The 72,089-nt window shown below is 46.2% G+C and overlaps 1 protein-coding gene across 1 annotated transcript; it reads right to left on the reverse strand.

Annotated features, from left to right (window-relative positions):
- Positions 1-10,245: 10,245 nt before the first annotated feature.
- Positions 10,246-58,863, reverse strand: LOC144142938 (uncharacterized). The gene is made up of 5 exons (XM_077674769.1): positions 58,648-58,863; positions 54,267-54,423; positions 25,936-26,052; positions 23,167-23,300; positions 10,246-11,821 (listed from the first exon to the last, which is right to left on the reverse strand). Exons 1-5 carry the CDS (start codon positions 58,861-58,863, stop codon positions 10,262-10,264), a joined length of 2,184 nt encoding a protein of 727 aa, XP_077530895.1. The 3' UTR covers positions 10,246-10,261.
- Positions 58,864-72,089: the final 13,226 nt, after the last annotated feature.

Here is a 72,089-nt window from a genome sequence, read left to right on the forward strand (position 1 = left end):
TCCCAGGCCCAGACCTGGTGAAAGACCCCGCGCCATCGAGGACTACCCCGCACCTCCACCACAATTTGTCACGTAGGATGGGACACAACGGTAAAGAAAGAACTTTTATTTAGGGCGAACTTGTGCCCGAACAAGACGAGAGGAAACGAGCAAAGGTCCTTGCGTCTCGTTCGATCTCCGAGAACGACTGCCTGCGTTCGTGGCGTGATCTCTTGCGTGATCTCCCCCTCGCAGTGCACGTGCGCTCGCGCCTCCGTTGGCGAACACAGACAAGCTCGCGCTCCCGGTGCCGAGTTTGCGCTGCCGGTTGCAGCCGGTTCTTGCGCGTGCAACGCGGCCCACTTTGCGACATCTCCGAAAGCATGCGGTGGTCACGTACCACGAGACACAAGGGATGGACAGACCCATGACTTAAGGAGCTTCGCCCCTAAAAGGAAATGTTTTACTACATCTGAAACAGCGCAATTTCATTTATTGCTATCTTTACGGTTCGTAAGCGACCTTATACGCAAGAATGCAAACATACCTCGCTGTTGCAGGCACCTGTCAGATTTTAAAAGGAACGCAAATGGTCAACAGAGCAGCCGTAACAGAAAATTTGTGCTCACTGTGACGTCCCAGAAGCTTGGTTAGCACACTGTAAACCTGCTTGTCACTTTGCGAAAACCTAGCTAAACATGAGATGTTGATTGTACTGCGTGCGTTGACAATACAATTCGCAAGTTCACTTGCGACGAAAGCCGTAAATAAGTGATCCGAAACCGTTATTCATCAAACCTTCCTTCAGAGTCACTAAAATTTCAATTAAAAGACCCGTTATAGCGGTTACATTTATATATCTGCACTGATCAAAATTCAGTAATCTTATGTTGCCTTTTGAACTCACAAAAAATATCGTAAGCTCTTAGAAAGAATTTCGGGGCAGTTAAGTAGTGTTACCATTTCAGGGCATCCCAAAAATGCAAGAATGCGTCATGCTACCAGTGAAAGCGATTGAGATTGCCGTTGTAAACTGAATTTCAGTGATCGAGGCTTCCTGATTTATTTCTATTTATGCTTTTATTGAAGGCTCAAAGCCATAGTCTGGAAAGATCGAGCTTGCTACGAGCCACAGCGTACAAGTTCATTGTCACAATTACGGTCATTCTGAGATTCCCGATGAGTCGTCGCTTTTTTTGGCGTAGTAATGAAAACTGACTGCCGCTTCCATGCTATACATTGAACGTTGAGGAACCGAACTACAGCATACCACTCTTGTTTGCACCTTTCGTGCGCACAGACGGCGAGAAAAAGGCACGAAGCGCGCCCACAGTGTGCATTCTTACGGGCCGCTCAGCGGAGCATCCACACTAGCAGCGCGACGCTGACGCCACCTACATGTCGAGCTCGCGGCGAATAGAGACAAGCCGAGTGAACAGCCGTGGAGGCAAGTTCAGATCTTTTGCGCAGCTCCTTTATATCACTGCATTGACAGCCACACCCTAGGCACATAATAGGGCATTCTTAGTTGAAGAAACTGGTGATCGCCGGCGAAAGGTTTATTTGAAAATGTGAAAAGACGTTTCGGCTTCCATACGGAAGCTTTGTTCACTGGGCGGAGGCCGGAAGCTCGAAGCTTTTACGTGGTGCGTCGAAGTAATCACCCCAGGCATCTTGCATACGTAGGCGCGAGATTTTTTGCATACGTAGGCGGGAGATCGGCGAGAGATAGCAGGCAATCCCCTGCTTACGTATGCAAGATGCCTGGGGTGATTGCTTCGACGCACCACTTAAAAGCTTCCAGCTTTGGGCCTTTCCGCTCAGTGAACGAGGATTCTGTAGGGAAGCCAAAACGTCTTTTTACCTTTTTAAATAAACTTCTTCAACTATGAATCGTTTACCCGCCCAGACGAGATTTCATCGACCCTTAAATTTCAATAGGACATTCGCCCTGCAATACCACGTTTCCGATATTATAGAATATATTTCGGTCTGAAGGCCTTGCTGTGTGGCGTGGGATATTTTGTGGGCACGCTGACATGCATCGCCTTAAATCGTATAACTTTCGCGGTATTTTCACTGGAAAAATATATGAAATTGTGTGCTGTACATAAGAGTTCGTAAACAGCGCTTGGGGTCACAAAGGACACGCTGATTTTGAGGAAAACAAACGCACGACATGGACAGCACGTTCGTATGTTGTTCTTGAAATAAGTGTGTCCTTAGTGACTTCCAGCGCAGTTTACGAAGAAGCAAAACCAACGAGCCTAATTTCTTACCTTACTGACGTACATAAGAGACCGAGAGCGTTAGCTTCGTTCACCATCTCTCACGTTACGGCCTGCACGCTATGATTCCTCCATTTCTTGTATTACGCTCGCCAGACGGTAACTTATACTATCCAGACAGGACGATCCTATAAGAGTGGCGGGTTACTGATTGTTTACAGCTCTGGCTCCAAACCTCCCGACACTGATGGTATTAGGGGGCACCTCAAGGCGGACCTCTTCAAACAACGCTAATCCACCAGAAAAAAAAGGGAACGATGCCTCTATGCAAGTAGAATGTTGTCATTTCCGGCTAAGAGGAAAAAGACGAAAAACAAATATCACAACACGTATCTGTGATATATGAAGTATAAAAATCCAGATTACGTTTCCCAAGAAACCAGTCGCGTGCATGAAAGTAGAAATAGCATGAATGAGAAAGTGCTGCAATAAAACGGAAGCGAACGAGCGAAACATACAGGCTGTTTTCATTCCATAATGTGAAGTGTCTTTATGCGTTGACTGTAGTGATGGCGTTGTCCACTCTTCGCTACGTACGTACCACATTTATTTCTCCACTCCCTGCTTCCATCTTTTATACTGTTTTTTTTAAGGTGACAGTCTTTCTTGGGCTACTTAAACCCAGAAATTTTGGTGGTCTGTCTGTCTATATGTCTGTCTGCGACTCTATTTAGCCACCCGGACAAAGCGAAACAGAAGCTGCGCAATTGTCTTATATACGCAGTGCCAAATATAAACTTCTAAGTCCGGTTTATATGTTCATACTTGCCAGCATTGTTGAACAAGAACAAGTCATTACGCAAATATAAGACAGAAAATACACCACCGACATTTACAGTGTTTTTTATAAAATAATTCATAAATTATTGATTTGTGAAATTAAATACCGCATCCACTGCAGAAAAAAATTCACGCTGTCGCCCGCGCCACTAAAGCTTCTGGCAGCATTTTAAAAAAATCAAGCGGCAACAGTTACGAAAGGTTTCACTATATAGGTTCCACGTTCTGCTTGGAACGCACGTGGAACACGGCAACGCGCTTTTATAAGCGTTGAAGTAGGGTGCGTCGATTCACGCGCGCCTCCGCCGTACGGCAGCGCTGGCATCGAGGCACCTGGCCTGAAACAATGGAACGCGGTAAATTTAAATTGACTTGAGCAAACCACGCGTGTTTACCTTGGGAGGAGGGCGATGCAAGAGGAACAGCATGAGAGTTGAGCGGGAAAGAGAAGGGGGGCATTTGCTTGGCAAATGTCACCGAAAGACTATCGTCTTTTATCGACATTTTCAACGGAAGGAGCAGATACGCGGCCCTTTTTTTTTCTTTCCTAAGTCATTTAAACGCGCCGTTACATGGGAAAATATAAAAAATAAAGCATCCCGCTGTACTGCAGTGGCGCATGCCCGATATATTTTCAGTTCTGCATTTTCGTGTGATTTTTTTTTCTTTAATGCCCACATTCACGCAGCTGAATTTAAGGCGTTCGTGAAACATATTTGAGCAAACGCGGTGTTCATTCCCGACACCTCAAATGGATAACACCTGTCCGCATGTCAATGTAAATCTAGCACAGTATCATTGCGGCTTTTTTTTCTCATTTTATGTAGCGAGTGAAATATTAACAGGGCAATTTACTTGTGGTAGGGGAAGTTCCATGAAAATGCCGAATAGTCGCATAAAAGACCCCCATTATTTTTCCATCGACTCGACATACAGCCCGTCCCATTTATTTGAAAATAGTTTTTGGCAACCTTACCAAGAAGATTACTCTACGCATTTTAGCTCTTATACGAGCGAGAATGGTGCAAGAAGGTGCAAGATCACATCTTGTTTAACCACGCTCACCTCGGATTCGTCATAAGCGGCTCACAAAGCTCCCGCTAACCATGCACTCTTGGCCATACGCTCTTCGCCATAAGCTGCTTAAAAAAGAAGGCTCCAGCTAACCATACTCTGGTCGTCCGAGATTCGCTTTAAGCTGCTTGCGGCAAAGGTTAACAGCTAAACACACTATTTCTCCACAGCAGCAAGAACAACGTCTGCAGCGAGGAATAAAGCAACACATGCAGTAAAGACGACTGATCCCTGAAATCTTGAATACGTTAACACGACGCTCAGCCCTGGCAATGTGCCAATACTACTTATATGCGCGTGTCTCAAACAAAACTATGTAACCGGTTACGCCACTTCATGTTGGTCGTTCGTATTCAGGAAATTATCCCGAATTTATCTGCCAGTAATAGGAGAAATGTTCGGCAGACATTGAGCTACCAGGAATGAATAGAGGAAACATTTTGGCGGACACACTTAACGCTGCTTCTATGTAGAAATGTAAATCATTACAGTGTCGAGGGTGACAAATTTTTTCAGTAATGTCGCTCTGTGTACTATATGAATGGTGAGGTATACAGGTGCCGTCAGAAGTAATTGAGCACAGGAGCTGTGGCCTCACCGTATTGTAGCGCCGTGTGGCTACACCGGTGGTAGACGAAAGCAGCAGGATATGCATGCGCGCCTGCCGATGGTGATAGCCCATCTATACTTCTCAACCCACATTTAGCGCGGCTCCGAGCACCATTCGCAGCATGCTGGTCTCGGCGATGGCGGTGATGGCAGAGGCGGTATCTGGCAACGTCGCTCACACACTTTCAGCGCACGCGAGCTGCTGGAGAAGCGTCGCAATCGCAAGGATCTGAATTGACCATTTTTCTTTTCTAATATTTTTACGTGGGTCAGCTGTCATCGCCATCGCCGATACCAGCATGGTGCGATCATCACTTGCAGCTGCGTCAAATGAAGCGGGTTGAGTAGTATAGAAGAGCTACCGGCGTCGGCTGGCAAGCATGCTTGTTCTGCTCGTTTAGTTTACGTTTAGTTTAGCTACACGGTGCTCCTATGTGATTCGGCCATGGCTCCCGTGCTTCAATTACTTTTAATGGCACCTGTACGCAAGGTTCCGGTAGCAATGTCGTGGATATTCCCCGTGTTTCAGTGTGAGCATTTCTCAAGTGGCGCATCTAGCACTGTCGCTGTTCTATCTCCGAAGCCAACCAAACCAGAAGAAAAAAGTTTAACCATAGTTGTTATCGAGGTTTGTGGCAGCTGAACATTGCGCAGGCCAGCTGCTGCCATCATCTCGAGCTCCTCCATGAAGCTCTGCGCGTGCCTTGTCGTAGCCTAGCAACGGAAACTCATGGTCGGCTTCTATGTGGGATCTTGGGGATGCACCGCGTGAGCTCCATGGCGTATGTGATGACTTGGACGGCACCGCCATCCCACCTCAAAGCCCATTCTGCGTGCAGCGTTTTTCGTCTGCGACTTCGTTGGAACGAAAATTCGCACTTGCGGAGTTGGCAATGCCTAGAAATGTCGTCTACATGGCCTGCGAACGTCGCGATCTTCGCATTTCAGAGGCACATTGTTTGCAGACCGAATTACGTCTGCCGCGAGCAAAGCTGGTTATGATTTTTTTAAATTGCTTTTATTTTTATTTCTAAGGAATTTTATTGAGACTGATTTGCAATAAATATGAGTTCATCTGAGGTTTTATATAACAATCGCCAATTATTTATATTTATCGATATACGCACAGTTAGCAACCCTAGGTTCGCTTGTTGTGCGCGTCAAGAACACCTCCGTTAACCTCGGCCGGTTCTTCTTGGGTTCTTCTGTACTTCTCTGCTGTGACGTCCGACACTTGCGCGGATACCGATTAAACATTCCATAAAAACGGCACGCGGCATCGTGTTGTGAACGCGCGTGCGTTTGTTGCGGTGCGCCCGTGCTGATGCCGCGCGTACACAAGCAACGCCATCACTAAGCGTGCAGATGGTGATGCCGTGAGGTTCACCTGGCTGAGTTCCTACTGGCCGAAAGTGCAGACCCTCTACGCCGCACGAGTGGCGTTCGCGGGGGTGCTGGACCGTTCAACACATTTGGCACTTTGCCGCAGCAAAGAAAATAGGTTGCTTTTCCGCACGAGCGGCGCTGCATCTGCGAATTCGCAGAGAAAATCGCACCATGTAACGGGCTTTAAGGATGAACTGGCAACAAAAGCTGGTCAAGCAGCTCTTTTCACAGCTGAGTTGTAGATCGAACCCTTTACGAAAATCTGCTGGAAGTCGTTTGCCACGCATCCAGTGTAGGAGCCTATTCGTGAACCCACCGATAGATGGCGCAGACTCTACAGGATTGGGAAGCAGGAGATCGCAAGGGAAAAATTATTCGACAATACCACAGGGAGTGCATTGCTATTTGAAGCCCGGGCGGGTTGCTTGCGGATAAAAACGCTTATCCGCGAGCCGGTACAGGAAGAACTATGCGCAGGCTGCGGAAAGGAGCCAGAAACCATGCGACATATTGTAACGGAGTGCAAAAGTATCCGCCCAGTCCTCAGTGAGGGAGCCATCCAGCTACCGGAGGCCCTTGGCTTTAAGGTTAGCGGAAGGACAGCAGTAGAGGTTAGTAAAAGAAGTTTAGAATCTTGGTGGGAAACGAGCAGAAAACGATCTAGGAAGACATGCGGACAAACAAGTCAGACTAGCACAAAAATTTTGTAGTTTTTTATTTCGATTTTGATATTATTTTTTATTTATTTTGTTTGTGTTTTTTTTGGCGAGGTGATTGTACAGTGGCGTTGCTACTAATGCCGCTGTGCAACGCCCCCCCGTTACAAAGGGGAAGCCGCTAATCATCATCATCATCATCTCACCAATTGCAGTCTCGCAGAAACTGGTTCCTAGACCTAACGATTGATGGCGCCGTGGACTCACAGGAAATATTCCTCTCTATCCTAGGGCGGGTAAATGGGAGGGAGCCTACCTTTGTTGACTTTTAGCTGCCCATTCCTTTGTACAAACTGTAGAAATTTCGCGGCGAGAAGCTGCGGTTCTCGGGCTAGCGCCCGTTGACATTCAGGCCTATACAAGAGAGCCACAGCTACACTGTTTCAGAAGATTTCACGCTGAATGTACCTGGGTTTAATTTTTTTGCCCCTGCACTGAGCGCCACTAAACGATTTCAGATATTTTTGTGTATGATTTAGATTTCATAGCGACTATAAAAGAAGCACAAAGAAAACGTCAAACCACTGTTGCTGCTCGCCCATTCACACACGACACATTCCTGCGGAGTCAGGATGAAAATGGGTACACCCAATAAGCAGAATTTGATTACCACGTTTCCATTCGATTGAAGTTCCATTTTGTGCCTTAGAGAATTTCCACACGAGAAGGTTAAGTAGATTTTTCCCCAAGATCTTTCTCCTATTTGCGAAGGAAGACAAAGGATCGAAGTGATGATTTTTTTAGAAATGTAAAAATGTATTTCTGAACTGGCGCTCTCTCTTCCGCTCACGCTTAACGACCTAGCTCAAACGTAGCATTTTTTTTATGCATGCGCAGCTCATTTACTGGCCATTTTTTGCACATTAAAAAATATACAGTACGTACAGAACCTCGGATCGAACTCGAACCCTCGGCGCGTCCCTTGGCTAACACGAAGGAGACAGCCTACCTCACTGGGACTTCCTCCAGGCGCATTCAAACAGCTGAGATTTTCATCCGGTTGGAAGGTATACTTTGTTGCGTGTCATTGAATCGCAACCAGCATCTATGACGGAGCACAGCTGCCAACGGCGTCATTTTTTATCAATCTTTCAGTTTTGTGGCATGTCCTGTCCCAGATGCCGCTGCATTAGGCGTAGTCTATCTGCCTTCCCGGAGTACGAATCCTAGCGATACAAAAAGGGCCCATCTCCCCGCGAGGGGGACTCGAGTAAATGCGTCGCATAGGGGGTGGGTGTATTGCGTTAACGTTTAGTGTTTGGGGAGTTGGTGGTAGTGAATGCGTTGTATCAGCAGCTTCTTGACGTAGTGTGAATGAGTGAAGGATATAAGGCGCGTTCGTAGCCTTTCATTCTGCGTCGGTTTTGTGGCGCAGTGGGAAGAGCACCATGTACCTCGCGTTCCGACCACAGGTAGTGAATGCGTTGTATCAGCAGCTTCTTGACGTAGTTTGAATGAGTCAAGGATATAAGCCGCGTTCGTAGCCTTCCATTCTGTGTAGGCTTTGTGGCGCAGTGGGTAGAGCACCATGTACCTTGCGTTCCGCCCGCAGGGTCGTGGGATCGAGACCAGGCGCCGGTAAGTATTATTTTTTTATATAGTGTAGGGGGAGGGGTGCGGACCTGTTGTTGAGAGCGAGAAGGGTAGCGTGATGCGGGAGAGGATGAGTGGGGGAGAGGGCGCACCTGGAACGGCTGTTGCGGACGCCGAGGCACGCCGACAACGCCGGGTGACATCGTGAGTTAAAGAAAGGCTCTGCATTTAAAACTCTTTTCGATGCAATTCAGAAATACCTGAATCAGTGACCCTGACCCTCGTTTCATACGGTTAAAAGGGACCCTGCAACACTTAAAACACACTACTCGGAATGTATATTGAGGTTAAGTTTATTGTCCCAGCAATCTCGTCCCGCAAAAATGATGAAAGTCCGTTCATTATAAGCGAAACTACGCGCGATGACAAATCCCGCATAATTGTTCCCTCTCAACTCGAACGCGGACAACGCGACTAAAGCTGCGCGCTCTCCCCCGGAGAGGGGGGCGGTTCGCGGCGCTCTTTTCGGTCGCCTTCGATATATCACAGGCCGGGGAGTTTTCTCCTTTTCTCCGACAGCTGGAGGGGTCTATTTCCGGCCTGGCGCCACAAAAAAACTGGCATGGCTGCCTGCTCGCAAGCGCACGCTCAGGCTGGTAGGGCGGTTTTGAAGTAATAAACGTTTGTTGTCGAGTGGTCTTGTTAAAAGAGGAGTATTGAGTCCGTCACTCAAACGCCGCGCACTCTCAAAACACAAAAGAAACTCCAAAACTGTGCGTACAGTTGCAGGCATAGAAGAGGTTGGTACACTGCGCCGACGACGGCGGATCGTCACAGGAAGTGCGAAAAATAAGCCGCGAAGTTGACCAGCGACAGCCAGTAGGACAGCCATGGCCCAAATGACGTCATTTACGCCATGCCAGGGGTGCATAATGAGGAAAAATGAAGAGAGCGCGGTTGGTTTTTCTGCGTCTTTCACGACGATTTGCGCGCTTACCGCCTCACGTACGCGTGTAACATTTGGCTCAGGTATTCCTGGCAGCGTAATCTGAACGTCGCGCAGGTTACTTCCACTGCACAAAGAGTGTTGCAGGGTCTTTTTAAACCCCGCAGCTAACGTTAGGTAATCACCATTATTTGACTTGAAAGATATTTTTCACACTTCTATGTTTCCCAGTAGCCTAGCCACTTACCCCGTATTGATGTACGCTAACGAAACCTAATTTTAAAACTGCTTTGGTTCAGTCTCAAGTGTTTAACAACGTACGTCTGTAACGCTCATTTATGGCACCTTGTCAGCTGATTAGATGTCGGAAATCAGCGTACTCACACGTTCCTGAAATCTTTAATGGGGCCGAAGCTCTTTCCGAAAAATCTGGTCAACAAAGTTCAAGGTCCATGACTCGTGTTGCCGTATTTTATTGAATGGTTAACAAAGCGACGAAACCAGTTTTTTTGCAGCTTTTTACTCAGGGGGCTTTTATTATATTTTCTTAGACTGAGTCTTGCGATGAGCATGCCAAAGTGTCGCGCACAGAGCTAGAAGTACTTCAATATGGTACACTGCCCATATGTAGTATAATTGGGGCTTCGGATATTTAAAGCAATCCAAGTGGCACGGGTGGCTTCAGCTGAGTAGAACCCTGAGTCCGTAAGCAGAGTTTAACACCACAATGTCGCTCAAACATCGAATTGGAAAGCAGCTTGAACGAAACCTGCCTGAAAAAATCTAGATAGCGTTCAAAAATGACTACGTCAACTACTTGGTGCACCTCACGACACGAACTGGTAGCATGGTCCTTCAGTTCTTGCAGAGGCAGGGCTGCGAATTCTTGGACGCGTAGCGGAAGAAAATAAGTGCTTGCCCTCAACACCGGCACGATCACCGAGAAGTAACTACTCCCTTTTCCTTATCACGTGGCGGCACTTATCTCGCTGCTCCGCTCTGTCGAGCAGCGTGATGTTCTCAAGGGAAACAGTCGGCCTCAGATAGTTGACGTCAGAGTCCGTCTCCGTGGACTGCGTCATCGTCTTGCTCGCGTCTGTTTCGGTGGTCGTCGGACTCGACTCGCTGCTGGTCGGCGACGAGTTGGACCACACGCTGGCGTAATCGTACGTCGACTCCGACGGCAGGTCGTAGATGAGTTTCTCTTCCTCGTTGTTCCTACCCAGTGGAGCGTCCCACTGGGACTTGGCGCGTCGCACGACCACGCCATTCGAGTTCAGTCCGGTGCAGTCGTTCCCCGAAGGTGCGCTGATAGGCCGCCCAAAGAAGCCCAGTTTGCCCAACGCTGCCGCCGCGGTGCTCAGCGTCGTCTCAATTTGCTCCATCCTCATCACCGTCTTCTCCGCCTCGGGAATTTCTTTTTCCTTTTCCTTCTCTGCAGCCTTCTTGCCGGCAGGTCGGTGAAGCCTTGCGAGGGCACCGGCAGCACTTTTACCTGTTGGCGTGCCTGTAGTCACCACGGCGTTTCGTGGTTTCTTATCTTCATCTTTTTCGTCCTTGGTTACCGGAGGGGTGTCCCGACCATCGGCGAGAAAAATTCTCCCAGCACTGTCTGTGTCGCCACCACGGCGCCTGTTCCGCCGGTGGTGGTGGGGTCTCCTGTCATTTCCGCTGCCAGAATCACGGCGCGCAGCCTCCTCTGCCTCTCTCTGCTCCCGCTGTTGCTTCCGCTGCTGAATTAGCAGTGTCGGAAACACCGTGTCCTGGTTCGACGAACTGGAATCCGACGGAGGCAGACTTCTCGCCGGCGGGTACAGGCTGAGGTCTTGGGAGTCGGAATCGTCGTCACCTGTCTCAATTATGATGAATGTCGGGAAGCGAGGCATTGGTTGGAATGGTCCGCCCATCGGGCCACCCAAAGGAACTCCCATGGGCCCACCCATTCCGGCGATGATCGGGGCCCCCATGACGCCTCCCATGGGCACGCCCATCGGCGCTCCCATCGGTCCGCCCATTCCGAAGCCCCTGAACGCACGCATCGGATCTGGGTGATCGTAAAGGCTCAAGGGTGGGTGGCTGTGCTGGAACATGGGCGTCCGCGTCCGCTGGGGCACCTGCGCGTTTGCGGCGCGAAACGGCTGCTGCAGGTCGGTAAAGCCTGCTGGCTGCTCCTGGCGCTCCGGGTTACGCCTAGCAGCGAGCAGCGGTTGAGATTCGCTGAAGATGTCGGGCAAAGAAGGCGCGGACGCGTCCGTCACGCTCATGACGACCGGGTTGACGCCGCTGCGCGGATAGTCGACGTTTGCAAGTTCAGGAGGACCCGCGGGGAATCGCATCTGGCGACCGGTCTCTAGATTGACGGGGATGCCCGTCACGCCGTAGAGCGGCATGCTTCCTAACTGGTTCGTCTGCGACGGCTCCTCCGAATCCTGTATTAGATAGGGCGTAGGTCCAACGTTGGGGCCAGGCGGTGGCATGACACCGTCCGATCGCTGAACGAGGCAGGGTTGCTGAAAAAGAGAGGGGAAACTGCCGCTTCAGCAACGGTAAAAACGATGCAAAAAAGCGTAGAGCTACGCGCTCTCGCTTAAAATACTCCGTGCGACATGTGAAAGCAAGAAAAGGTGCGCTAAGGAATACGTTCCAATGCCTGGCTCAGAAAGGCTTCAGCAGTCTCGTTTAGTTTGTAAGGGTCCTTACAAAACGTGCCAGGCCATCTCGACTACTTTAGAAATTCCGACTAAATATCTGTGGTAAGTAACGCTCCCTTCGAGAAAGTTTTACGTAGCTCTCTACATTTATTGAATTATAAATAATTTTGGAAGTGGTAGGTATGACAAATTACTGTCGAATGAATAACGAGGCCCAGATAGTAATATGCCAATTAAAACATAACAGTTTTCAGTATATTAGCCACTTCTGAGCTCCATCAAGCTCCACGTGTTTTACCGGCTGAGGATTGAGTTACAGCTGCCTTTTCTAATGTAAACAACGGGGCTTGCTCGGTTTCGCATATTTGCATCGTTTTTACACGGAAGCGGCAGTTTCCTGACGGAGACATACTCCGTAGAACCTTTAATAGTGGCACTTTATTGTAGAGACATTCAAAACAGATATGCCACGTCACCGACCAAGGCGGAGCGGGTTCCATTATGTGAAGCAGCAAGGACAAAGAACAGAGCCGGTGGTAACCTGGCTGCTAAAGCCTTTCTGTCACAGAACGTGGCCGAAGCCAAGGCGTAAGACAAGGCAAGGCACAGAGCAAAACAATCCCCCAAAAAAAATTAATGAAAGAAAATGCGGTTGATGCCTCTTTCATCGGAATCGGTAAAACACGAAAGTGAAATGTGCCTTCACAAAAGCATTTAAATGTTTATTGTGCAGCCATATGAACTTACACATCACTATTTATATTACGTCGGTATGGCGCTGTTAGATTCATCAACGTTAGACACTGGATTGCACGCGCCGTAACATTGCGTAAATCCTACTGAAACTACAGACCCTTGAAAACGGTGCGAACGAAACTGAACTGAAACCGAAAGCCGTAGGTGGCGTAGGGTGCCTGCATTCACCCGCGCGCATAAAGACGCTGGCATCGAGGCGCCAACTGTCGGCGCTCACTAGTGTCATGATGGGCTACTTCACTTCGCCTCTCCTAGAGGGCAGCACCATCTGAACAACGCAAGTAGTGGGAAAGGTATAAGGCGCTTTCATATACCTACTTGCGCTTGAATTGATAGCACATTCGGCAGAGCGCTGTGTAACTCCCGTTGAGGCGAGAGAGTTTGTGCGTCGAATCCGGGCACCGCCGAGACATTGGAACTTTTGCTGGCTATGTCATTTCCGTGACGGATATGACGCCGGCAAGATCTTGGTGCACCCGGGCATAAAACGATTTCGTGTTAAAAAATATTGGAGATCTATCGGTGCATCTTTAAGAATGCGGGAACATCTTGTGCCCGCTACCTTGCAAACTTGAGATTGCACAAACTTTGTTCGGTATCAGAATTCCGCAACGTGATGTTTCTCGTGCGTCTCTTTTACGCCATGCCAACTGCGCTTAGCTGTCTAACCGTCTCAGTGGCCGCGTTGCTCGCTTTGGCAGGGGCACTGACGGCCCGTCGCTCCTTTTGTTGTCCACCAGTACCGCCGTTTTGTCGCCGTCATTTTCCGTCCTTCCTCTATTGCCGGCTTACATTGGCTGAACACTCGATTCTACAACGCGTACGAGCGCTTGCAGTAGTCTACGGAACCCGCTGTGGCGACGTGCGACCTCCGCGTCGGCACAGGCTGCTGGCGCACCGCGCTTCGACTCGACGTCTCCCTGGCAACGTCGCCAGCATTGCGAAGGCAGCTGTCTATACTCTCGAAGGCAGCTTTTTGGAGTCATAGTTAAAAACTTGTGGTCACCAAACAAAGCTTATTAAAAGTGTAAAAAGAGACGTTGCGGTTTCTGTGCGGATGCCGAAACGTCTCTTTACGCCTTATTCAGTTTTATTAAAACCTTTCGTAGGTGCCCACAAGTTTTTAACTATGTACCTTTTACCCAACCAGACGAGACTTCATCAAACCTTAGATTATTTCATCAGCTAACTAAGCTCGTATGGCCAACCGTTCATCACCGAAAAGGTGAATAAGGATTCCGTACAGAAGCCGAAACATCTCTTTTTACGCTTTTAATAATCCTTTGGTACGTGGCCACAAGTTTTTAACTATGTACCTTTTACCCGACCAGACGAGATTTCGTCAAACCTTAGATTTCATTAGCTTTTGGGAGTGCCTTCATTTTTAAGAGAAAATTTTTCTGACATGCCCCATCTAATTGTCCCCCGAAGAAAACGTATTTCTTGCATTTCTTGAGGTATTTCCGTGAAACGACTACATATGTAAATGTTCTCAAGAACGTTGCCCTACTTGGCCGCGGAAGTAAACATTTTGTATTCCGACAGCAGCGCACGACGTCATTTCTAATCTAGATTGTATCGGTAATTATATAAACAACCGCTCCACTCTACTGCCTACCATACTTTGGTGGGAAGCATGATAACATTGCTTGTAATCCACAAAACCTCTGCACTTTTCCCTGACTCGTTCATTACCATCATCATCTTTATCATCATCATCCTCCTCAGCCCGGTTCTGTCTACTCCAGGACAAAGGCCTCCCCAAGACCTCCATCCCCGTCTATCGAGTGTCCACCCTTTCCCACCAAATGTTTGTAGCTCATCCCTCCATCGAGTCTTTGGCCGAACACTTGTATAGCGAATTACCGGATATAGCGATCTAAGTACAAACTGGTTGTTCACGCTTTATTCAATGACACTTATTCTTTTATAACGAAACAGAAACCGTTAGAGCCGCGCGATATGGGATGCAACGAAGAAATATTTGACCAGGATGCTGAGAAGCTAATTGGAAGAAAAAAACCCGTAGTCCTAATCTGCTGAAGTAAAGGCCCTTTTGTTCGTGGACACTGTAGAAAATTTCATCCTGCTCAGTGCTGTGAGTATCCACCAGACGAAGATCACGTCCTTCAACAAATAAATAAGGACGCAGTCCTCTTTTGTCAAGTGAACTCTGTTCTGTTGTAATTTCCCGTACACATGTTCCGGTTCATTGAGCTCGAAATGCAACAAGGAGAAAGGTAAGGGTTGCCTTGTGTACAGTGGGTTCGAAGCCTAAAAAAAATGCATTTTTGTATGAAGTATTTTTGCGCAAGCTAGATTGTTGATTTGTTATAGCCGATTTTTACCTCTACTGTTACAACGAATATCGCGTATAACGAACTAATTTGCTGTCCGATAGTACTTCGTTATAACGAGGTTCATCCGTACCGTCGGGTGTATTAGTCCCCTGATCGGCTGGCCAGCTAGGTGTGAAACCAGTACCCATCGCGGCTGTCGATAATGGAGCCACAACGGAACTTGCTATTGTTGCAAAACTGTCGAGAGCAGTGCCGCCAATATTTCATTTTTGCGATATAAACATGCGATTATTGTATGCTGACTCAGCTTAAATTGCCTGCACTATACAGTTGTCTTATTTTCATCGGTTGGGAAGAGTGTCAAGGGACTTCCCATAGATTGCGGTTTGATATAATTACGGTAACGTGTAGTATTCACCTAGTTACAGTCTGCCGACGCTAAGCTGGAAGAACAGATTCTACTGTAACGAAGCAGGGGCGGTATTCTCGAATTTTGTCCCTTTTGCGTCCCTTTCAAAAGTGTCCCTTTTGGCGAGCCCTGATTGGCTAGAAGCTAACAACCGGAAGTGACGTAACGCAAGCGCGGCACACCTACTGCCAAGCTTGCTCCACGCTGCCAACGTCCACTTCTTAACCGGAAGTACGTCACGATAAAAGGGACGCAAAAGGGACGTTTTCAAAAGGGGCAGTTACGAGAATACCACCCCAGACCTCAAAATTTCCGAGCAAGAACTGTTGAAGCGAATGTGGAGAACCTAGCGCCCCCTTGACTTGAAAGAAATGAAGCCGCTCATTAAATTACATCAGGCTTAGAAAGGAAAGATTATAACTGCGCAACGCGTCGCTCCAGCTAAGCGAGGTTCCCGTAATGTCTATCAGATGTCAAGAAAATGTCCAGCAGATGTCGCGGCGGAGTCCAAATAACGTCTAGGTAATTTCAAGTCATTCTCTAGATAATGTCTCGTGAATAAACAATGTCTAGATAATGTCCAACGGGTCCAACAAGACAAGACAAAGAGGGCGGGACGACAACTGGCTTCCAACTCAACATTTTTTAGATGCGACTGCATCTCATTCACTCGCCTTGTTCCTCCATACGGCGTTGTCCGCACCCCTCCCCCTGCACTATAAAAAAAATAATAGTTAGCGGCGCCCGGTTCCGATCCCACGACCCTGTGGGCGGAGTGCGAGGTACATGTGCTCTTCCCACTGCGCCACAAAACCGAGACAGAAACAAATGCTACGAACGCGCCTTATATCCTTGACTCATTCAAACTACGTTAAGAAGCTACTGACACAACGCATGATGGGGCAATGATTAACACTTGCAATAAAAGAAACGAAGCTCCCACTTACAGCAACAATGATGGAGTAAAGGTCGTTGCGACAGCGAAGCCCCAAGCATACCACTTAGAGAGATTGACCAAGATTGGCCAATAAAACATAATAATAATCATAAAACATAATAATCCTACGCGTTCCCGACACGTTTCACGCGATTTCAGAATCAATCCAACGGAAACACCAAGTGAACCCCGAGATGCGTCGCATCTACATAGGGTTCCCTTCGCGGGTCGCGGGGAGGTGGGCGCAATTTTTTTCTAGGCACTTCTAACCTATATATAATAACCTCCGGAGGAGAATTACAATACGACCATAAAGCCGGGACCTAGGGATGGTGCCACAATTTGCACAACATGAAGATACTGTGGCGCTGACATCAGACTGGTTATTCATGACCCACTTCAGTAACCCCCCCCCCCCCCCGAGTTGTACATGACTCCAGCCTATTTTGGGTATCCAGTTTCGGTACCTTGCGTGCCAGCTCACGTCACTACAAGTTGTAGATGCTTGAAACAACGGTTGAGGGAGATTAGCATTAACGCCATGAATGAAAATAATGTCTCTGTATTTATTGATTGCAAGTATTGTTGGTTTCAGCCGCAGATGAGGGCACAGTTATAAGGCGGCCTAGAAGCCCATTCAACTTCAGGAGCGCGCCCGCAAGGCGGCCTTGTCCCGTTTAAAACGTGCTGTGCGTAGGGTATGAGGGTGTGACATGATTAACACTTTTGATGCTATCACCACTATTTGTGTCAAGAAAACTGTGTGAACGTGACTGGGTCATCTGTACGCATTGTATTTTGCAAGCGAAGGTATCTTTCCGTACCACCACGTATTTTTTTTCCTCGCGGCGCTTCTTAACCTCCGTAGCTTGGTCTCGTAGGAAGGAGTTTGGGGCCGCATGCCACACCGATGACAATTCTACCAATACAAGAAGCAAGGCGAGACAACTATAGAAAAAAGCTGCCCCCGATTGCTAGCGTCCATGGCATGATTCACAAAACCAATGTGGCTAGAACAAAAAAAATCTTAGGTACAGCCGTTGCCATAATTTTCCAGGCCCCGGTGACTGACACTCTACCTTAAAGGGAAGGTGAAGCGGTTTTAGAATTAAAAGAAAAGTTGACTAGCAGCAAGTACACATCGAATAGTTCATGTGTACGAAATATTTTCGCAATACATGCAATAGAAGCGGCGCAGTGAGCAAACAAAAGTGGCCCGATGCCCCGCCCCCATCTCGCCGCGCGATGCCGGAAGACCGAAGAGCGCGGGCGAAAACCGGTTGAAAAACGTCATACCTGGACTTCCGGCCGGATCGGCCGCCTCGGCCATGCTCTTTTCGCCGTGTTTCCTTGTGAATGATTCTTGTTGTTGCTGTGGTTGATAGCACTCATTTGTACAATTTTCGTGTTCAAAAAGTATGCACGAACGCCAAACGAGGCATACGTTATCATGCCGTAATCCTAAGCAGAATAATGCCACGCCGGGATGCTTGATAACATACGGAAGCGACAGCCGAGGTGGCTGTCCTTGATGGCAGAGAATATACTACACTACGTTAAATACTTTGTAAACCGCTCCAATGCGGTTTTTTTTATGCGACGGACGTGAATGTTCACATTAGATTCTAGATTTAGAAAGGATGGGGAATACTGCTGTACTTTGCCCGGGGATGTTTCGTTCCATTCCAGAAACCAAGTCACATTTGTTCAGGAAATACTTGTTTCGTTAAACGCGTTGGTTTTCTTTCCCTATGGGCTCAGGACTGTGTTCAAAAAAACAATTTTTTGGCGAAACTAAAACAAGAGGCCAATCCTGATAGAAGTTCTCTCCCGGCTAAGAGGTAAACAGTATTCCTACAAAGTAAAAGAACAAAGACAACCAGATTACTTATTTTGCAAGTATACATGTCACGATAAAGGTGATGTTTGTTCGGAATTAAAAAAAAAAAAACACCACTCCGAACCACCACCGTTCCATAATTTGTGTCGACTGCGGGGGCCTAATTTTTTGCCCAAGATTCCGTGTGGCTGCATATTATAACCTGGCAAGCACTTGTTGTCACTGAACCTCAAGTGTGCTCCAGTGATAGTCCGTGATATATATAATGATGATACTAAACAAAATTAAGAGCGAAGAGTAAATATACGGCCTCTGTCCGACTAGCGCGGTAAATGCCTAAATCTAGAAATGCTGAAACAGGCCAACGATTCATTATCACAAACGTTTTGTGATTGTTACCTAAAGTAACGTAACAACAACGTAACTGCCTTGTCAGACTGGTCTGTTAATTATAACGAGGTGGCCGTAATATTGTAGCAGAATGCGCAACGCACAAGCGAAAATCAAGCCCTACTACAGCCAATAATGCTGAGCAGACACTAGTATGCTGCAGTGTTTTCAGAATAAATGCATGTGAAGCAGTAAGACGCCACTCATCGAAGTGCAGCTAGCAATCGCGGAGGCGCCGTAGCGCCGCTGCCGAAATGGCGCGCGCGTGTGGGTCTGTGTACGGGGATAAGTAACGGGGCTGGGGTGGGCGACAACGAACAAACGAATGCGGAAGCAGAGTCTGCTTGTTGGTTTATGCGTGTACCGGCAAGATGTGTCTCGCATATACGTTTACAGCGCATGAACGCTATTTTTTTCGCAGTGCACTTACGTGCTTTTCGCTGGTAGATTGTTTATAAAACGCCCATTGCTCTTCGGCATAATTGGTTTTGTGTACAATAAGAAACAGTTAAGGCAGTACCTAATATTAACATAAGGTATAAAATCCCCCTATGCTGGTTGCCTAATTCAAAAATATTTTGATGGAACCCACTAGTCGACGTTACAGTCACCGCTTTGGGGTTCTCTGTCGTGTAAAGCAAATTTAAGCTGCAAGATAATTGAACCAACAGCGCGGGAAATTATAAAACAAACTTCCAGTCATGTGCGAAAATTAAACTGCAAGCTAAATGGCCGCAAAGGCAACCGTGCGATCGTTCGCAATGCTTCCGACAACCCGCGCGGCCGAAGGGTGTCCTCCTTTGACGTCATGACGGGCGCAACCAATCAGGGGCGTCAAAAGACGAAAAGTGCGCGTCTTTCAAACGGGGCCGCGCTTTTTGCAAGATAAATGCCACTTGGACTCATGTACGATAAATTTCAATGTGATATTCGGAATCAGCGCGCAAGAAACTATATAACTGTTAATCTAACTCAAATTTTTTGGAAAGCGCTTCAGCTTCCCTTTAAATAATGCAATACGGGAGATGAAAAGTTCATCGCTAAATAATGTTCCCCTACACAAAAATGGCAAAGTAATTTTCATTTGTAATGAACCAAACTTGTGGAAGAAGGGCTGGTTCACAAGGAGGTACTGTTGCAATACCAGCCCAAGAAATGATCTATGTAGCCTACAAACTTTTGGCAAGGACTGCACCTTTAATGGAAAACATAAGTGAATAACCGATTCTGGCAGCGTTCTTAGTGGGTTACGGTTGTGAGACGTTATTATAGCAGCAGGAAATGAGAGAGCAGCCGGATAGAATGACATTGGACAAGCGCTAGTCCAGTGCTCTTTCCTCCTGTTCTCTCTGCGCTAAGTGATAATGTTTCCTATTCTAAATACGCGTTGTGTTCATTCTCAGGAAATAGCGTTACCACCACCCGTTTGAAAGAAGCCCGCTAAATACGAAAGGAAACGAAAGTTGCTTATCACTGCCACGTCGGTGGCGGCAGAGCCGACTTTCTTGCTTTCGTCATGTATTTGGCGGCGTGTATGAAGACTGCCTGATTGATGATAATGTACAAAAAAAGGAAAACTGAAAAGCAAAACCGTTCCCGTTCCACTCAACGTGAAAGCGGTCGGAGGTGCAGAGCAGTGATTAATCCGCCAGAGCGGCTGTGGCGCCGTTATCCGCTCATTGCTATCACCCCTCACGCTTCTCCCCCTCCCCCTGTTTCCCTCCTCTCTTGATGAACTGAACAGAGGTTTTATCCAATGCAATTCGAATTTCCCGCCTTCGCAGCGATAGCGCGCTCTCCGCTTGGAACGGCACGAGCGGGATTTCTGTTCTTTTTGTGTGTGTGTGTGTGTGCCTGCATTCATCTCGGATGTGCCTGAGCCTTGCTGCGCAGTTTTGAACGCGTTCTTTTTTTTTTTTGCCTTCCGCGGCCACCTTTTTCACCTACTATCATTAGAACCAACCAAACGAGCATTCCTAACCAGATGGATGCAGGGGATGCCGGTTAATTACACAGATTTTGCGTCGAATGTACCTACAGTTTTCTTCGCGCTAAAAAAAGGGGTACACAAAAGTGACAGTGATTCAGGAGTTTCGTACGGTTATGACTATATAAACCACTTGTTCAAGTATGCCGTTAACGCTTGGCCGGCAGGCTAAATCCAGGGACAAGCGGGTATCCTTTCGAAGCCTCTGTTTGGGTGCATGACATCGCGGGGCTCTGTGTCAATCCGAAACGCCGCTACGCCGCGTGAGTGCAGTGGCTAGATAGAGTGACAGCGAACGAGCAACGACGACAATCTGGACCCCTAAAGTTCTCTGCACCTAAAGGAACCGCTGTGCCACTGAATTCCATAGTCCTGACAGTATGTTTTTCTTTCTTCGTACTGCAGAGAAAAAATGTGTATAGTGTGACAAAGCAGGGGGACTAACTCCGCAATCTCATAAACTAGCCTAAAAATTACGAAAACTAAACTCTAGCTATAAATTATGAAAAGCGTTATACATTAACAAAATTGTCTGTTCAAAATACCAGGCCATCTCCACTAGCGTAAAACACGAGGAAAAATGAAGCATGCATTGTATAAGTCATCAAAAATTGTCTCTCTTGCCACACGGCGCGCGCTGATTCAGCGCTGAACAAGCGCCGGTGGGAGGAACAATCGCGCTCTCGCAGAGGCGGTGGCTCCATCTCTAGCGTTGAACCGGATTTAAGAAATGACAGACTGGCTTTTCGTGTCGCACGCCGCAGCATGCTAAGACGTATGCTTTACAGGAAAAAACCTGGCGTTTGAAACCAATTTCGAGGCTGAATTTAACAAAGTTTTCTTACTGATGCAAATAAATCCTGATTAATTCTCTATTTTAAATTAGTCAAAATCATGTTAGTTCGTTTTAAAGCAGTTTTATCTACTATACACTCGTTTCTTTACCATCGTTTGACCAGTTGATTTTCAATGACTACATGACACGACCGCAGAAGACGCCGAAAGCCCGAGCCCCTAAGGGGCTTCACCCATAAAATAGCGTTGAAGTGGTACTCAGCTGTGAGTTCTCAACGAGAAACATACGGGTCAAACAACTCGACAACACAGAGCTTTAGCGCACGTGTCGAAGGCGTCCTCAACTAAACCGTCATTACTAAGTGCATTTATGACGCCTAGATAACTTCACATCATCACTCCGTGGGTCATCATTGCTCCTACACGCGTATTTAAGCTGTCATACTTTGTATCTTGCAGTCTTTTTAGAAGGACTATACTGAAATAACGTTTTCAAGGGGTGTAAATTTTGATCACAGTTGACCTTTAACCACCCTATCCCAGCCACGGACGCCTATAGAAACAGCGGCGATGTTGCGGTGAACTCGTGAAGAATGCGCCTCATCAAAATCTATGGAAGTGTCACCACGCTGCGACACTGTGGTGCAATTTAAGAACAAGAACGCAAGTTGCCTGTGAGACTCATCACAGAAGTCGGCTGTCCCAGCGCGCGGCGCAAAGAGTGCGCTACTGCGAGTATTTTGAACACAGCACGAATGTTTTCTGTGCTTTTTCAGGCTTAATCTGCTATTAAATTGCTCCAGTGACGACAAGCTATGCGAGAAAAACCGGGCGAAGTGACGCCTTATGCGCACTTTCCTTTCAAAACGCGCGCGAGCGCATTGACGTCCTCGTGAGTCGCTTGGGCGGGTGGATGCAATGCAGGAGCTACAACCGCTCTTATCATGTACCCCAGTATAAATGGTTCATGGTAATACGGCATTGTGCTTCAAAAAAAAGTCCCGGGCCATCTCCACTAACGTGAAATCTGGGGAGGGGCGAAGCATGCAGTGTATAAGTGTATTCTTGTCGCCTTGGCGTTTTTGCCAACGGAGATACAACCATTTGAGGTAGAGGTATACAGCTTTGCTGCAAAAGTCGCGCGTCTTCGAAGCACAAAGCTCTCTAGCGCGAGGGGTAAACGAGTGTCCCGGTATGCATACCCAGCTTTCTCGCTCCAAATTTGAACCTCTCAGAAACCTAGCAAAACCACTTTAGGAAAATGATATTTGGCATAAACCCAGAAGTCAACGTGAAGATGAAAACGCTAGAAGACCTTTCCAGCACTTTTTGTGTACTTCGCTGTCAAATCTTACTCCCCATGCATTTCTATGGGATAGTTTCCATGGCTCAGGAACCTAGTCACGCAACGTGCGTGACTTGAAACTGTGCACAAAGCAAGTATTCACCCCAAATATTAGCTGTGCAAAATAACTTTTCATTTCGCTAAAAAATTGCAGAGTAATCACTGTTGAAAGGACTGCCGTGAGCGGGAAAGCTGCACATGGTTTTTTTAAGTTACGTTCCAGCGCGAGGCGTAAACGAATTCCTCGGTGTTTTAGTTCCGTGACCTTATGAGACGAACGACGATTACGGCGACGACGGCGACGACGACGATGAAGACGACGACAGGAGACACCAACAGCCCCAGCCCCTTAGGGGCTTCGCCCCTAAAACTAGAGCCACGCGCTTGCGGATGTGCGCTCCACGTGGCAGGAGAGCGGGGGAAAGGCAAGAGTGCTCAAACTCACCATGTTTGGTTGGTCGTCCCGCGCAGCGCAGCCGCGAAGTATCAGGGGGCACACCATGCAGACACCCACCACGAGGAGACCCCCGACCATCAGCAGCGTGGATGCGTACGAACGCCAGAAAGTGCTGCCGAAGTCTGCCATTGGGCGAGAGGGAGAGAGGAGAAAGAGGCTGTGGCAATACTTCCCGGGCTGCAGACCGGAATCCGACCACAACCTACGGGCGATTTCAGGCTGTGGTCTTAAGTGAGGAGTAGCCTTGGCTGCCATGTTGCAATTTCTGCAGACAGGGCAGGCAGTTTTGGAAGGTACAAAGGGAGGAACAGTGCACATTTTTACGAAGGACAGACAGAAATGCACACCGCAAGCGCTTACTATTAACTTAATTACTTAATTACTTAATTGTTTAATTACAAGTTACGGAAAATAAATAGCACACTTACAGGGAAAGATGAAACAAGCGCGTACAAAGAGAGAGAAGGTAGCCCAGCCTGTCAAACCTTCTCCTTGACCTTCTCCTCCTTACCTTCCTGAATGACCTTCCCCTCTCTCTTTGTACGTGCTTGTTGCATCTTTCCATGTAAGTGTGCTATTTATTTTTCGCAGCGTGTAATTAAGCGATCAGTTGATAGTCAGCACTTGCGGTGTGTATTACTGTATGTCCTTCGTAAAGATGTGCGCTGTTCCTTCTTTTGTATCTCACCACCAACTAGCCCAACATGGTACCCTTCTGGATCAGTTTCGGGAGGACAATCCTTAACTAATCCCACTCCCACGCCCTCCATTTCAGTCAGGGATTGGCCGTTGAGAAGGTCTAGGAGGGACCCGAGCAAGCACGTGCGTTTGCTGCACTAGTGAGAATTGTCGCTGTACTAGCCAATTATATAAAGTGGAGGAAGAAATAACGTGGAGAAAAAAACGCCTTTCTTCTTCACTTTCTTCCTGTCTTTCGAAAATCTTCACCATGTTCCAACAGCAATAAATGACCTACGGCATTCTCCCCTTATATTTCCTGGGCATTCTTGATTGCCGATTCTTATTTCGGTCTTAATTAAACGAGCCCATCATTTCCCATTCTGATTAGCTATATATATGCATACACGCGCAGAAAGGCATTCAAATTAGAACTATCCCCTGTTTCTTCATAAAAGCAACGCTGCTCACTGCGGGCTGTCATGCATTCCTCCCCGCAGCAAGTGTCGGGACAACACTTCGACCTTAGTTACGCCACTACACCTTTTCCCAGTCGGTGTACACGAGCTTGCTGTATTTTTCTTGGCGTCTCCCTCTTCGTCAACGTCGCGGCTATGTTTTTCAAAACATTGTGCCGGCTTGCCATCCACCCCCCTCCCCTCTTGCACTGTTTTTTCCATTATCTGCCCCACCTTCTTGTCTCCTTGGCTTTTTCATTTCTTTATTTGTTTTTTTTTAGCATTTTACCCTTTCCGCACCTTGCGCTGCAACTGCCGCATGGTTACCGTGTTTGTTACTTTTCTCTCTAGTTTATTTTCCTCGGGGGTCCTCCTTAACGAGAGTGAGCATCAAAGGAGTCCCTCTCATTCAACGTGTATATAACAGCTTTGTGTTCATTGTAAGAGAATACCTGGAGAAGACAGTGTTACTGCCTAAACTGTTGGACTAATTTGGAAGAAATAAGTTAATGCCAAAGTTGTTTATAGTTTTTACTGAGTTGTTCGCGGCTCCTTGCACAACTCGTCGTATATACATACTGGGTGTCCCAGCTATCATGCACCATCATTTTAAAAAAAAAGAGCAATGGCGTTACTCGAACAAAACCTAGCGCAAAATGTTTCCAGTCCAGCGGAGTAGCGGCCGGGAATTTTTTCAGTTAATGAGATTTGATTACAGGGGGCAGTAATTTTGGTTTTCTAATCTACGCACCACCCACACTTTGGGCATCGTGATCGTAGAAAAAGGGGGTGCTTAATTAAAATAGAGTAAATACTATATAAATACTACTACTCCCCCTCAACGTTTTCTGCGGCCGTTTCTCCACGAACTGGGCGCGAGGAATAATTTCTTTATTTGGAAAACATTAAGAATAGGCATAGAGAGTGAACCAACCGCGTACAGCTGATAATCCGTCACCTTCACTACCATTCGAGTCTGTTGTTCCGCATGAGGCACCGCTCTTATTATTTCCCACCAGGTCGTCTTCTGTTGCGTCGAAGAGGTTTGTAATTAAAAACTTCATAAATTACTTGGCCACAACGTCAACTCTAGCCCGCTTCCACGGATGTGAAATCCACCTTGCGATGTTTGCTTAGGTAAGAGGGTGCGATTTTTTCTTTCCCGAAAACAGGTGAGGGTGATTGTAATCGGGTGGTGCTTAGAAAGGCGAACTTGTTTAAGTATATTTTCTTGTCCATGGGAAATGAAAGCGAGAAACTTTTATACGTGTTTAAAAAGGCTGAAAAAGTAGACGGGTGAAGGTTGAGGGGTCGAGAGTGAAAGTGAAGGGGTTGAGGTGCTTTGTTTGCTTACCCCTCAACCTTCGTCCGTGCCGTTTTTAAGCCTTTTTAAACATGAAAATCAACAAATTCGCCAAGATTTTCGCACTGGTGCTCCCTTTGTAGACAGCTTAAGGACTCGAAAAAAAAAGGCATAGCGGTTACAAGACAGGGGGAGAGGAACTAGCCCACGATGAGGAAGGAGAAAAAAATCGCAAAAAGATAGACATTTTTCGGCACTCCGCAGGGACCCTGCGCAAACACTTAACGGAAAGAAAATTGTTCCACGTCGTTGTCTTACCGCATCTTTCGTCGCTGTTATCCCCGCAGTTGTTGTGACCATCGCAGGCCAAGTTATCGGCGACGCAGCGGTGGTTGTCACACCTGTACTCGCTAAAAGTGCAGAATCTTGAGCTGGCTGCGCAAATAAGCAAAGAGCGAGGAAAACCCGGATCAGAAACCTCATTCCTAATCATCATCGTCACCACCAACAACAGCAACAACATCATCATTGATTGTAGGGTTTAACGCGCCGACGCAACGCAGGCGATGAGGCGCGCCGTAGTGGAGGGCTCCGGATTAATTTTGACCACCTGGGGATCTTTAAAGTGCGCCGAAATCTCGTACACACGGGCGTTTTTTCTTTTCCCCTCCATCAGAAAAGCGGCCGCCACGGCCGGGAATCGAACCCGCGACCTCGTGCTCAGCAGCACAACGCCTTAGCCACTGAGCCACCGCGGCGGGTGCAACAACATCATCAGTATGTCTACGCCCACTGCAGGCCAAAGGCCTTTCCCATTGTAGAAAAAGAGGTAGAGGAATAATGAGAAGAAGAAGAAACTGCTCGGAACGGTGGCCTCCTGCCTCTCTGCTTCTCTTCGCCCGCCCCTTTCTTAACACCCATTATTCTCCAATTATGCCGGTCCTGTGCTAACTGCGACCAATTTGTCCCCGCAAACTTCTCGATCTCATCTGCCCATCTAACTTTCTGCCGCCCCCTGCCACGCTTTCCTTCTCTACGGATCTACTCTGCTACCCTTAAAGGAGCCATGAAGAGAAAACACAAGTTTGGTTCATTCGAAAGATTGCCTCGTTAGAACCATAACGACACCACTTATAACGCAAACTTCGCTCAAATAAGCTACATAATTAGGAAAAACGGGAATGTTCATGCGACCCACCAGCTCATTTCCCGCAACAGAACCTATGCCGTCACATGGGCTAAGCTCTGCGATTGGCGGAGGCCGGCAAAAGCAAACGCATGTTAGGCAGGGCTTACAGCTTGCATAGCGAGCTGAATGCCCGTGAAACATACCGCACATTCTTTTTATGACAAAGAACGGTGGAGTAAACGGTTGAAGGTCCGAACGAACTCGCAAGCGTGTGCGCCAATGCGTACGAAACTAGCGCGCCGGCCGAGCTCGACATCTCGCCGTCGCGCAGACGAATTTTCGGGTTCGAGGCTCTTCGGGGCCAACGAACCGTTCCAGCACGCACAGCCGCGACCTTGCTTCGTATCGTAATCCCTTCACAGGAGGTTGGCCGTCATATCGCCAACCAGCAAAAGTAAAAATAGAAACGAGGGGAGTAAGGAACAGCAAGAAGCGACGAGATAGTGCCAGTCGTCGCGTAAGTTTCGAATGGTGTTGGTTTGCTGCTGTCGTTACGAGCTCGTTTCCAGTTTACAACCACTGAAAACTTCAGTTTGTTCAGTTACGGCAGGGACCCTTACGTTAGCTCACTCCTGGAACATGCTGGCGCTCGTTGCCGACTTCGTCAAATCGCTCTGACCTTGGGGAAAAAAATGCCGTAAACACCGCGCATTGACGCTCGTATCTTTCTGGTCGAAGCAGAGAGCTCGCGCGAACGGCTTTCCATACACGACACCGGCCAACTGGCATAAGTGATACTGCTACTGAAATTGAACTATTATTAACTGTAATCAAAATACGGCACATACGTACCAGTCTATATTCGTCCGTCGCGACGGGGCTGACGAGGCAGCGGTGCCGACGGCTGGGCGTTCGTCTGTTGTGGCTATCGCGGAATGGTCGCTTTCCCGTCCACCGCGTATCCCACAACTCTTGCCGCTCGTGCACTTAGAAGCATTGAGCGTTATTGTGGTGTGAGGTTGTTAAATGCAAGCCCGAGCTCCTCGGCGAGAGTTTTGTTCTCCGGATCAGGCGATTCCATGACTAGGGCTGCGGGTGCACTAGGTTTTACTAGTATTTTTAAAATGGCCGCCGTCTCGATCGACTCCCGCGTGTGGGTGCTATATGGAGTCGACATACTAAGTATCTGTTTCATGGACCGACTCTATGACGCCATTGTACACGTCACGGAATGTTCAATTTTAGCGGGAGATTTAAAATTTTGGCTTAAATTGCCTTATTTATCAGTGAATAAAGCATCATTTGCTTCCGGGAAAGCGCTGGCGGTACTATGAAATACCTAATCTTTCGAATAAAACAAACTTTTGTTTTCTCTTCATGGCTCCTTTAATGACCCATGGTTATCCAATTGCCTTCGCATTACCTGCCCTGCCCACGTCCATTTCTTCGTAATTTCTACTAATATGTCCTTAAAACGCGTTTGTCCCCTGACCCACTGCGCTTTCTTTCTGTCCCCATAACGTTGCACCTTTCATTCGTAATAGTGATCAACAAATGGTCGGTTGCACAGCGCATGTAGTGCTGAAAACAAAAAAGTAAACGCCGCCTACCAACAGTACACATTAAAAGTGACAGTGGAGTTATAAAAATAGCACGAAAAACACGGTTATACGAAATAAATCATTGTTCCTTACAGCTGGCGCGAAATAGGTGGACGTCACGCGTATGCGCAGACTTATACATGCGACTTTGTTCCCGAACCGTTTCTTTGAACACACACCGAGAAAAAGACCGAGAAAGTACTCCCTAACGCATAACATGTCGAAAATTATATTTTAAATTTCAACAGGTATCTACAAACATTCGTTGCTGCTTCTGTTAATGTTCGGCTAGCGTTCTCTTTGTTCGGCTATTTATTTAAGTTCAGCGCCGACCGTATATACGCCAAGTCCCGGTAGGCCAAAGTGAGAGGGAAACCGGAAGGGTGGACTGACCAACCTGCTCTCTATCCTTCGAAAACGCTTGCGGAGCATGAAACTGCCCGTATGCACATTCGTAAAAATAGGACGAATCAAATTAAATCTTTTTGAAACCAAACAGACAGTGAGGAAGTACTACTAAATATCGGTCAGAAATCAAGCCCAGAAAACTGTACCTATCAGCGCAACGCCATAGCCAATGCACCAGCCCAGACTGTGAAGGCGGTTTCGAAGGAGTGTAGTACAATCTAATAGCTGACCCGTCTCTATCGTTTTTCTCAGCAAGAACTCTGCAAGTTGCGCTCAGTTGTCTCGTGTTTCGGTCAATTTCAGCACATTTCTCTGGAAGTCTGCGCTGCGATGCTTGGACAACACAGCTACACAAGCGATGTCGTTTGTCCGTGCTGCCCGTGCACATAGATTTGGAGAAAAGTATCGCACGGGGAGCGGCCCGCTGAACTGAACTAGTGTTACAGTGATCTGATACACAAGGTGTACGGGGGTTCTATTCCCGGCCACAGCGGCCGATTTTCTGATCGATGCGAAAAGCGAAACGCCCGTGTGTTCGAGATTTCGGCGCAAGTTAAAGATCCCCAGATCGTCAAGATTAATCCGGCGCCACTACCGATCACCACGTCGCCTGTGTAGCAGCGGTGCGTTAAACCCCACAATCAATCAATCAATCAATCAATCAATCAATCAATCAATCAATCAATCAATCAATCAATCAATCAATCAATCAATCAATCAATCAATCAATCAATCAATCAAACTCATAGTCAATCAATCTGTACACAAGGTGTGTACTCATACGAGGTTGCACCAACGGCTCTGGCCTTGTGTGTGGCGCTCGGGGGCTGAACCGGGAGAAGCTTTCGAGTTCATATCGCCCATTTACACAGAATAGAGCTCGTCCCTGTGGTTTATTGGTTCTCGCGAGTTTAGTTGGTTGGCGCAAAGTTTGTGGTTTTCAAACGGTAATCGCTCTGCGGAGTAACTAAATTCTAGCTGGTACAAGATGCTACCAGTGGGTACGTAATGCCTAATGTTCTCTGCCCATGAGCGCATAGTTTCGGATTCCCTCCTGACCAGTGGCGCTAAAGAATAATCGACACACGCTCAATATCCAAGTGGCCACGTTCACGCATGACGTGTATCCAAATACTTTTAAAGAAACAGCAGAAATAGAAAAACTCTAGGAGGACTTTTAACCAAAGTAGCGTTTTGAAAGGATATTCTGAGAGACGCCTGGTTTAGTAATTGACATATCGGAAAACGTTTTCTCACTCGCGTAAAACTTAACTTTTCGAGAATGCGGAGGAGCACTGTTTACTTCTACTCTATTTCGTGGTTTCTGCTGTGGTGTCCAGATGATAAGATGACACCATCTTTAAACGGGCGTAGAATTTTGTTTTCTTTTGGAAGTTCGGGTGCTTCGTGCGAAGTTAGAACAACGGTTTATGGGGAGGACGTGATATTTTTTCCGGTTCCGAAAATTAAAGCTGTCTTTTTATGAATTGCGAAGTCCTACGGCCAGGAAATAAATGGGTCCTCGAGGAGGACTGCGAGAAGAGCAGAATGGCTTCAGATATATGTCACAAGAATGCGCGTTTAATAAGCAGTTGATGGAGTGTGTCCCGGTCGTTACGCACCCACAAGGGCGCGTAAAGAAACGACCTTGGTGGCGCAGAATAAAAAGCATAGAATTCGCAACCTAAAAGGTCAAAGTAGCCTAGTTTGGGGAAGTTCAAGCTCCTTTATAATAACACGAGCTGAGTGTCTCAGCGCGGTGGTACGCCTATGAACCAACCAAACAAGTTTTAATATGCAGTAGTACTCCTTCCTTAAAAAGGGCTTCCGGCGTTTATAGAACCGACCTCAAAACACCAACTACTTTTTGCAGACGAGTTCCGGATTCAAAGCTATTATTCAAGTTTCCGCCACAAAACGGACTCCGGGTCACCATCCTGCGTTGTAGACTAAATATATTAAAATTTGCTATTTTGCTGGTCCGCCGGAATTTCTGTGGCTCACTATGGTCTGGGGCACGTCTCTATTACAGGCGCTACATAATGATCATGCCGTGAGACTTGAAGCGCGAAAATAGACGGAAGGGAGATAAACATTACTTATAACGTTAAAGTTTCCAATTTACCGGTCGTACTCAGATTTTACGGCTGTTTTTTTTTTTTTCGCGCCTCTTTTTTTAAATAAAAAAGATGTTTTCGAATTGCTCTTTTTCTGTCCAATCCTTCAATCCTTGTGGTAGATTGACCGACGTCCGCTGTGACGGTAGACTATTCAATATTAAGGTAAAATCTAAGGCACTCTTCAGGAGGCTTCGTCAATATGAATTGTGTGTGAATGAAGAAAACGTCTATGTGACTTATAAAAAAGGTAAATATGCAAACTCTCATGTCTAAAACCAAATTGAATTGCAAAACAGTGTGAAGTAATCATTGTATTTCATGTACGCGGCTGTGAGTAGCGGCTTTAGCTTTCGCCTACTCTGAGGTCCGCAATCAACTCGAGGTTCTGGCCTTCCGCTAAGTTATAAAATGAGTTTTTACTTGTATTGAATGACACAATGCCGACACAAAAAAAACATGTTCGACAGTTACTGTATGCGTCCCTTTCATTTTATTAGGTTTTGAGGCTCGGAATGTCTTATTAGGGACTGGAGCAAATTGGTAGAATTTGTTTTAGCTGGCAACGTTTTTTTAGCTCACACGAACCTTCATTTTACTACAGTAGAATGGACAATTGGGCTAGTTGGTAACTGTCCATATTGATGGTGGAAGCGCTCACACGAAAGAGACTAAACTAGAAAAACGGAGATGACACGGTGGTAACTCGCCACTACATGTTTATTGAAAAGGAACACAGATATACCCTTGTAACACCTCACCTGTTGCGTTCATCTCGCCCAAGATAAAACCATGAAAGTAACTTTTTAGGGAATACCGGGGTACACGCGACAATCGAAGGGTTAGGGCACTAAAAGAACGAAACCATAACATACCAAGAAACTGCTACGATCGCAATGAATAACACACGTAAAAGTATTCTTTGTCGGTTGTAAAAATTGAGGGGGCACTAACACATCTATCGTCGGACTTTTTATGCGAAACGCTTCTATCAGCTCTCGAGTGGTTTTATTTCGATGCCGTGACAAATCTGTAATATCGCAGAAGTTAGGTGAACAGCCGCGCGTGGTGCAGTGTTCCCAGAGTTGGAAGTCCTGCTTTGATTTTTAAGCGTTTTTATGTTCTTGCAGACGTATTTCTAGGAATCGCCCAGCTTGGCCTACATAAGTTTAGCCACACAACATCGATATCAGCTAAACAACACACGTTGCACAACGGCCAAAGAAAGAGGTATGTTTCACTTGGCAGGGTTTTTTTTCTTGACGGCTTCTCATTGGGAGTTAACGTTCTGTCTATTCACAAGATGTCGCACAGGTTAAAAAATGTTGCTAACCTGTATGACATGGGCGTGGTTTTCTCGGTCCCAAACAGACTGACCAAGTTATGCGGAAAACTGACCAAGTCATGTGGCTTGACGCTACTTTCTTATTAAAAGTTTTTAATTTATCTAATTTCATATGCAAAGGGGATTTCTGTGCGTTCACGGACATTTGTAGGTGGTAGACGAGCTTGCAATTTCTTAATACACTCCACCCAGAACGCATAAAAGCGTGTCCTCACAGGGGGCGTCAGCCATAAGGCGAGAAGTATGGAGCAGGTGAACGGCACATTTGAATACAATTTATTAATTATTTATATTAATTAATTAATTATATAATCAATTTTTATATTATTAATTCTAATTATTTATTTAAATTATTGACCGATCGATCGATTGATCGATTGATTGATTGATTGATTGATTGATTGATTGATTGATTGATTGATTGATTGATTGATTGATTGATTGATTGATTGATTGATTGATTGATTGATTGATTGATTGATTTAACGCGCCGACGCAATGCAGGCGATGAGGCGTGCCATAGTGAAGGGCTCCGGATTAATTTTGACCACCTGGGGGCCTTTAACGTGGGCCGAAATCTCGTGTACACGGGTGTTGTTGCTTTTCGCCATCATCAGAAAAACGGCCGCCGCAGCCAGGAATCGAACCCGCGACCTCGTGCTCAGCAGCGCGATGCCTTAGCCACTGAGCCACCTCGGCGAGTACATTTGAATACAGATTTTTTTTTTTCAGAAAATTAGCGTGTCGGGTGAACAAGAACTCTAGACGCGGCTGGCCCAGTTCTCTCGTGCAATAACCTGAGCATGTGCTTATAAGATGTTTATAACTCCAGCCAGTTTCTTTATGAATAATGTCAGAGTTTGTTAGCGACTAACCAACTACCTCTCTTTTTAATGCAAAAAGTTCTATCCAGCGCGCCTGACATCTTACAAAGGTAGCAATGGCAGAAGTGAAATCAAGCATTCTTTTTACATCGGAGCTGATGTTGCTTGTCGTAGTGTGTGCGGCGTCATCCGAAAACACTGGGCATAGTTACTTCCACCGTTTACCGCGCACGTAAGCACGCGCTTTACGAGGAGCGCCCGACGTCGTCCAGGCTTGCGTGGGGCGCTCGCAAAAAATACCAAGAAAGCAGTTCACTCGCGTCCGCACCTCAAGGGGGGAGCCCAAGACAGCTCACGCTACAGACGCCCAGTTCGCGAAGCCGGTTGCGGCCGGTTCTAGCGCGCGCTAACGCGTTCCACTTTAAGAGGAAGTTGAAAGCCTACAAACTGAACGATCCAGTTCACCCAGTTATGCATGAGGAAGACGACGATATAGTTGAATATGACGATGACTACTACTGGCAGAGTAAAAAGCGACGACGCGACATATAATAAACAATTGCAGACCTAATGCAATGCGTAGTGGTGTGTCCTTCAGTGCGTACATAGAAAGAAACCCTCCAGCTCCGCTGTGGTTCAACCCTTGTGCGACTTAGAGCAAGCTTCGGCATTTTTTCATTCCTTTTTGTCGAGGCGGAAATTGCGCGAAATCTGAAAAGGTATGCCATCCCAAACGAAAAGTGAATGGGCTTCCCGTCACTGTAACCGCTAATGAACGCTCTTTAATCGCCATACTCTGCCTAAAGTCCGAATGAATTTCGCGGTGCATACTTGCGCCACATTGCACCACGCGGGATTTTGTAGTTGTCAAGCCTGAGACTGCACTATCTATGCAGTTACGCCAAGTGAATCATCATCATCATCACCACCAGCCTATCTACGCCCACTGCAGGGAAAAGGCCTCTCCCATTATTCTCCAATTACCCCAGTCCTGTGCTAACTGCGACCAATTTATCCCCGCAAACTTCTTGATTTCATCTGCCCATCTAACTTTCTGTCGCCCCCTGCAACGCTTGGCTTCTCTAGGGATCCACTCTGTTACCCTCAATGACCAACGGTTATCTTGCCTTCGAATAACATTCCCTGCCCATGCCCATTTCTTCTTTTTAATTTCTACTAATATGTCCTTAACACGTCCTTAAATAAAATAAAAATTGTTGTTATGGCGATGGTTATTCTGGTGAGTACTACAGTAATGATGATGCTGTAATCAGCAACTCGGGACGACTCCCTTTAGCCTAGCGCACATCTAAACAAAATGTTCTCAACGACCACTACTCGCTCCCCAAGTACTAAGCAAGCTCAAATCATCAGTACTGTGTGGTATGAACCCATCTTAGACTAAACGGAATTAGTTGAATACGGTGACAGCAGGTCGATATCTTCTTTTCCACAGAATTCATTGAAAGCTGCAACAAGTCAAAGATACCAACAGTCTAAAGTCTTAGAAATATTCCCAACTGATAGAACATTGGAAACAAAAAAGCTAAAATGCTCAAACAACGCTATTTATGAGTTGAAGATTGAGTTTTATCAGTGTATGAACACTGTTGTCTGTTTTTTAGCTCTTGTATCAACACTAGTTCCCCTATGCCAATTCACGTAGAAAGACAAAGTGTTACGTTAAAAACTTTTAGACCAAAAAATTTTAAGTTTTTATTGCCGAAAGCCAGAGTGTGTACTTCCCGTATGGTCCCTGACCTAGGCGATGAGTGGAGAGAACAGAATAAAGGAGCTTCAAGAATACGCTTCCGTGCTTAGGGCGCTCATCAAGCACTAAATAGATTGCAAGTTGCTGCACGTATTTGTCGCCTTGAACAGAATTATGGTGGTGATGACGGTGGTGATGATTGCTATTGGTTTCCCCCATGTAGCGGAGTGATGACGGGTCATCTTACCAAAAAGGGCTAATATACCTATGTTTTATACTATTGGTTTAATACTAGCGCTGCTTAGAGCAGGCACAAAAAACTTATTAGGTACAAAATACTTTTGTAGCGTGAGCTACACTGGCCGAGGTTGAGCAGTTGCGCGTGGCTCCTGGAGAGCCGTGCTGCGCATGCGCGAGGAGCGGTCCCGTCACACGCCGCACAGCTGCGTGCTGAAGCCGCCACCGCCACCGCGCGCTTCTCCGCCGCCGCGCCCGCCTCGCCGGTCGGCGCATTCCAGGGGAGTGACGTCATAGCCGCGGCTTGAATTTCTGTTGTTATCGCCTGCATTACGAATCTGTAAACCACTGACGTTTCTATGAGTGGTCTGTATGGTTCAATACTGGATTTGTTGCCTCTGCCTTTATAAATTAAATGCATCCTACTTTCTAGCCAAACCTCCGGTATTTGGTTTGTATCACCTTATCAATTGCCCTCATAAACGATGCCTTACTTTTAGGTCCAAGCAGGTTTATCAGTTGCAGCATCACCTCCCATAAAATACAGGAGACGATGATTGCAGTCTTCTGTAGCGCTGATGTTATCGGCGCAGGCTTGCCTATCTCTATTGCCCTAAACTTCTCACTAAACACTCGAATAATATGCGCTAACGCGTGCTCCCCTTCTAAATGTTTCCCATCTACAATCAAGAATTTTTGACGGATATCGTTTTTTGAGCTTAGTAATTTTACATGGCTCCAAAACTTCTTGTATGAGCTTTTGTCCTTCTTCCGTATTTCTGCCATCCATTATCCGCTATGTGTAAGTAATGCGTTAAGTCATTCTTGTGCTACCTGGTGCCACGACATGACTGCACAAAAAGATGACACAAGGTCCTGTACTGTGACCCTCATTGGTGTCCCGTGTTTCCGAGCAAGAATGTCATTATACAAAAATGCCTCTAGGACGCACCGTAAATTAGTAGTTCGCCTACCTCACAACATTCTTTTGTTTTGTTTTTTGTACTTGTAGAAGCCCTGGCGCCTTAAGAATACTTCCTCGCTGATTATAGTACTTTTCGCAGGCAAGCGCAGTAGAGGCTCGTTTACGCCGTGAAAGTTCCAAACTAAAGAAACCGTTGACTAACGCCAGGGAAATCGCATCTTTCATCTTAAGTACAACGGAGTTTACAGGGAGGACATTCGCGCGACATGAAGCCCAGAAAATCTTTATACTCATTTTCTCGTGACCTGGAAACTAATCGATTCAGCGAATTGAAGCATCGAAGAAGCAACGGGCAAGTCAAACGCAGTGTGCTGGGTTTACTTTTGAAATTTACATAGTAATTCGCGCCTTAGAGCAACGTATTTAAAGCAGATTTTCGCGAAACTTAGAGCTAACGAAGCACGTTCAATGTTCGTCTATTTCCAAATTCTACATTGCGTGCGTCGAACTTCCGGAAAAGTTTAAAGGTCTTAAAATATATACTGGTTTAAAATACTTCTAAGTGCGGTGCGCTCGTTTTTAAAGAACTAGAGCATGCATCAAGATTCGATTTGCAGAGAGCAGAAAAAATATCATGGCTGGCGTGCACTGGCACATGGTTACCTGAAATGAGGACCCACCTTAGTTCAATAAAAAAATTTCGTCTCTCTCTCTCCAGCATCGTACTTGGGCGTCAGCTACGGCTTACGTGTAGCCTTACTAAATACGCACTGGCGGCGTATGATATGCGTATAATGGTCGCCCACTGGCCTGATCAAAGTAAATGTCGCGGAGGATTAAGCTAACATAAAATTTGGACACTTTATGGGTGATCCCCGGGTAAAAAGGGGGCAAAGCGCGGGTGGATGAAGTTTTGGAGTAAAAAAACTGTGCAGCGCTTGAAATCTTTATACGCCATTTTCCGCTGCCCAGAGGCAGTGAACTGCCGCACCAGGGTTAAGTTTGCAGGGATCGAGAAAATCCTTAGGGTGATGGGGTTATTAGCGCGATGGCATTACGGAGCTACTGAACGACTTTCCGTGACTACCATGCGCCCGGTATCAGGCGTGCGCACCTGGCGTACGCGGAAACACGGATTCCAAAAATATTTCTCCTTCTGAGCGCCAGCATTATTAGAGTGTTATTAATTACGTCCCACATTTGGAAGCTCGTTCCTTTCGACGCCCACAAACGAGTAGCGTGCTTACAGTTTTTATGGGTGACCGTCAAGTAAGTTATAATTACTTTTTTATAGCAACGCGCACCTGTCTGGCCATGAGTTTCTGCACAGTTTTCCGTCTCGATTCGGGAATTCTTTTGGTGATCGTTGTTTTTCCTGCAAAACCAAGTCCTGAATTCTCGCTAGCCTTTGTTGACCGCTGCAAATCCTAAAGAACCTTAGAAGCCACGATACAGTGGTACGTTAACAGGCTGGCCGCACTTCCAGGCCAAAATGCTGCTGAAGGGGCCAAGAATACAAAATACAAGCCTGGTTCACCAAAAACCCCGTTTTGTGCCGACAAACGATATATCTATCGCAAACTCCACACAAATATTCGAGATATTAAATAAAGCATACTCAACACTGCTTACACCTCAGCCTCTTTCCGGTGATTTTAAAGCGAAGCTTTAATGTTTTCATTGATGGCGTCTGTAACGTGAGAGCGCCCCGCAGGAAAGCCAACTTTCTCTGACGAGGATGATGAATGATCGAGGGTGAAGAGAAAAGAAAAACAAAAATTAAAGCCGTTCCACTGAATGTGAAAGCTGTCAGAAGTGCAGATCAGTGATTTGCATAATGGGCCGCTACCCGTTATCCGCTCACTGCTACCACCCAATGCAATTCAAATTTCCCGCCTTCGCAGTGCTCGCGCGCCCCCTGCCTGAAACTGCGCCAGCGGGATTTCTGTTCTTTTTGTGTTTGCTTTTCTTCCCGCACGTGGCGGCGTTGCACTGACACTTTTTTCCCCTTACTATCGCAAAACCAACCCAATGAGCGTTCTAAAATAAATCGGCGCTGGCGCTGCCGGTTAATTACGCAAATTTTGCATCAAATCTACCTACAGTTTTTTTTTTTTTTTTTTTTGCGCCAAATAACGGGTAGATGTATGACAAGCGCCAGAGGTTCACGAGTTTCGAACGCGTATGACTATACAAACCGCTCTTGGTTTTCGAAGCTTCTGTGGAACGCCGTGACGACAGCCGCTACGACGGAACGCCGTGTGGCTCTACTTGGGTCCAGCGAGCGAGCTACGACGACAAGGCGAGCCCCTAAAGTGCTCTGCACTTAAAATGCTTCAGTATCCGGAATCGAACCTGGGTTGCTCGCGTTACGAAGCCGGCGTCTATCCTATTGCTTTATTTCAACGTGATCGAAACTCGGTCCAAACTCCAACAGCAAAGAATCCATCACGAGAAATCTTCGCGTTCAACCATTGCCGTCGTTAGACGGAGGGGTGTATAATATTTTCTATGACTTCACAGAATCATCTTTGCGTGATTGGCAGCCGACAACAAAAGCTGCCGAAAAAAACTTGACTGGCAGATTGCAGTGGGGCGTCTAGATGCTTTGGTCGTGTCTCTTGTAGGCTAACGCGCAGTTGAAACACTGATAAAACTGTTTCTACTGCAGTACAAGGCACGACACTCCGGTCCATTATACGTCAATATGGCGCGAAATTCGGAAATCTTTCTATACAGTATACTATCGATAAACGGAACTTCAAGGGACCGAAAAAAATTAGTTCCGTTTAACGGAAGTTCCGTTCACCGAGATAGATGTGTGAAAGTGCAAATTTATGAGCGTACACACTTATTACCATTTCATGGAACTGTAAGCACTAGAACGTGAAGGCAGCTGATAGTTTTTCAGGAAGAAAGAAAACTACAAGAGGTTTAGGCTCAGCATTCACAAAGTTCATTTCGTAACAATGAGTCGCTGTGCACTAAAAATAGCATCAATTATTTTTGTTCGAGTACACGCAACTGCATATCCACGGAGGCTAGAGGCTTCACATTCGCGAGTGCTTTCGAGCCACCGAATTTAGAAGACGGCAACGTGGTAATGAAGCTCGAAGTACCTCGATGGCACGAACGAAGCGGCAGGAGCTGAGCCCTGTATCCTCGGCGTCTTTAATAGACACAGAACGACTCGAACAAGAACTGCGATGTTGCATTTGTTGCGCTAACACGGCTGACCACTAATGAGACAAGGCTTACCAGGTTAAAAAAAATATGGAGGAAGAAAAAGACAAAAAAAGACGGCCGTACCGTAAAAAGCTTATTCTCATGCTAATACGTTTCACATAAGATGATACATGTCTGGTTCCGTTTACACGGTAACGGGGAAATATTACTTCCGATTACCGAGTTTTTTTTACGTTATCCGAATACAAAACCAACCAAGTTACAGGATATTGTTCTATTTAAGCGGCAATTCCGTTTAGGCGATTTCGGTTTATCGAGATTCTACTGTAGTTGCACTATTTTAATTATAAAACGTCTTTCGTGGCTGAAATGAAGCGGAGTGAGCTACCACTGTGCCCTTTGCAAACTAAACAATATTGTATTTTGTCTTCATGGCCTGGTCAACGGGGCCATGCAGACAGAATACAAGTTTGTTTTACTTAAAATATCCCGTCTTTTGTACTGCCCTCCTGCGTTTGTCCGGAAGCAAACGATGCTTTATTCACTGAGAAATTAATCAAAGTTAAAATTTTTATTCTCCCGCCAAATCGTGTATTTTCGCAACGCATGCAATGGCAACACAAGAACCGCTTTGCAGCCGACTCCGGCGCCTTGTTTACCGTTAGTCAACCTAGATGGCGCCACCATACCGCGAAGGGCCGTTTTCTGCCTTTACTTTTTTTTCGACCGTATTTGTACCGGACTTGTTTTTGTTAAGGTAGAAAATCGTTTGGTGAAACGTGATGTTCGCTCGACCAATATGGTCACGCAAGACACCGTCGCTTACGTCAATCGGCCAGCGCCTTCTGAAACAACCGCAAAGCTGCGCAGTGCTGTGCAGCTAAAGCAAGCTTAGTGCGCGGAGTACCAACAGCACTACGCATTGGTACTTCTATGTTTACGTGCACTTTCGTAACTTCCACTGTTTGTCCCGCCATTCTTTTTGCTATAAAAAGGCTGTGCCATTAATTTAAGTGCAAATAGCTCGTTCGGCAAGTGTATAAGCCCTGCCTAATGTGCGTTTGTTTTTGGCGGCCTCAGCCAATCGCAGAGCTGCCACGTATCACATCATAGGTTCTGTTGCGGGAAAGAAGCTAGTGAATCGCATGGCCATTCATTTTTTTTTCTAATTATGTGACTTATTTGAGCAAAGTTTGCGTTAAGCCTGGTGTCAGTATGATTCTAACGAGGCAATCTTTCTAGTGAACCAAACTTGGGTTTTGTCTGCATGGCCCCATTAAGTGGTCACGCTGTTGAATGCCACCATGTTGTGGGCCCGCTCGAGCAGGAACGCTTGCACTGGCGTGTTGTTAAGTGTTACCCCGGCTTAGAATATTGACTTTCGCATGTACACTAATTACGCACGAAGTCCTTGGGCGTTCTGGTTCCTGTATTGGAGACTTTAAATACTGAACTCAAGCCTATAGGGTTTAGCGTAGACCGTTAAAGGAGCCATGAAAACAAAATACAAGTCGGGTTTATTAGACAGACCGCTTAGTCTGGATAACAACGATACCAATATCATCGCAATCTTCGAACAAATAGCGGAGATATTAAAGAAAACGCGTGAAGCCGTGGCGACCCCCTAGCCAATTTCCCGCAACTTTTCTATGACGTCACGGAACCTTGTTTGTGCGATTGGCGGCCGCCTAACTGACCTGTCGCGACGACACATGACTGGACGTCTGTAATGTGGCCTCTAGTTCCATTTGACCGCATCACTTGAATGCTAACGTGCAGTTAACGCACTGAAAATTATATTTTACTGTTGGCCAGTATGACGTCATTCTTGCTCATAACACGTCACTGTGGCGCGAAATTTGAAAGTTTTTAAATACTTCTTGCTTTTTTTCGTTAAAAAACATCTTTTGTGGCCCTAATGGAGCTGAGTGAGATACTGAATCCTAGTTCTTTCAAATTAAACGAAGTTGTATTTTCTCTTCATGGCTCCTTTAAATCCAACAAAATAAAACATACATACATACATACATACATACATGCTACATGCATACATGCATACATGCATGCATGCATGCATACATCCATCCATCCATACATACATACATACATACATACATACATGCATACATACATACATACATACATACCTGCATACATACGTGCATACATGCATGCATGCATGCATACATACATACATACATACATACATACATACATACATACATACATACATACATACATACATACATACATACATACATACATACATACATACATACATACATACATACATACATACATACATACATACATACATACATACATACATACATACATACATACATACATACATACATACATACATACATACATACATGCGCGCATCCATGACTTCTCATTGGGACGTATTAGATATAAGGTAGCAGGGACACCAACACTGGAAATGCTGAACATAATCGAATGCCAGCGTAAAAACACAGACACTAGCGAAAGAAAATGACAGGACGGCACTGCTGTTGTCACTTCGGCTAGTGTCTGTTTTTACGCTGGTATTAGAATATGTTCAACCAACACCTACTCGCCCAAATGTCGATCCTTCTATTGTAAATGCTCCCCACTGGCGGGTGATTTGTGCATCGCATTCCTTGCACATGAGCATAACCAGCAATAACCTATGCCCTGGCATTTTCCACTCTCTTCTCACCCCCACCTCCACAGTTCCCCTAACTCATTATAGCAGGAATCACGCTGCGGGACGCCGAGCAGTTCCTTTAAACTCTGCCGAAGTTTTCACCAATTTTGCCCCCGGCGCTCATCCCAACTTCTCATCCACGACTCCCATAGGAATTCCGAGCCCCAGCAGACTTTACTGCAAATTTATTCTCGGCTTTGCAGCCCTGCAGCGTGCCTTGCTTTCAGCCGTGGATTGTAATGAGCCGAGAAGTTTGGGCGGCGGTCGAAAAACCGCCCGGGCTCGGAAAACCGCAGAATCTTAACGGAGCTCAACTAGGTCAGCAATGCGGTGGCTCATATAAAAGTCCCCGGGAATATCTCCTACCTGATAACTCCTTAAAAAGATAGGCGATAATACAAATAAAGCTAAGCTTTAGTGTCCTCACTGAGGCCGTTGTACGCCAGCACGCCCTTCAGGAAAGCCAACTTTCTCTGACGATGATGATGAATGATCCTGGGTGAAGTGAAAGAATGAATGGATTACTTTATTGCATAGAGGAGGCTATAAAGCCCTGTGGGTAGGGAATGGAAAAGAGGATTGGGAGAGACAACACTAAGTAGTTGTGGTGCATCTAAGTAATTTCAAGCTTCACTGCAGCTGTCACTATAGCTGTCTCTCAAAGTTCCGTTGGAGCAACGCACACACACTGGCCTTCCCCTGAGGGGAGGGGGTGTCCGGCATAGTTCTTGATGGCACATTACGGTTGGTGGGGCAAGACGGATGCGCACCGGTGTTCATTTGTGACTGGTGAACTTGAAAAGGTAGTCGGTCAGACCATTTGTTAGGGCAAAGTCTGTGATTTTTTCTAAGCTTTCGGGGTTGTCCCTAACATATTCGACATGCTCTAACACCGACATCGGAACCGGGGCGCTTGTGACCAACTGCGCACGACAGTCTGAAAAGGCTGCACATGACCAAATAAGATGGAACACGGATTGTAGGCGGGCCATTTGGTACATATTTCTGAGATTGACAGAGCGAAAGAACGGCACAACAGAGGAGTAGACTAACACTGTCCACTCCTCTGTTGTCCCGTTCTTTCGCGCTGTGAATCTCAGAAATAAGGTGGAACAAGTTGGGCGAAAGAAAAAACGCTTCCCGTGACAGAAATCGATCATGGGTCCTTTTGCGTTATGAAGCCGGCGGCTATCCGATTGCTAAGCGAACGCCAAGCAGCAGGTACAGATTCGCACCGTACACCCCAAACCCAAACGTTAGGCCTACGGAGTGCACACCCGAGAGTTTCTATGGATATTCTAGAAGAGTCGTGCGTACCTCCAAAGTAGCACATACTCGAAGTGCAGGATTGGCAAACCAAAGAGCCCCTCTCGAGAAAGCTTTGCGTTCAACATCGTCGTCGTTAAACGGAAGTGTTTATGATTTTATATATTAACGGCATGTTCAAAAGGCTGGTCATAACAATATACCCTTCTAAACAGTAATCCCCGATGGCCGAAATGTGACGTCTCTTGTCGGTTCCTTAAGGAGAATAGTGTCGATGGCCTTTTCTTTGAGTCGGTTATTACGGGTCTGTAATGACGCAACACGCCGTAAAAAATGCCGTGCGCCAACACAGTAAAGTTACCGACATTGCGACAGAAAGCGAGGGTGGATGTAGGCGAAAGTGGGTTGAGAGAGCCAGGAGCTTTCCCCTACGAACCGTTTCTGCCCCTGTTGAAATCAGAAACCTCGAACAGAGAAACAAGACTCCGCAATCAGCTGGGTCTTCTGGGGAGCTCTACCACGAGTACATTTCATTTTTTCAGGCGCTGTGCCGGGAGGATTTGGGAATATTCAATGCTCGTATTCTGAGCATCTTCGTCATCTGCAGAAACAAACAGCCATGGCGGGGTAGCAGCATATTTAACTTCGGGAAACATGATTCATTCCGGCTGTTACTGCCTACCCACATGCGTCATGGCATCGATCCGACTCTGCAGTACGTGCACCTGATTTGGTACGTGAAATGGTGTATCGGCTGAGGGTACGAAGCAACAATCGAAACAGTGAGTTGCTTCACCCGGGTGTATTCTACAAATGGAATGTATTGATGAGGGGATTTTTATTATATTCCCCACACCTTACACAACACAAGAAACTTTGAGGTGAAGAATTTCTCCAGCACATGAACTGAGCCTCGAATACACCTGTGTGTTTGTGTGCGTGCCTGTGTGTGTGCGTGTCGTGCGTTTGGTGCGTGTGCACATATGCATTTATGTTAAGGAGTGTATGTAGGTATGCGCGTATTCAAGTATCTACGTATGTGTGCATGTATGTGTGTATTGGCACACGCACGCGCCTATGTATTTGTTATGTCGATATGTTTATGTCCGTGCGTTCATGCATGGTTCTGGTGTATGCATGGTGCATTTACCTCTAAACGCACATATATGGTAATGTATGTGGGTGCTGCATTAACGCATGTGTGCATGTTTACGCGTGTATTTGAGCGTGTGTATGTATGCATACATGCTTACGTACAGACGTGTGTGCCCACGTACATGTGTTCATGATCGTAGCGAAATGTGTGTGTGTATGTGTATTACCTTCTTAAGATATATTGGTGTGCGTATGTGTAGGTGGGTGTGTGTCGCTCGCGGCGCTGTTTATGTGGAGGATAATATACCAACCAGTACACATAACCACTTTAGAGTTCACGCAGTTTTTAATTAGGAGAAAAAAAATGTCTATCAACCACAGCGCTCGTGTTCTGTGATGTGCGAAGCATCGTGTATGAAGAGTCGACGTCACATAGAAAAGAAGCCAGATTTTTCTGTTCCCAAATATGCAAATCGCAACTCCCGACAGAGCTCGTTACAAATTCAATGAAGGAAATTGTGTATAAACACTTCATTTATTGATTTTTAGGTCTTGGGACTCTCATCGCAGTCTGGTGGCCGTTGTAATGATTCATAAGTAACCCACACCTGATCCACCAGCTGGTCACCAGTAGATGACCACTGATGGGTCACCATTCACCGACTCCGCACTTTTAGTGATTTACATGTGAGTCACAGCTGGGTGTCACGTGACGCACATGTGAGTGACGCACCAGGAAGAAAACCGACCAGTGGACCAGCTCTAAACACAAAATACAGACACATGAAAAAAACTTTCAGCGTTCACCTAGCCTAATAAAAACTTGATTCCTTAACAATATCGGTAAGGAAAAGTTACCGTCTTCACCAAATCGCTGAGAATGATCTGATCTTCAATATTTTTCCGAATGATTCAAGCGGCAAAGATACAGACACATGAAAAACTTTCAGCGTTCATCTGGCCTAGGAAAAATCTAATTTCTTTACAAAATCGCTGGGAACGATAGCGGTGGAAAATTTGGCAAAGACGGCAGGCATCGACCCGCTTCAATTGCGTTGCGCACGGTTCATTGTTCGGTAGTGTAAGAACCCGCGGTTTTTTCAAACTGCGGTGGCGTCGCAATGCGTCGCAATGCAATACTAATGGCGTCGCGATGCAAATCAGACAAGCCCTGGGCACTTTGATTTGACTGAAGTTGCAGAAACTCAAGTTGTCTTCGCTAATCCAAAAGCCGCTCCCTACAAAGGCCCGGTACACTGACCGCGCGTAGTTTTAGCTGTTCGACGAAACCACAAGCTTGCCCGTTTGAACATGCACCATTGTGAAACTACGTCTGCTATCGTTCGTGTGAATTCTTTTGTAACGAACGCTTTTACGACGCACTTTCGAGCTTACGAAATGCGGGTGATGGGGTGGGGGGGGGGGGGGTGGACTGAAAGCAAAAGTTTTTATTTTATGCCGTTATGTTGAAACGCATAGCTACGCTTAGTCAAGGTCAGGTCGTTTACACTCTTCTCTGGCGACACAAAGGCTGTTTCAAGTTAGTAAAGATCAAAACCTGCTCGCTTCTGTTGCTTCTCAGCACTTTATATTTTATGATGAGTCGACGTTCAAATCAAATAAATAGCATTCATGCCCATAATTATTCTGCTCAAGACGGATCTTCTAGGAACCCTGCAAAAAGTGTTTCAGCAACACTCTCGCTCGCAACAAAAAAAATGGCCCCATGTCTCATTTTCGCCGAAAGTCGGTAGTCTATGCTCTCCTTCCCCAGTAACACCCTCTCCACTCTCCCGCAGCAACTCTCCACACTCTTCACCTGCTCCCTCGCTTATGCCATGACACACGCAATTGTTTTTTCAATTCATTTTTTTCTGTTCGCACTGCGACCGCGTCATCTGTTGGTAACCTTTGTTTCTGTTCCACTTGTCGTGACGCCGTGTATTTTTGTGTTTGCTTTTCAAGCGAAGCTTTCTTTGAGTCACTCATTGCAACTGTGTGCGAAAACTCACTGCAGGAAAGGCAACTTTGTTTGACGCTGACGATGAACGTGAGCGAAGTGAAAGGTGGTTGAAACACGAAGCTTTCGCTGGTCGAGAGATAATTTCTTCAAAGTCCAAAATAGAAGTCCAGAATCCAAGTCGTTCCGTCCAAAACTCACTGCAGGAGGGCCAACTTAAACAAAGGGTTTCCACAAGGGCTCATTAGGAGCAGGTGCGCAGTCAACACCTCATCCCCGGCCAATCTCCCCGAGAGGGTACGTGCCAAACACTTTAAGGACATCATCATCACCAAAGTCCAAACTCAGATGACAATGAACTAGAGTTCACTCTACAATGAACGAAGCCCTCACGATAATAAAGATTGATTCGACGTGGTTTGCGGCAAAAGAAAGCTTCGCGTTTGAACCATTTTTGCCGTTAGACGAAGAGGCTTTAATTTTTTTTTACCTCGCGTATCTTTGACGCTGCTTTTAACGCATTGCTGTTTTCATTTTCTGTCATTCATTTCTAAAGAAAAGAAAGCTGGCACTTGTTATGAACTTATCTTCGTCCTCAAAGTTCATAATATATCCTTTGCCCTGACTACTACCGAGAGGCACGAGTCATGACGGTAGTTTGGCTAGTTTGGAACAACCAGAAATATCTTCAGGGGGTGTTATAGCCCACGAAAAACAAAAAAAAATGAAAGCTCACACTAAGGCGTAGGACTTGAATGTAGCGAAGCTGTACACAACCTTCACGACCATCACAACGGTTTAAGTCCACGATTGCCGCCGATTTGCTTCTTCGCCGTCTCAACAACCGTTATTCCGTTAATGTTGGTATAAGTGTGAGCTCCTTCATTTATTTTCGTAGTGATAATCATTTGATATCACCTTGTAGGGGCATACGCTATGACGAGTCTTTCTCGCTCCGAGCAAGTGTTGCCACAATTACGGCAAACCCTGGAGTCTTTCTCGTTCCGATCAAGTGTTGCCACACTTACGGCGAACGCTGGATTTTTTGTTCGGCCAATCCTGGCCAATCTCTAAGTGGGTATGCTCGTTTTAGGCGATATTGGTGCCTGGCCAATCTCCCTTTCTTGGCAGTTCCTTGGTATTTTTAACTGCAGACACAAAAAATAGCGATTTGCTTGACAGCTTCGCTGTGAATAATAATAACTGGCTCTCTCCACAAAATATTTTAGTCCTCTTTCTGCATCATTAAATTTCTCAAGGTGTTCTGACACCTAAACACCCCCTCCCCGGCTGAAGCAGTCTTGCCTGTGTCGTACAGTGATCAAGCATTCGTACAGCTGCGTATATGGACGATACCCATTTTTGTGCAGCCTAAGGCAATAATTCTGCACCATCATCTGTCACCCGATTGAAACACTTGCCGCCCAGACAAAACATTGACCACGAACCTGTTAGCTCCGCTGCCATTGAACTGCCAATTCACTTGGCTGCACCTCTCCACCCCTCGCAAGTTTCTGAAAACGCTGCTAGCAGTTACTTAAATGCTCACGCGCGAGATAATTGCGCTGCCTCCCTATTCCATCCACGCACCATAGCAGACGCGGAAGTAAACAGACCGTCGACTCGTGCGTACCAGATGAGATCTCAACAACCCATAAAAAGCGGGAACGTTGCGACATCGTCTGATAACAATCTCGTTTCTTTGTCGGGAGTTAACATTACGAGATTGTACGAAAGCGAAAGGTGCCAGATGACGAAATGGAGGCCCAAATGACGTTAGCAGTCCGCAAAGTTTTCCCTCTCAAGAATCCAACCACTCAGGAACCTACGTGACAAACAGCATCGGAGGTGGCGAATGAGGTGCCAGGTGTGTTTTAGGCTGGCTTCTTTGTGTAGTTAAGTCGCAGACTGCTTGCCAGCATGGTTTCTATGGGTTTTCGGCGTATTTCTCTACATCTTGTTTGAGTTCTGCGATGCGGTGGCGGCGGGGGAGGAGAAAAATTTATTCCAGAAAGTGGTCAGAGAAGCGCGGTGGCCACCGGCCTAAGGCTGCTGCCGACTTCGGTGGCTCTTAACGAGGGCTTCTTGTGTAGTCCGGTCGGAGCTACCTAACGCCTCCCACAACTGCTCGCTGCTGGTGATTAGAGGGAAGGGGTCTTGCGGGTACTACCATATGGAATGACTGAGATGTAGGCGGCGGCTGTGAACCAGCAAGAGCTTCCACGAGGTGAGCCATGCGCAAGTCTGGGTTGGGTGCAGTTTCTATAAGGGGAGTCTTTGTGGTGCATGCTTTAATACCGACATCAGGAACCTCAATGCAGGAACGAATATCAAAACCCTGGGAAGGCACAGTTAGTTGGGCAGGCTGGCTGCGTTCAACAAGATCCCATGCAGGGTGGGGCATTAGCTGTCTCTGCGGGTGCGGTTTTGAAGAGTGTGAAAGCGGTGCTGTAATTGTTGAAAAACGGACGTCTATCTGTGTGTGCTAAGAGCACGCGGTCACCATCTAAGTTACATTACGTTCAAAACATGATTCGGACCATAAGCATATACATCCCATCACTCGGATAAGCAGCTTAAGTAGATTTGACCTTATTGAACACATTTTTCAGGAGCAAAACAGGACTTAGACCTCAAGACGTGCCATCTCTACATATGCACTTCGAGTCCATTAGTTATCAATACGCCTTATTTATTTATTTATTTATTTATTTATTTATTTATTTATTTATTTGTCTGTTTGTTTTTTATTGATTGATTGATTGATTGATTGATTGATTGATTGATTGATTGATTGATTGATTGATTGATTGATTGATTGATTGATTGATTGATTGATTGATTGATTGATTGATTGATTGATTGATTGATTGATTGTAGGGTTTAACGCACCGACACAACGCAGGCGATGAGGCGTGCCGTAGTGGGGGGTTCCGGATTAATTTTGGCCACCTGGGGATCTTTAACGTACGCCGGAATCTCGTACCCGTGCGTTTTTGCTTTTCGCCTCCATCAGAACAGCAGCCCCGCGGCTAGAACTCGAACCCGTGTCCTCGTGCTCAACAGCACAACACCTTAGCCACTGAGCCACCACGGCGGGTCAAAGTTACGGTGCGTGCGCATATATACAGTAGAATCTCGATAAACGGAAATCGCTTAAACAGAATTGCCGCTTAAACGGAACAGTATCCTGTAAGTTGGTTGGTTTTGTTTTCAGATTAGATTACGTAAAAAAAACTCCCAGTAATCGGAACTAAAATTTCTGAGTCACCATGTAAACGGAGCCAGAATTGGAACTTCTTCTGATACCCGTTGACACGAGAATCATCTTTTTACGGTTCCGGCTGTTTCGTTTATTTTTTTTTTCTTCCTGCGTGTTTTTTTTTTAGCCTCGTAAGCCTCGTCTCGTAAGTGTTTAGCCGGGTTAGCGTAACGAATGCAACATCGCAGTTCTTGTTCCAGTCGTTCGGTCTCGATTGAAGACGCCGAGGTCACAGGGCTCAGCTCCTGCCGCCTCGTTCGTGCCATCGTGGTGCTATACCGGCTTCATTACCGCGTTGCCGTCTTCTAAATTCGGCGGCTCGTAAGCACTCGCGAAGTCAAGGCCTCTGGCGTCCGTGAAAATGCAGTTGCAAGGACTCAAACAAAAATAATTGATGCTATTTTTAGTGCACATCGACTCATTGTTGCCAAATCAACTTTGTGAACGTTATGCCTAAGCCTCTTGTAGTTTTCTTGCTTTTTGAAAAACTATCAGCTGCATTCCCCTTCTAGTGCTTACAGTACCATAAAATGCCATTAAGAGTGTGTACGCACATAAATTTGCACCTTTGCACATCTCTCAGTAAACGGAACTCCTGTTAAACGGAACTAATTTTTCGGACCTTGAAGTTCCGCTTATCGAGTCTACTGTATGTATGTATGTATGTATGTATGTATGTATGTATGTATGTATGTATGTATGTATGTATGTATGTATGTATGTATGTATGTATGTATGTATGTATGTATGTATGTATGTATGTATGTATGTATGTATGTATGTATGTATGTATGTATGTATGTATGTATGTATGTATGTATGTATGTATGTATGTATGTATGTATGTATGTATGTATGTATGTATGTATGTATGTATGTATGTATGTATGTATGTATGTATGTATGTATGTATGTATGTATGTATGTATGTATGTATGTATGTATGTATGTATGTATGTATGTATGTATGTATGTATGTATGTATGTATGTATGTATGTATGTATGTATGTATGTATGTATGTATGTATGTATGTATGTATGTATGTATGTATGTATGTATGTATGTATGTATGTATGTATGTATGTATGTATGTATGTATGTATGTATGTATGTATGTATGTATGTATGTATGTATGTATGTATGTATGTATGTATGTATGTATGTATGTATGTATGTATGTATGTATGTATGTATGTATGTATGTATGTATGTATGTATGTATGTATGTATGTATGTATGTATGTATGTATGTATGTATGTATGTATGTATGTATGTATGTATGTATGTATGTATGTATGTATGTATGTATGTATGTATGTATGTATGTATGTATGTATGTATGTATGTATGTATGTATGTATGTATGTATGTATGTATGTATGTATGTATGTATGTATGTATGTATGTATGTATGTATGTATGTATGTATGTATGTATGTATGTATGTATGTATGTATGTATGTATGTATGTATGTATGTATGTATGTATGTATGTATGTATGTATGTATGTATGTATGTATGTATGTATGTATGTATGTATGTATGTATGTATGTATGTATGTATGTATGTATGTATGTATGTATGTATGTATGTATGTATGTATGTATGTATGTATGTATGTATGTATGTATGTATGTATGTATGTATGTATGTATGTATGTATGTATGTATGTATGTATGTATGTATGTATGTATGTATGTATGTATGTATGTATGTATGTATGTATGTATGTATGTATGTATGTATGTATGTATGTATGTATGTATGTATGTATGTATGTATGTATGTATGTATGTATGTATGTATGTATGTATGTATGTATGTATGTATGTATGTATGTATGTATGTATGTATGTATGTATGTATGTATGTATGTATGTATGTATGTATGTATGTATGTATGTATGTATGTATGTATGTATGTATGTATGTATGTATGTATGTATGTATGTATGTATGTATGTATGTATGTATGTATGTATGTATGTATGTATGTATGTATGTATGTATGTATGTATGTATGTATGTATGTATGTATGTATGTATGTATGTATGTATGTATGTATGTATGTATGTATGTATGTATGTATGTATGTATGTATGTATGTATGTATGTATGTATGTATGTATGTATGTATGTATGTATGTATGTATGTATGTATGTATGTATGTATGTATGTATGTATGTATGTATGTATGTATGTATGTATGTATGTATGTATGTATGTATGTATGTATGTATGTATGTATGTATGTATGTATGTATGTATGTATGTATGTATGTATGTATGTATGTATGTGTGCGTGCGCGTGTGTGTGTGCGTGTGTGCATGTGCGCGTGCGCGCGTGTGTGTGCGTGCGTGTGCGCGTGCGTGCGCGCCTGCGTGCGTGTGTGTGTGTGTGTGTGTGTGTGTCCGTACGCGTGCGTGCGTGCGTGTGCGTGCGGGCGGGCGTGCGTGTGTGCGGGCGGGCGCGTATGGACCGTCAACACTCAGGCGAAATAACACTTCGTCGTACCATTAGCCAAAATTATATGTCACCTCTATACCTTCCGCTCAAAAGCTTCGCTGATCATCCATCTTCATAGAGGAATGGCTCACGGCTTTTTTTACCTTTGATCTCATGGCACCCGCTATAAAAGTGCCGGAGGTTTGTGTTTGCTTCTCACGAACCCGCTCTGGTACCCGTTGCGTCAATGGTGCTTTAGGAGCCGTCTCTCGGTTCTTAGCGCCGGCGCTTTTGCCTACAGTAGGCCATTCATTGATGTCGCACTAAAAGTAGGCCATAGTTGCCCAGGACTGTTCCCGCATTCACACATAGGCATTCCAAGGACCAGCTGGAAATAGCTACGCCAATATTTTGAAATAAAGGTCAACTGGTATCTTTAGATTCAGATCAGGCTGTGAAACGCGGCGTTGCAGAATGATGCGAGTGGATAACGCCGCTACAGCCCATTATGGCCAATCACTGATCTGCACTTCCGACTCCTTTCACATTTAGTGGAACGGCTTTAATTTTTTCTTTAGCCTCCATGGGGAAAACTACCACTGTGGCTGGAAATTGAATCGGGGACTTATGGCAAGCAGCTCAACGCTCTAGCCACTAAGCTTGCGGGGCCGGTTAGTGATGCAAACGAAAAATTGCCCAATCACTAACAACACCTGCGACACAATGCCCGGGAAATATTGCCGAACGAATAGCGCAAGGAATGCGCACTTATTGGCTTACTTCCTTCCTTGCTTTCTTCCTGCCTTGGCCGAAGGGAAGGTTCCCTTTTACTTATTCTAGCACCCGGAAACTCTTTTTAGGAAATATAAAAAGCCGTTTATTCTACGCTCTTCCACTACCTTCGAAATAGCAATTAACCCTGAATTCACTTCTCGAGCTGAGCGCGTGGTCCGGTGAGGCTTGATTCCCTACAAAAAAAAATGGCCGAAACTACCCATTGAGCGCTTTTCCCGTGGTGCGTAGAACTCACAAGTCACCTTCGTCGCGCGTCTTTCTCGGGCGACTAAACGGACTTGCCCAGAAGTGCGCAGTTCGAACCTACAAAGAGTAGCCGTCAGTAGGAACTTCTGACACTCCTTTCTTCGGCAAAAGAGTTCTAAATCGAAAGCTTTCTTAGTGGGACTCATGAGGTCCTGTCTAAAACTGATGCATTTCCCGCTATACCGGTCAATCGACCGAAAAGCTCTGATACGATATCTGGCACGGCGCGTTCGTGAAACCGGGCTTCAATTGTGTCAAAGCGGTTACTGGAAAATCGCGAAGGAATGGTTCTAGATAAGACAATGCACGCATCCATCTTTAAGAAGAACAATAGTGTATCTTTATCTCCTAAATCACGCATCAGCATACATTTATTTCGTTCGTAGATGCGTCTACTTATTGCGTGAAAGGTCGTCGCATGGGCTCTTTCTTAGTTTGCGATTTGGGTCTCTGGAGATTTGACGATCGGTTAAACGCACATCCCTTGCACAGCTGGAAGCTTTCGCGCTTCCCTCTACTTTCTTTAGGAAGGTGTGGTAAGTTTTTTTTGTTATTGTTGCGTTTGGCGTCACTCGCGACATTGCGAGAAAGGATCTCTTACGTTATCTTTTGTTTGTGGTCTCATGTTGCCTCGCCTCTCTTCTAGGTCATTTTTAACTCATGCAGCGTCTTTTTGTTGTAACGGCGTGAGGACATCCGAACTCGCAAAAGTGGGCTTCTATCTATACGCCAAATGATTCAATGTGTAGGCTTCACTGCAACGTACAACAGCAATGCGAAAAACCCAACTTTAGAGACACATTTCACTTGATAGTGGGTTTTACTGATATGCAAAAAATCCTTTCAATGTCGCCTCCACAGCTATAAGAAGAAGCAATGCTGCGAAAATACTTGTCCAGGCGCTGCTATAAAAGTACAAATGGCTAGGGTATTTAATTTCTTTAAATGGGACTGTGATGAGATGCACGCACGTTTTAGGCTTCACGGACCGCTCTGGAGAAATTTGTATCTAGCAGTTAGAGAAACGTAAGCGTTCTTACAAAGAGTATACATCCTTACTTAAGTCTCCGGGCATTCCAAAAGTTTTTAGGCCACATGCAATTCTGGTATACATACACTCCATGACCTCTTACATTGTGCTTTCAGAAATAAGCATTGAATATTCGTACTTCGACGCTTTGAGAGCAGAAGCGAAACAAACTAAAACGCTTTATACCATATAGTTGGCGAAAACGTTACTCACTGCGGTAATAGCAAAAAATATTCAAATAGGATTTAAGAGTTGGGCGTGTGCTTTGTCAATTTGTGGCGTGGGCACATTTGGAATAGACAGGCACTTTCGACCAAGACGGTACGTGTCAAACAGGAGTTGGGCCACCGGTTGTCCGCACTCACGCTTGTATGCCGTGATGATGGCTTCGAAGCCATCGTTCACGGATGCCGCTGTACCCCCGCCGGTTGTCCAGGTGAGATTCAATATGTTCTCCTTGCTGACCACGTCCTTCGTTGACGAGCTGCATATGGGGCCGTTGACGTCTTCTGCATTAGATAGCTGCAGTAGGCGGAGAAAAAAACGAGGCCCTTGTTACACCGTGAAGGCTGGAATAATTAACGTGTTTTTGTGCACGTGTAATAGTTGGCGTTATTAATTAATTATTAATTGACGTTTTCATGGGAGGTTGTGGCCAAAACTACACCAGGGTGACCAACCCTGCTCTCGTGAGGAAGTGCGTTACGGGCAATGGTCGCCGGGATCAGGGCCCATCTCAATCCTCCTTCTGCAATTAACAATACGCCGACTTTTTTTAATCCGGAGGGAAATATGCGGCACCGTGATTCGAACCACGGTCCTTCTTCACGCGAGGCGGATGCTGTAACTCTACGCCACCGCTGCCCGGCATTATTAAACAAACGCGTGTTAAGTACATATTAGTAGAAATTAATAAGAAGAAATGGACGTGGGCAGGGCATGTAATGCGAAGCCAAGATAATCATTGGTCATTAAGAGTAACAGAGTAGATCCCTAGAGAAGGCAAGCGTGGCATGGGCGGCAGAAAGTTAGGTGGCCAGATGGGATAAAGAAGTTTGCGGGAATAAATTGGTCGAAGCACAGGACTGGGATAATTGGAGATCTATGGGAGAGGCCTTTGCCCTGCAGTGGACGTAGATAGACTGATGATGATGAAAGTTATTAAGGGGTGACTTAGATTTTCAGTGCTTAGGCAAAGTTAGTGGGGAAACGACCAAACATGCCGCAGGGGGTTGTCGAAAGCCACAAAATGCCCTCTTGCATTTCCGACAAGACTTCATCAAAGTACGTTTTGTTGATACTGAGTTATCTCATGTCGCTCACCGGCTCAAGGATTTATAAAGTATGTTTTAGTATAATAAAAGTTGCAGACTCTTTGTTGTTACCCGTACGAGTGGAAGAGAAGCCAGTCGGTTCGCACCCATCAAATACCACAAGGCTCTGTGCTTGCGCCTCTGGTGTTTAACATTGCTTTTGCAGTCTTGACAAATGAAAACTACACGGCACCCCCACGGCTACATTTAAAAACTCTGGAACGATGTCAAGATGTTCTAGAGACAGGGACATTGTTCTAGAATGTCGTTACCTCCAGCAAGCTCTCGACGTTGTTTATGTATTTGCACAGGTCGGAAATGTTAGCCAAGAAGGGCATACATAAGCAGCTAACAAGGTTTGAAGAAAGTTGGCCGTCAAATTTAACTTTCAACGAAACAAAAATTCAGCTGCCACACCAGTCACTGGAGATCTACGGGGGCGCGTACTTGAAATCCCTTAAAAGGACAATGCAACAATTTCTTCAGGTTCTTTTTAAAACTTAAATGCTTGCAGAACGTAGTAACCCAACACACCAAGTACTTATATTAGTAGGTCGCAAAGTACCTCAGCCAAAAATTACGGCTCTATGCCCATCAGCTAACCTGAAAACTCACTCAAAAGATTTTTCAATTACGTCACTGAAACCATGTAGCGGCTGTTGGCCGGTTTTTCCTCAGTTGCAGCAATGAACGCTTTTCGATAGCAACTTAAAAAAAGCCACAAAAACAAAGCAGAAATGGAACGCGTATCTGGTACGACGAGCAAATCACGCAGTGCCGCTCCGTGCTGGCGATAACTGTAGCTTTCGCAGTCCTTCCAGACGCTAAGGAAAGAGTGAAAGCGCTTATCAAAAGTGTTGCAAGGTCCCTTTAAGCAGGTTGCGCTATTCACTAGCTCCGTAAGAGCGGCGCACGATTATCATTAATCTTAATAGACCGGATCGCAACAAAAGAGTGAAAAGGCCCGCACTGAGAGGGTTCCACATATGGGCGGTGTCCTTCCATCTCGTTAACTACAAAAGGCACTGTTGCACACACTGACACTGTAACATCAGCCGAGACTTGAGGCTATTAACAAAAAGGCCATGCGCACCCTGACGGCCCTTCCTCGTCTAATACCTGTGACACACGGCAACTTTCATCTGAGAGTTGTACGCTCACATACAAGTTCAAGTATTAGGTGGTCAATGCGCCACTCGATATGCAACTGGTTCAAAGGCCTACCGAAATGGCCATGTTGCACAAGCATTACACCGATCCCCGCCTACGCGCCCACCTAAGTACCATCAAAAAAATAGCCGCCATCCTGCTCTGCGAAAATGGATGTCCAGTGAAGCTGTTGTAAACCACTACAAATGCTGATGGGGGAAGGCATGAAATGTTTCTCGTCGTCTCGGTGGGCTTGCCGCTTGCGCTGGTCCTCTTTAGCGGCAAATGCTGCGTCCTGCCTAGTCTCAGGCATGCGCTCCGCGTCTTGGGCAAGAACTGCCCTATTTACTGATACTAGTCCTGCCTAGCCTTCAAACAATCTACAAACATAATGTTTACCAGGAACTTAAGTAAAATGCAAACTTGGGCTAGTTGGTACATTACGAAAAAAGAAAACTGCGCATAAAACGACGACACAAGACAAGACTAGACACACAGGGTGTCTAGTCGTCTGTGTGTCTAGTCTTTTCTTGTGTCCTCGTTTTATGCGCAGTTTTCCGTTTTACCAGGAGCAGATGGTAGGGGGGTGTCCCATTCTTCACAGGCGCCTTATCATCCGTAATTCGGTTTAGATACTTATTTTGGGAGGTTTTACATGAATACTGAGCTCTATGCTGTATGCCTGATTAGCCTGCCGCATGACCTCGGCATCTTAGGCGAGCTCATTAAAAGCGGGCTCATTAAAATCGGGCTCATTAAGCGAGCCGCGTTAAAAAATTTAAAGCTCAGAAATTTTTTAACGCAGATTTTGTCCGTTTTTGTGGGCCAACAAAATCGCAGAAGCCCAGAGGGAATGGTCACTCCAATGGTTTTTTTTTCTGTACACCGTCTGACTACTGCGTTGAAAAGCAATACCCTGCTTGGCATGTTCTGTATGCACGTGCAATGTAGGCTAAATTTGCACCGCATTGCAGCCGTGTCTAAAAGGGGGTAACATGTTGAGGCCTTACGATCCCTTGCAAATTTTGCTTCAGCATTTTTCCAAGTAATTTAGAGCATAAAACTTCGTAAGCTATTGCGTGCTTTTTGGGGGATAACTTCGTTTGAATTACACACAAAAACCATTTTTCTTAAACTACGTGCGTCAGCCGGTACTGCTGAACAAGCTACAGCAGCGTGCCATTCTTTTTGAGACGGTGACCGATTCCATTCACGTGATGTAGTTAAATAGATGAAGCTCGCTGCAGTTTCGCAGCCGCCGCAAAAATTGGATACTACTTTGCATATGTTAAGTGCCCCCATGACGAAAGCTTAAAACATTCCCCAATCGGCATTCCCGGGCCGTACCTTTCCCTCCCAAAATCTTCTCCTACACCAGGATGAACTAACCTGTAATTGGGAAGACAAAGAATGAGACCTTTCCTGTGGGTTGTTCGCAAGTATCGTGGTTCACTTTGTTTAAATGTCCAACCGGACGTAATTTAAAGCTGCTGTAATAACCGCACTGCTCCCACCTAGCCCGTGCACAGCGATCACGGCAGTACGCACATCTATAGCCTTACACCCAACATCCAAAATTACCGTCAACTGCGCAAAGTATACCTCGTACATTTCTCACTGTTAAACAGAGAACGCATTGGCACTAGGTTTTTTACATCACGCGGAACGGAGTCATACCTGTCGTCATCAGCCTATTTAAGCCCACTGCAAGGCAAAAGCATCTCCCATAGATCTCCAATTATCCCGGTACTCTGCTAACAGCGATCAATGTATCCCCGCAAACTTCTTGAAGACTATGAAAGCTCCATCTTACCGGGGCTCACCTACGGAGCAGAAACTTGGAGGCTCACTAAAAGGGTTCAATTTAAATTGAGGACGACTCAGCGAGGAGTGGAACGGAAGATGATAGGAGTAACGTTAGGGACAAAAATAGAGCGGAGTAGGTCAGGAAACAAACGCGTGTTAAGGACATATTAGTAGAAATTAAGAAGAAGAAATGGACGTGGGCAGGGCAGGTAATGCGAAGGCAAGGTAACCGTTGGTCATTAAGGGGAACAGAGTGGCTCCCTAGAGAAGGTAAACGTGGCAGGGGGCGGCAGAAAGTTAGGTGGGCAGCTGAGATCAAGAGGTCAGTTATGTACTGGAGGAGAAGTAGCCACGCGGGGGTCGTTGGTGGAGTGTGCCCGAGCTAACGACAGGTCATCGAACGCCTCGGGCCAGCATGAAAAGACAAGTTAGCATGGATTGTAAGGATATTGTGCTGGACACGTCGAAAGGACATTACCATAAGGGAGTCGGAACAGTTGCCCTGGTTTCCCGGGAACTGGAGGGCGTCGAAGACGACCAGTATGCGGTAGCCCTGGTTCGTCTTGACGATGAAGTGACACGTCACGCCCGACTTGTAGTGGGTGCCCTGGTGCGAGCGCACAATTATTGCCGATCCAGGACCCGAGGAGGGAATGTGGATCGTGCGGGCAGCCCCGTCGCAGGAATCTTCCATTGTATCTGCGTTGTGAGAGAGAGAAAGAACGCTCAGCAGGGCTATGTATGCCCAGGCAAAGTCAAGCAGGGATGCCCTGCGGCAGCCATTGCTATTAGAAATATAACGGCTGTTAGTGCTGATCAGAGAATCGGTCGCGATATGGCAGCCACGTTAGCCGTACGGTGCCACTGCGGGTACTGCTGAAACTGGTTCGGTACGTCCGCCCTCAGGTGAACATCGTACCGACTGCCGTACTGTCACCGTCGTTAGCTCAAAAGGCTAGGTGCCCACTTGCGAACACCCACCCGTTGTGCTACACCAACGTGAGCGAAAGAATAAACAGTGTCAGTTTTACGTACGTAGGAGCTTCACGTGCGGAGAGTTTTTACGGATGCTGAGTGCGCATGCTCAGAACACATAGGGTCACCGTGAGTCTCGCGGATGTACGTGGGATTCAAATTTTTACGCTACGGTCCTTGCTTAGCATGCGTACGTAGAGTTGACCAACATGGCGGCGCCCAGCCCTCCCGCTTCACAGCGATAAGAGCTTCATCGCTGATCCCTAGGTACTAAATCGGGTTCTAAGCTGTCGATGTTGCCTTCAATTTGCCAATTCTAACCCTCACCACAAATTTCAATCGAAAAACAGCTCTTGTTCTTCAGATAGAAGGACGATTTTCCAGCTGTTAAGCCTGACGAAGTAGCGTTTGTCGTCGTCATAAAAACAGGCTCGCAAGATCATGAGTGGTTACAGCAGTGTCTGCGCATCGCCTCCAGTATTTTACAATGCCAAACGCATGGCCCGCTTCCAAATGGGAGTGGGTGGCACGCCTGCAGTGCCCATATGTCGCAAGGGGGTGTAGGAACAAATGGTCCCGGAACAAATGGCCCCGGAACTTATGGTCCGGAACTTATGGTCCCGGAACAAATGGTCCCAACTCAAAAGTAGGAACAAATGGTCCCGGAACTTATGGCCCCGGAACAAATGGTCCCAGGCACCTGTTCAGGCAAAATGATTCTATAAAACTCCACGTGGGTTCTGTTTAAATTTGTTTTATTTTGCTGGAGTGCAGTTTCTAATTTCTTAGGTTTCTTTATTTTTGTTTTCTTTTTTTTTTCAGATTTCGTTAAACCGGTTAGCTTAATTTGGGCGATTACAACGATTAAACGCGGTATTTCTGCCAACCACGCATTATTGTGAAAGTGCAGGGCATTCATTACACGATTGGCCCATTTTCGGAATTTTTTTTGCGTATTTTATCTGGCCTTTTTATTTTAGTCATCGCATTTTTTATACGTTCAAGACGAACATTCTTATTTATTACTTCCCTCTCTCTTTCGGTATTTGATTTTTATAATATTTTCCTTTCTTCGGTTTTCCACGTTTTGATTGTTTGTGAGTCCAGCCGTGTTCCAGGAAGCCGCACGTGTCGCGACACGCCGCTAGTAGGCGAGGGGGTGACAGGCACAGTGTCGAGACATGCGGACGTCTGGTCTGATAGCAAACACCAGCTGAGGCGCTGGTCAAGCCAGGCTGTCGCGACGGTCAGCACTGTTAAGTTCATGCTTCATATGTAATTAATGAAAGCCGCCGGTGGCTCATGTATTGGCGTCGCCTCCGCTTCTAGCTGTACGCTCAGCTCCTTTCTTGCAGCCGCAAAGACGCGAAGTTGGTGGTCGCGCAGTGCATGCTTTGTGCTCCTTCCTCTTTTGTGTGGCCAAAAGACTGGGGTGCTGAGCCCTAGTTCCCCTGTTGGTATGCGGTCGTTCGGTGACGAGCTGACGGGAAGCGAAAGGGTGCCGTCTCTAGTTTTTGACGATTTGCGAAGCCGGCGTCGGCGCTGTTCGTTGACGGTCATTCGCCTAAGGAATTCGCCTCGGGTTGAAGGAGCTCTTCTCTGTAGTCCGGCGGGCGGCGGCGTCCCAAGGGATTAACCACGACTCCCTCACTGTGCCCGCGCGCGCGGCGACAAAGGCAGGGCGGGAAGGCGACGACACCGTAAGGTGTTAGCCGCGCGAAGACCGCTCTAAACGTTCGGCTTTGGCTTTTGAGGAGATGCCGCCCACCAGCAAAGTATTGCCTATTTTCGGAGAAATACCAGTTTCTAAACTGCAAGCTGTAAAATTATCGAGGTGCGAAATCTTTATTAGTGTTGCTTCGCTTGATTCGAACTGCAGATATCGAAGCATTTCAGGTAGTGAGCACAGTAACTCAGCTTAGCCAACCCAATAAACAATCATCGAGTAAAGTTCCCTTTTGAAATAGCGACAAAACGGCGAGCGCAATGCACCAGTACAGCTCTATGTTGACTGGCGGTCAACAGTACCGTCCCACTCACATTTTTGATACTTTACATAACCTAAATAATACCGTCACTGTAAATAGGCTCAACACACTGCATGAAGTCAAACTCACTTCTCAAGCATTAACAAAATTTTGTATTCTTGCGAGTATTGCACGTCAGCCATGTTAATTTAAACAGTTGTGTTGCTCCACTTCATAAGAAAACTGCATTCACGAAGAAATTTACGGTAGCCCGTTATTGTATTCACTTTAAACACCGGCCGAGGGCGGCCCAGTACACGCAGATTTTTGATTGAAAGGTTCACCACTGGTTTGCCTGGCACTCAGAATAACAAAAAAAGTACGAACAAAGCAAGCACGGGAGATCGTACAAGTGCGACAAAAAAAGGTTTGTATACAGCACTGAGCTCAAGCAAATTCAGCATTAGCAAATATACTGTGTACGAACAGACGCAAAATACAGTGTGCACAGATACAAGCATAAATATAAATACATTGACCCCCCTCCTTCCCTCATGCAGGCGCTAAGGCGTAGTAGTGGTGGGACCATTTCTTCCTACTTTGAGGTTGGGACCATTTGTTCCGGAACCATTAGTTCCGGGACCATAAGTTCCGGGGCCATTTGTTCCGGGACCATTTGTTCCGGGACCATTTATTCCGCGACCGGTCGCGGGTGGGGCCCGAGCTCAACCGGGATCGCCCAACCGTAACTGAATTCGAGAGCGGCCTGTGCCTGGTTGCCAAGGCAACCGTTGTTTGAGATTGCCGAATTATCGCTGCTCTAAACCGCGGCGGAGCACCTTTTGCCAACGTTGCCGCTTTCCACCACGCGTCGTCCCAAGATGAACTGGTCACGTGACTAAAGCACAGGGAACGCTAGCAATTGGAAGAGATGGGCTGGAGTCGAAGGCAAGGTCTTGGTTGTCCGCTCGGGGCTGATGCGTTTGGCATTGTAAAATACAGAAGGCGATGGTCTGTGTCTTTTCGTAGATGGCGATGGGCATCCAGACACCCAGCGCGCGGCGTACGGCGCGTACTTGTAATAAGCTTCAAACTACACGCGCGTGGACTACACCTACTACTCACGTTTGCGTACGTGAGCTCTGTGCGCTCGTGGCTGTCTAATGTTCAGTGAACGGAGAGCACCTCTGTCCGTTGTTATGCAGCGCTCAGAAAAAGACTGCTGAGCAAGAAATAAAGGAGAGGTGACAACGTCGTTCCTACGATACGCCCTTGCACGTAAACGCTCATTTCAGCTCTATTTTCCTTGCTGTGGGGGCATGCCAGACGAGTGTGAAAACTACGTCTGTTTCCTTCTCGCCTGCTGTCGCATGACTATTGGCACGCCAGCGTCGGCGCTCCGAGGCTTGCGCGTATAACCCTGTGTTTATATGTTCTGTGCAGTGTGATGTAACGTCGCTTACAACCATGAACAGACCCGGTATATGGGCAGTTGACCCTTCTGTTCAAAGCTGTCCTAAAAGAGTGGAACAACAGAGGTAGCGGCAGCAGACGCAACTGAATCTATCGATCCTGGCATTTTAGAAGAAAAAAGTTAAAGCCGTTCCGCTCAACGTGAAAGCTGTCGGAAGTGCAGAGCAGTGATTCGCCATAATGAGCAGTAGCGTCGTTATCCGATCACTGCTACCACCCAACGCATTTCAAATTTCCCGCCTTCGCAGTGTTCGCGCGCCCCCTGCCTGAAAGTGCGCCAGCGGCAGTTCTGTTCTTTTTGTGCATGCTTTTCCTCCCGCACGTGCCGGTGTTGTACTGCCGCTTTTTTTTTTTTCGCTTACCATCGTAAAAACCAACCCAACGAGCATTCCAAACTAAATGAATGCCGGCGCTGCCGTTTAAGAACGTATATTTTGCCACAAATGTACCTGCAGTTTTGTTTGCGCTAAACAACAGGAAATGTGTGACAAGCGGAAGCTGTTTAAGAGTTTCGAACGCTTTTACGACTATATGAACCGCCAGGCTTTCGGAGCCTCTGGGTTACTCAGCGACGATGGAACGAAGTCTGGCTCTACTTGGGTCCAGCAAGCGAGGTACGACCAGAAGGCGAGCCCTTAAGGGCTGTACACTTAAAAACGGGAAGCGTATAGGCGTGTCATTGCCTTGTTGAGCCGTGCCGAACCTACTCAAAAACATCGCTTAGAGTTGCCAAAGATTTTCCCAATGACGCTAAACCGCAAGGTACGACGGTACATCTCCAGCTCTCGCACTACCACCGCAATCCCAGGTGAACGACTGCTGTCAGTCTTTACTCATTCGCGTAGGAATAACCACCTGTCAACCCAACTTGATTGATTGATTGATTGATTGATTGATTGATTGATTGATTGATTGCTTGATTGATTGATTGATTGATTGATTGATTGATTGATTGATTGATTGATTGATTGATTGATTGATTGATTGATTGATTGATTGATTGATTGATTGATTGATTGATTGATTGAACGCGCCGATGCAACGCAGGTGATGAAGCGCGCCGTAGTGGCGGGCTCCGTAATAATTTTGTCCACCTGGGGATCTTTAACGTGCTCCGAAATCTCGTACACGTGCGTTTTTGCTTTTAGCCTCCATCAGAAACGTGGCCGCCGCGGCCGGGAATCGAGCCCGCGACCTCGTGCTCAGCAGCACAACGCCTTAGCCACTGAGCCACCGCGGTGGGTTGTTAGCTCTACTTATCCTGGGTAAATCAAAATAACCGAGAACCATTAAGGTGCAGCACCCCCAAGTAGGGCTAATCTCCTAGTCAAGATGCGTACCGGCGCAAATTTTGCTGTGAAGCTGTTTACCTCTTGCGCCTCCGATTGCTAATCGAGGGAGGAGTACCTGAGCAGAAAATGTCTATGAACAGACCAAGTCTGTGAGCAAAAAGAAAAAAGAAAACGGACCGGAGGAAAGGAAAAGCAGCCAGTGCAGAAGACGGAGAAATAGTGTGTGGAATTGGTGCTGGGCGCCGTATTAAAGGCCCGGAAAGGAAGAAACGATTGTAAGGACGATGGGGGTTGGTAAGGAAGGAGCTGATCCGCTCTTCCTGCGCATGGCAATAAACTCTTAACCATTCATAATTAAAGCGAAGCTTTGTATGCCTCGCTGGTGGCATTCGATATTGCGCCAAAACGCGCTGTGGAAAAGCCAACTTTACGCAATAAGTTTCACAACACGCAATGATAACCAAAGGCACATAAAGCGCCTTAAGAAAAAAAAAAACGCTTACCCATCACTCAATACACAAGACTGACGAATCTGGCGCCGAATCCGAACACAGACTTACTACAACATTACAATCTTACACCACATTTCGCCAACTGTTTTGCCATACAGCTGTACAACATGCAGTACACCAAACACCACCTATCATCTCGTATGGGAGTGCGTCAAACATCCCAACCCAATTCCATCCCCTAAATTGGAGCAGTGGGAGCACAGGCTGACCAGCTTCCAGCTCGAGGATCAGGAGTACATGATCTCCCGGGCGAGGGCTGCTGGAGGGTCTGAAGGCGGCCTGGACTGAGGCCACCACCTACTCTCCTTTCCCCCTCCCCTTTTCCTTGAAAAAATAATAAATAATTCTTCCTCCCCGTCCTCTTGTGGTCGGAATCGAACCTCGGTCCCTAGCGTTATGAAGCCGACGTCTAGCCGACTGCGCCATTCCGACGTGGTCGAAGCCGTTTCTCTTCGCGTTTAAACATCGTTCTCTTTGGAAGCGGCTTTGATGTTATGAAAGGAAAGACGACGATCATCACTGTTGCCACGATGACAATGACCATTGAAGACAGGCTGCTAACCTACATTGTCTCTTGACCGTCCCAACTTCGCATGCGCCACAAGCTGCACCAACCGCATACACGTTTCTATATTAACTTGTTTGAACCATATCATTTGAGTCGTTTGACTTTTAATTGCATGGTCAGCTGGTCTCCGTTTCAACCCTGAGTGCAGGAATAAGAGGGTAATAAAGGAGTGCTAGAACATTTGAGGCAATGTTCGGAACCGCCTAAGTGTCTCAAACGGGTTGCAACATTGAATGAGTTGTCCTGTAGACAAATTCTATAAGAATAGTCATTGCTTTTCACCTCGGCGGTGCCACGGTAACCTCCAGAGTTGCCGAATCACTGTGAACATGAGGAACACTTCACCTCGAAGCAACTACATACTACATGCCCAATTACCCTATTTTGAACTGAACTACACACTGTCGCGGAATGCGAGTCCTTGCGGAAACGTTCCTTGATGTACACCGCCAGCTGAGGTCCTACGGCGTGCGTGAACTCTTTATCGCCTCCATTTTTTATACACTCCCCTTTGTGTACATATGTTGGCCAGTGTGTACGCGGATGTCTTTTTAGTGGTGAAGTGTTTTGTTTCGACAGGCATAGTCTTGGCATAGCCACGCCGAAATTGAATTTGTTTTGTTTTCTGTTCATTTATTTCTATCCCGTTTTGTGTATTACGCCCTCATTTACCGTCCGAAATTTACAGCGAGGCGTTTGTTCGATGAGATGTGACAGTGGCTCGTTCGTTAACCTTTCTACAGACGCCATCCTGAAGCATTCACGGGGAGTCCAATAACTTCCTTTCTCTTTATTTTACGACTTTCCCAAAATCTCCGTGTTTTCGAGTTTGGGGATGCATTTGCATCCGGTGTAATGAGAGGCTAAGTGTCCGAGAGCCGTGGGTATGCGCACTATGCTCGCACAAGCCTTCACTCAGGCGCCTGCCTGTTTGACCGGTGTATGCTTTTCGGTATGTGAATAGGATTCAGTGTGCCACGTTCTTTTAGAACTCAGAAAATTATTGCTCATCTCCCACTCCAAGAAATGTGTGGATAGGGCCGCTTTTGTCTTCTCGGTTCCCCATTTCTTAAACTATTTAGGTAGTTATGTCGTGGATAGAGAATACTATACGGTCACATTAACTTGCTCCGACAGTGCTGTTAGCCCATCTCACTTCCTTTTTTCCACGCTTGCCTCCTGGCTGTTTTGACATAATCAATACCTGTTAGATCTATTGTTAATAAACAAAGATAATGAGAATACCCATACACCCCTGAACGCAAAGCAAATATCGCCAGAATATACATTTACCTGTCTATTTACACTAACTGTCTATATATGTCGTAGAAAGCATGATAAATAGTTGCCGCTCGTGGTCCGCCCTGTTCGCTCTTCCCTGCAAAACATGGCCCCCTTAAAAAATTCCTAAGGTGCTTTTTTTTTTTGTCCTCCCCAAAACTACTAGAAGACAAAGACTCCGTGTCGATGCATTAACACCACACACATTCGATGACTCCCCACGAAGTGTGAACCTGTTTGGACCTATTCACGGGCACGTTGGCGCATTTTTACACGTGTACTCCGTACAGCGGCTCTATTTGGACGTCCGCCATTGACATATCTTTCTTCGTTTTCCGGCGCGACTATTTTGCCGGGAACACCTATTATGACGTCCACAAAAATTAACTTTGTCAGCACATTTTCTGTTAATTACGGAACGTTAATTATCTCATGAACGTTTAATAGCTCTAATTATTCGCCCTGTCACGATCGGCGTACGGTGTCGCGAAGAGTGTCTGCATTAATTATCGGGTTCAATAACCCAATCCATCCGTCGTCCGGTTTTTTCCGGTTACTCCCCCCAGCCCTCATCGACGGGGAGCGTTGTACGCAATGACGCGGCGGCGACTGACGCTACTGCTGGACACAAGCCGCTTTCGGTGGCTTCACGGTAACCCCAGCGCCTGCCGGCAAGGCAAGCCACAATGACTGAGAACGTTGCACGGAGGGGGTGACAAAGGGGTCGCGCGGCATTGCTCTTTCGGCGGCAAGCTAAGTGGTCCTGTCTTCTTCGGCTGCCATGTTCTCGCATCGGGGGAACCCTTTGTGGCGTTTCAGAAACGCCGCTGTCCAACGAGCGTCTGACGCAGGATTACCGTCGGGGCCCAGGCGCCCTCCTCTCGCTTCAACATGGGGTGGTCCTAAGGGCTTCGACCTTAGGAAGATTGCACCACCAAAGTCAACATGACGCTGGCCTGTGCGAGAGGAAAAATGGGCCTTCTCTGTGTGAGTGTGTGGGCGTCAATTTCAGTGCCACGGATTTCCGTTCCTGAAAACAGCGGGAGAAAGGGTGAAAAGGGGTCGACCCAACCTGGTTATTTAATCCCGCAGGCGCAGGAGCACAAAACCACGTTCACTCAGCCAAACGCCATGTAAATTTCTGTACATAAAGTTTCTATAATCGCCCCAATGTTTGCCCCAACTCCGCAGCAACGGATGCCATCACCGGTCACGCTACCAGATCCGCAACAACCCTAAGTAGGTCGCCAAATTAGCCAAGTCAGGCTGTTTAGGTCGCAGTCGTCCATTAAAATTACATAGTCTTCCATCTTAACTTACCCACACCCTTTATTCCCTAAGCCATTCATTTTAAGTCTCTGATTAATCTACTGTAGTCACTTAGTCATCCATCTCAGTTCTCTGAGTGATCCGCCTTTATCGTTAGGTCACTCATGTTAGATCACTTTTACTCACCGTACTTCGCCTATTCATCTAATTTAGTTCCCGTGAATTCATTTTGATTCCTCTTAATCTAGTTCGATATGTCTTACTTCCCTTAGTCATCGTGCTTTGAAACAACCAGCCGCACGATGCATGCACTCCAACTCTTCTTTGGCCACTGGCTGAGTGGTGATGTAGCGCTGTGCTGACGCACTCGGTCCCTACCATTGAGTCCCGGGCTTACTTCCTTTAGAAACTTTGATTTACCCTATACGCTCGTTCGATATGTAGAACATTAATACGATAGGTGCCGGCGACCAGTTTTAGTGAAGGTCGACTGAACAAGACATATCGGGCTTTTGTTTTAATAAATTGCGCACACCGAACCTGCCGTATTAACTATCCAATGTTCTTTCTCTTTCAATGCCTTATGCTCTTTCGGTTACGCGCAAAACTACAAAAGGGCATTCAACGATTAGGACGCGTTTTGTGCTAGTGCTGAGACGTACAGGTGCTGTAGAAAATTATTGGGACGTGGTTCATGAATTTAAGGAAATTTCTCTTCCCTTGCGGGGCCCCGCAGCCTGATGTCGGCTACAAGGGCCGTCCTTCCAAACAGAAGAACCGGCTAAAGACGTGCGGAAAATTTGCTTAAATTCACGATATCTCTCAAAATAACTATTTTTGGAGACACATGCGCGTTGCGCAAACGACAGGATGGCATTTGGTAAACCCTGGTAAGTTAGCCCTGGCAGTTTGAGTTGCATATGATCCGTTCCTGAATAATACCTAGGCTTGTAGAGGGAGGGATTTCTACGCGCTTAGAGGTCCCGGACGTGAAATCATCAATTTCGTTACGCGCATAATGGCGATCTACGTAGTGAAAGAAGCACAATGCCAGCGCTCGATAGATTTAATTTAGTTTTGCGCGTGAAAAATACACTCAATGCTAGATTAATGTGAACTATAGGCACGGCTCCCGCGGAATGAAGGCTTTCGATAGTTAGATTGGTAGCTCAACTGCTTACGCCTAGTTTTCGGTGTCCATCGCAGTGTACTTGCTTACACAGATACCGTGTCCCCTACGCATTCCAATTTATTCCGTGAGCCCCTTAACGATCACCCGCGTTACGAACGATTGTGTCGTAAGGAACAAGAGACTTTCGAAAGAAAGCGACACGAACAAACGGACAGTTCAACGTCGAGATGCGTGTAACAAGAGTATAAACTAGTCGCATACGCATTGCGCATGATCAGAAGGTCCTCTTGTTTCTGTTACTATTCTCCTGCACGGTCTAAACAACGGAGTTTCCTAGCTAACCCATACAAAGATAGAATGTTGGGCTTAATTGAAATGATTGAATATGAGGTTTAACGCGCCGACGCTACACAGGCGATGAGGCGCGCCGTAGTGGACGGTTCAAGATTAATTTTGGCCACCTGGGGATCTTTAACGCACGCCGAAATCTCGAACACACGGGCGCTTTCGCTTTTCGCCTCCATCAGAAAAGCGGCCGTCATGGCCGGGAGTCGAACCCGCGTCCTTGGACTCAGCAGCACAACGCCTTAGCCAAGCATTTTGGATCCTACTTAACTAAAATGCACTGAACCATATATCGCGCGCAATTGTCGTGGTCTCCTATTGGGTACTATCCACCCAAGACTTCAGAACAGGTAAATATTAGTGGCACAAAACGTTCGTACGAAACCTGGGTCGCATCGTAACACCTCGGCACTCTTAAATCTCTTTTGGCCTTAACCGGCACATCTGTGAAACCAGCCGGAGCCATTTGCTATGAACAGACGTTACGTTCGAATGGAACTCATTTCACTCTAAGCCAATGCTACATCATGTTTAGTGATAAAACTTCAGGGCAAGTTACAGTAAAACATTCAGGGTAATTGAGGCACATTTAGGTTGGGTGGGGCGACACATGCATACGCACCAAAGTACAAAACCACAACTCGACAACACGTCAATGTCCCCACTTTTGAAAAGACGAATAGCGATTCCTCTGCAGCAGACATCAGCGCCACTCACTGGAACAGGGATACGTTATCTCTGATAAAACAAGTAAGCCTTTACTCCGTGAAAATTTAAATGTCTGCGTCTAATCTCACGGCAGCCGTGAGAATTACCTCTGGGAAATTCTCCTGCACCTTCTATAAAAACTGGCCGGCCTAAAATTTGCTCAATAATATTACGTACCAACGTAACCTAACGTAACATAACCTCACTGAACCTAAGGTAACCTAAGCGAACGCGTCATAACCTACCCAAATCCAGCCAACCTGCAACAAACCTAATCTAACCCAGCCCAAAGGCACAGAACACAACCTATATTAAACGTAATTCAACCCATTCTGGAAGTCCTGTGCATTGATCTCTTGATATAGTAAAAACCCGAGTAAAAAAGCCTTAACAAAATCATGATGACCGAAAAATTCCGAAAGCTAAAAAAAAAACATCGCAATGTCGGACTCGAACGTCAGCCTTCTCGTTTAAAACCAAGTACACCAAGGCAGCTGCAAGTAAAACCAAGGCAGCTGCAGGTACATACGGCTTTTTAGGGAATATTTATCTCACAGAATCTCCGGGTAGCATTCGTAGCCAATGAGAGGCCACTGCCGTGAGAAATTTCTGACGGTAATTCTCACGGTTGCCGTGACAACAGGCACTACCCTTAAATACCTCTAAGAGTTCATTTCTCGTAGGAAAAGGTGCTGGTAACTCACAGGGAACGTAGGTCACCGAGGAGGCCCATGATGCCCTAGGTAGGCACCAGGTGACCAGTACCGCCACCAGCAGAAATCCGAATGCCATGGAGATGGCATCGGTCCTGAAAACATCAAGCCCACATTGTTCACACGTACTCTTATTCCAATGCCAAGCTACCTAGGCCCGGCTTCGCGACGAACAAAGATAGAATTAAAAAGTGCGGAAAATGTTTTTTTTTCCTTCCGTGACAAAAGCACAATCGATTAAACAATGCCAAATACGTCATTTCCACACAGCCGTAAACTGCCGCGAACCAAAGTAGTTGATTTATCTAGGGGCGAACTTTGCGCTAAAACTTGTATCGAGAAAGAAGCTAAGTGTTCTGTTCTGTTCTACCCCGTCTCGGTTTCGCCAGCCGGCCAGTTATGAGCGCGAAGTTCCTTCTGAACAAAGTACCAACAAGCCCAGAACCTGACATCACCGTCGGCTAAAATGTATATCGTATTTGCCTGGTCTGAATCCCGACGTCCGCGTTTCGCGGCACACCGGGGACGACTTGGAACCCAGACCCAACAAGCCCATACACGCGTCAGTGATGCAAACGAGGCAAAGTCTCCCGCACAAAAGCAAAAGCCACGGCAGTTCAATCCAACAGTGACACAGTTACGTTCTAAACGCCGCAGCTTCAAGCAAGCGCAATTTCGGGTGTCTGTTACGGGACAAAACATGCCTCGAAACATCGCAAATCTCGTTGCGTTAAGTGGTTTCAAGAGCGCTAGAACTGCCATATGCGCAGGCCTATGCTAACAGGAGAGGGTAGGTCAGGGCACACGAAAATATTCGCTGTGAGCCATCAAAACCACACCGCCACGAGCACAGTAGGGTCTACAACCTGTCAAATACTATGACACGTACCTAACTTTCGGCTGAACACGGTCTCATGGACTTGTGCAAGCCGCCCCGCCGGCCGCCGGGCTTTACGGACACGGGCACCCGAGCTGATCTCTCCTTCGTCGTCTTCTGTCAAGGCAGACAGCCTGGGCTTGTCGGACAACGTTCATATCACTACACAAAAAATATGAAGCAGACAACACGAACACTGTCTCTCGGCTACATTTTAATTGAAACGCGCAGACTTATAAGCCAAGTCGTGTCATGCAGAGAATTTTTTAGGCTGTGCAAAATGAAGGGCGTCTTCTGCCCCTTGATGCGACCGTTCATGAGTGTCCTCCGACCCTAAGATGTCATCATCATCTTTATGGCAAATAAATTACCATCTAGGCTATGGGCATGATGCTGAGTCCTATAAGATTGCATACTCAGCGCTATTGTTTGGGAAATTTAAATCTCTACGAATTGGAAAATTCTGAAGAAAGAATCTCTTGGACGATAATAACTCAAATTAACGCACAACATATCTGACACGCACATATCGACTCATGCTTAGTGCTTTTAACAAACTGCGGAATGGGAAAAAGTGACCTTAAACGCAAAAATTAGAAGTGAAAAGAGAAAAAAAAAAACAATTACGCAGCACTCACTAGCTAGAACAGTATTCAGCAGACGTGCTGGTAATGCGAAAAATTGCGCTGCAGAAAAGCCAACCTACAGAATTGGCTTCCACAAAGGCATATCAAGCGCCTCGCGAAAAGAAAAATTAGCGAATCTTGCACTCACGCGCAAGACTTGAATGACGAAGCTTTTATAGGTG

The sequence above is a fragment of the Haemaphysalis longicornis genome, unplaced genomic scaffold (genome assembly GCF_048455015.1).
Source record: "Haemaphysalis longicornis isolate Haplotype H1 unplaced genomic scaffold, Haemaphysalis longicornis Haplotype H1 scaffold_6, whole genome shotgun sequence".
Lineage (NCBI taxonomy): Eukaryota > Metazoa > Arthropoda > Arachnida > Ixodida > Ixodidae > Haemaphysalis > Haemaphysalis longicornis.

Coding starts and splice junctions, on each gene's coding strand:
- LOC144142938 (XM_077674769.1), bottom strand. CDS start 58,863: ATGGAAGATTCCTGCGACGGGGCTGCCCGCACGATCCACATTCCCTCC. Junction 54,424..58,647: donor ACTGTTCCGACTCCCTTATG/GTAATGTCCTTT, acceptor CGCCTACTGCAG/CTATCTAATGCAGAAGACGT. Junction 26,053..54,266: donor CATCATCACGGCATACAAGC/GTGAGTGCGGAC, acceptor TTATTTGCGCAG/CCAGCTCAAGATTCTGCACT.